The following is a 60,184-nucleotide window of genomic DNA, read 5'->3' on the forward strand; positions in this document are numbered from 1 at the left end:
TGTAAACCAAATACATGAATAGACTTTAGAAAATGGACATCTTGGTTCACCAGAATTAGATCCTACAAATCAACTGAAAAGATGTTTTTAACTCAACCTGACTTAAAAATGAATAATTTTTTTGGGGGGATAACACTTGACTTTATATCAAATCAACAAGTCATTCTGATCTTATTAAAAGAAAATTAAAAAAATAAAAAAAATAATTTATATTTTAAAATTTAAATTACATAAATGAAACTTATGTGTGCAAATGTTTTAATAAAAATGATATTACTTTTTAATTTCTTTAAAATTATAATTATAAAAAATAAAAAAATGGGTGGGTGTAGTTTAAATTCATTAGAAGACCGTGTTAAATGTATCAAACTAAAATCGATTTACTTCAATTAAGATCATTATTTCTTTTCAATCCCAACTGATTGTATGAAGTAGTTAAGTCAATCCATGATCCAAATGAAAACATTGGGCTAACAAAAAATAAAAAGAAAAAAATTTGATGTTTTATTTATATTGATTTTGTAGGAAATTGTTGAATAATTATAATTAGGTTTGGCAAGTTAGACACTCTACTTGTGTTAGAAGTCTTTGGTCCCTCTTTGACGGGGTAAAGCAAAATATGGTTAGGTTGGAGAGTGTGTATGAATGAATGAATGAATGAAAGTGTGTGGTTTTGAAGTTGAAGAAACGTGTGCCAATGGAGTGCTAAGAATAGTCTAATCTTTTTCTTTTCAGATAAAAGTCAACATTTTGAGTATTCACACTCAAAACTCGTTTATTGAAAATTACGCATCATTTACTCTCACATTCTCAAATCAAACCAATGCCAATTTTTTCTTCTTAATCGACACAGCTTTCCTCCGCTTTATTGGACCACAGACAGATATTAATTAACTTTTCAGTATTTCATAATTATTTTATATTTTTAATTCGCATTTCTTTTAATTTTTTTATCTATTAAATATTTTATATTTATCTGATTTTTTATGTTTAATTTTTTTAGTTGGATGATGTGAGTATTATCTAGTCACATTTTATTTACTCTTATTTATTTATTAGGATATTTGAGATTATGTGATTAGTATTAAAAATATATTAATATTAATGTAAAATAAAAAGTGATTTTTATTGTTAATTAAAGGATTAAATATGTTTAGTTCAGAACTTGAATGTGAAATTTTATTTTGCCAATATTTCAAACTTTAATATATTTTGGTCTCTCAATTTAAAAAATAAATGAATATGATTCTTTTAACTAAAAAATATTAACATTTTCTTACATTTCAAGCTGTCTTTAAAGCTAAGTTAAAACATGTTAAATAAGATAAACAATTGAAATGTTAATTCAAAACATCACTTTACATATAAAAAAATATAATTAGATTAAAACAATTGTGTCTATTTATTTTTAAAATTGAAAAATTAAGTTATACAAAATTTTAGACAAAAGACAATTTCTAATTTCAAATTAAAATTTAGAAACTTAAAATATATTTAAATTTCATATCATGATCATGAATGATCAAATATAGCATCATTGATAAACACCGTTCTTGCTATCACAATCTTAATAAAAACAACAAATACCTGAAAAAACAAGTAAATTAAAAAAAAATTCATAAAAAGAATTTCAAAAATTTGAAAGTGGTTAAACATTTGTTATTTTATAAATTGGCTGCGTAATATTTTTGTCATAGCTACGTATATTTTTGTAAACGTGGGAATGAATTCACCATGCGTGCTCTTTCTTTTCTCAGACAGCCGAATAATTTTAGGTAAGGGCTGTTTCATACAAAACGTATTTTGCATTTTAATAAATATTTTGGAATTATTAGTTAATATATTTAAAATAAGTATTTCAGATTAATTCATTTAATCGTTTTCAATTATTTCATCTATATTTGTGATTTTCATGTTTCTACTTTTTAGTATCTTATGTTAAAAATTAATAATATTTAAAAGGACATTCGTTTTTCATAATTAGAAAAAATATATTGTTTGTTATGCTTAGGAGTTCGAAATTATTTATATAATTATTATATTTACTCTTATGTTTTTATTCATACTTCAAATTTAATGACTTTTAATCTTTCACATATGAAGTAATGAGTTAGTTCTAGAAAAGAGAGATAGAGTATAAAGGTTTTTTTTTTTTCTTCACAGAACTAGTTCACATAGGACGTGTCTTTTTTAAATATATATTTCATAAAATGTGTGTATGGAAGATAAAGAGTAAAAAGACTTTACATATAGTGTAAGCATTTATTTTATATTTGTAATATTAAATTTTATGATGTACAGTCAAAGGATAGTTTTATGTGACAATGTATTAAAAAAAATTCTAAAAACTTGATTCTTAAAACTCATTCTTTTTTTTTAGTGTAAATGATAATATGCCATGAATGAGATAAAGGGGAAATAAATATTTATGTTGAAAATTTTATACCAGTTAATTTGATAGTTTAAATTACATCTTATTAACCAACTAAGTATAGAGACTATTGTTGCAAATTATAACATAAAAATATTATTTAGATCTTGTTTGCTTTTGACTGAAAGTAATATAAATATTGTTGCAAATTACAACATAAATATTATTTAGATCATATTCACTTGACTAAAAGTAATCTAAATAATATTTAGAATTTTGTCAATTCGAGCTAATAATTTGTATATTCTGGAATGAAACCAAACATGACTAAACAAACTAGAATATTTTTAAAACACAATCACTCTATCTAAGACTTAGTGTTATTTAGATAATAATCATTTTTGGCTAAACTTTATTCACTATGTATGATCACAACTTTACTCACTAGATAAAGGATAAGTGTCTTTTAACATGCACAAAGGATTAAAACTCTTCTAGGTTGTAAATAAACACAACAATGTTCTTATAAAGCTTTTATAACAAATATAGGATTTTAGTTTTAATTTTAATAGTGTTTTGACACTTCATGTTTCATTATTCTAATTCTTTTTTTATAAAGGTGGTTTTATTATAGTGTAGAAAAAGTCATTTAGCAATAACAATGGTCGGAGTGGAGACAAAATTCATTATCATATTCACGTTTCAAGTACAAATTTATACTTATTTTCGTACTTATTGGATATAAAATTTTTATTTCATTGTCATCTCCACCGGTAACAAGTATATTTTTACTCATGTCCATACCCACTTTCTTATTGTTTTAATATCAATTGATTAATTTAAAAAAAAAACACAAAAAGTAAAATTTGTCTAAATTTTAAATCAAAATCCCAAATAATAATTTGATAAAAAGGAAATAATTATATAAGATATTACACAATTGCAAGTAAATAAAATTTCATAAAAGTATCCATTAATTTTGAAAATGTTAATAAAACAGTTGATAAAGTTAAAAAATATTTTTAAAAGATTATAAAAAGGAAACAAATATTCAAGTTTACAAATATTTCAAATTTTTACTTCCTTTCTCTAAATTATAATGAATTCTTTCTTTATATATTAATAACTACTTAAATGAAATCATACATAAAAAAAATTAAACTAATAATAATTTGAATTTAAATTTAGACATAGATATTTCATATTTGGAAATTCATAACAATGACATTAAGTATTATATAATAGTAAATGAAACATCTTTTTACAATTGCAACGATATTATATTTATGAGAATGAGTTAGAAAATAAAAGTAATTAGATAAAAAATTAATAAAACATTATTCTACATGATAAAGAAAATAGTAAATAAAAATATTAAAAGAAAGTAAAAATGATCAAATGTATGTTCTAGCTAGAAATATTTAATCCTTTGTATAAAGGAAAAAAATGTATAATTAAGGGTATGATAAGATAGAAAATGCCTTGAAGATCTAAAAAAAAACTTTGAAGATATTGAATTAGTTGAGCGATTGAAAAATAATGAAATTTTTTTAGCGAAACAAAAATAAATTTCATACTAAACAAAAATTAAAGATTAAAGATAATAAATATGATAAATTAGTTTTATATTATTTAGGGTTTCGCGATTGAATACTTGAAATTGAGAGAGTAAAACATTCTTATGTAAAAAATATATATTAATAAATAAACTAAAAATAAATAAAAATAATTGAATATGTAACGCCCCAGCAACTCACAGGGACCATCGACTGCCCCCACAGATCACCACCAGGCTTTCAGAATTACTCCAGGCTAAGCACGCTTAACCATGGAGTTCTTATGAGTCAGGCTACCGAAAAGTAAATGCATTTTGGTGATATGAGTAGTCAAATCAATTCCTTTAAGCTATCCTTCAACTGTATAGTCCCATACCTATACAGTCTCCAGATCCCTCTCATTCCGGTGTATGTTCGATTCATCCATGTACCCCTTCCACCCGAAGCTGCCAGGAGCCGCTCCTTGTCTGTGCCCCCTGCACCATGCTTCTTGCACCGGCGTCACTCCCCGCCCTCGTCTCCGTGCCCGGGTGTCACATGCCCACCAGCTTCCGCTTGGTTCGTCCTCGAACCACACCGTACTGGGAGAGGCTAGGCTCTGATACCATTAATGTAACATCCCGATTATATAATAGCCAATATTATATAATAAAGACGTTAACATCCAAATATAGAGAACAGTCGGAGTATGACGTGTAATTAAATATGAAATTACAGTCATTCACCAAAAACAAAAACTGAAAATTTAAACTTGAACAGTTGAAAGGATTAAACACTACAAGTGTTTAATCAGGAAACTACAAGAAGACTACTCCGCAACATCAGCAACCTCTAGCTCTTGCTCCAAGGGAAACTCCGCGACAACATCTGCTCCCATCCAAGTGGATAATCATCGCCAAAGAAACATACCCAAACAGCACATAACAAAAACAATGCAAGGGTGAGCTAGATATAAAAGCATGTTATACATATAGCATAGGTAATTCATATAATCATACTTAGCTTTGTATAAAAGAACAATTAGAACATACTCATTAAACCACAATTCACCCACTTACACGACATGCAAAAGTCATTCAAACATGGTAGACTAACATCACAATACTTGTTACTTTATACCCCGACTTGTTACTTCATAGACCGACTCGTCCGGACTAGAATGTATGTAGAGCTGGGGCGGGTTGTGCACTTGTGATGGACCCTACTGCTTTGCAAAGCCATTGCCGAGGGGTTTCACCCGACCATACACAAGGTTAGTCCGTTACCGCGGAATAGACCTCCAGTGATAGCGTCTACCCTGGGACCTCCCTCTACTCCCACCACACGCGTCAATCCTCTCTAAGTGAGAATGAAAGACCGTTGGAGTGTAGGGATAACCCCCCATATGGAAGCCTCTTACATTCATTCAATACACTAACCGATCCCACCGAGAGATCTTAATTTCCGATTAAATCCCACCATTTTAAATCTCATGATATTTCTTTTGGATCAACAATGTACATCATAAACTACTTATAACCATACACTTTCAACCAATCTGGATCACATGAAGATGCATTCATAAATTGTAACCGAAATATTTAATTAACATAACTTACTGGATGAGAGAAAACATAACAGAAAATATCACCACAGTAAATCCAACCTATCTCTTCCATTCACGTAAATCACATCACAGTATATATTCCAAACATTCCACATGCATAAAAATCTGTTAAGCAAACAACATTAATCAATCCAATACACATTACTAAACCGTAACAGTCTCAAGAGAACCACTAAACAACACAAATTCCCGTAACTCATACTTAGACAAAGAAAATGGCTTTGAAACCATCACCAACAGTCCCGGAAGGTTCCAAAACCTCCAAAACGACTTAAGAAACGCCCAAAACGGACACCCGGAACCCCAAAAACTATCAAAAACAAAGACCAAGCCACTTTCTGCGAACAACTCGCGCCCGGGCACGAGATGAGGGGCGCTGGGCGCGATTTTTCCCGAGAGTCTCGCGCCTGGGCGCCACTGGGGGCGCCGGGCGCGAACTAGAAGTCGTCCAACCCCATACCAGTTGACAGCAACCATTTTGCACCTGTTTTGATCAGTTTGATGACTCTAACAAGTCACAAATGACTTACCTAAGATATCCCAATAGCCCAAATGTACTCAAAATCCTTACTTCCCAAAATCACTACCTCACTTCCTCTCAAAGTGACCCAAGATTCTACCAGCTTATTCAAAACATTGTATACTTTCTTTACCTTCCACTTGATCACCCCTCCAACAGAATACATACATCAACATACCAAATCTCAAATATCATCTCAGTCCAACCATATCCACAGTCACAAATTTCCAACATACAGAGATCAACACATGTATTTCATACAACCCATAGAAAAGGATCTAGCTCCCCTTACCTCTTGAAGACTTCCTTTGTGAATCTTTGAATCTATCTTCTCCAAGACTTGCAGCACCAAGGTTTCTTTCCCACTCCAGCAACTATGAACTTCACCTTCCTCACTAATTTGTAGCAAGAGTTTCTCTCCCATTTCAGAACCCAGTACTCATTTTATCTCTTACGCCTAATGCTTTTCTGAATTGTGCCAAAGTGAGAGCAAAAATCTGAACGTGTTGCTCCCCATCCTCCAAATAAAACAAACTCTTCCCCTTTCCAGGCAATTGGTGCTTCCCTCCCTGGTTTCTTCTCCCAAATTCCTTTTAAAATAATTGCACTTCAATCATACAACAAATGGGTGTCCCCACCACTTAAAATAATTTTGAGGTCCTTACAGAATATAGGCCTAATAAAAACTATTTGATTTGCTTAAATTGATAATATATCATTTAAACATAATCACATAAATAAAGAAAAAGATGTCTAACTAAGATTGTAATAAGATGGAAAGTACCTTCAATGTGTGAGCGAACTTTATATTGAGCAAACCACATAATTAGAAGAGAGGAAAAAAATGTGAAGTAAAAAAAATATAAAACTAAATAATAAGATAACAATGTATATATATGTGTCTTTTAAGTTTTCTAACAACCTATGAGTATTTTAGTAATTTAAATGGGAATGAAATGAATACAAGGATGTTCATCCCATCTACATCTCCAATTAAAAAAAATCAAATTTTATTCGTACTTATATTCGTACTTAATTAATATAAAAAAATTTCATCAAAATGAAAACATGTTTAGAGAATACCTACAGCGATGGGATTTATTTATCATCCATAACTGTTATTAAGAACTTCAAAACGCATATATATCTTCTTTTTGTTGAATGGGTAAGAATGTGAAGATGAGCTTCATTAAAAAAATTAAATGGTAATCTCTTTTCCAAGCAACACCAAAATAATTAACACAACTTATCAAAACAATGGTTAACTTTAATTCCTATCCCAAGATATAATATATAACAAACATTATTTTGAATGGAAGATTTAACAATGATTTTCAAACGTTCCGTTTTTTACCAAAATTTCCATGTAACATAATCATATTTTATTTCATAACATGCATCATCAGAAATATGTTTTATAGGCCAAAGATAACATGCACGTCCATGTCATTAACTTTTAAAGTTTATATTTCTAATGCAAATTGAAAAGACTAGATTACAAGAAACAAATACTAAACCAATTTCCAAATATAAATAATAACATGAGTTTGACTAGGTTTCCGTTTTCCCAGTTTTTTTAAACAAAGATTAGCATAATGATCTCAGCTAATACATCATAACGATAAAAATATATATCAACAGTAATCTTGCTTCTCTTATATTAATTTTCTATCTTCAAGTTTTAGAAAGTAAGAAACATAAAAGTTAATTTAAAGGAACTTACGCAAATCACTCTACTTATTTTTTTTTTTAGCAGTGAGAAGATTCAAATCCTAAATTAAATTAAAAGGAATAATATAATTAGGCTATCAATGTCACACGTTCACAATATCAGATTCATATCATTAGGCACGACTGTACTGCAGACATTGATATCATTTCTTAGTAACAATTTTTGTTTTTTTTTTAGGACTGCGAAGGGGACCCTCCTATACATTATTTATGTATAGATTTAATTATATATTTTTAGTTTCCAACATGTTGTTTGGAGCTATTTTCAGTTGTAAGTTCCAAAACTTTTAATAACTACAAGGTAAGATTTTCTTTTTTTAAAAAAAAAATAGTTTACTTTCGATTTCACAATAAAATAATTTAAAATTTGTATTATGTTAAAGTTAATTTAAAGATGTATTTATATACTAATAAACAACAATAATAATGTTATTATAGTGATAAAAGTAATAATATTAATAAGGACAATAGGTGTAAATAACGATAAATAATATAATCACTGGTGATCATAAAATAAAAATAAGAACCAGTGGTGATCTAAAAATAACAATTAGTGGTATAATAAAAACGATAATAATATTGATTGTAACAAATATTACTGTTAAATAAAAAAATATATTTTTTCTTTCAAAATTAAGCATACAAATAGTTTTTTTCTTGATTTGGAAAATGAATATGTTCCTATTATATCTAATGATTTTTCATCATTTAAGAATTAAAGTCAAGCATAACTTAAATATTTTTTTCTCTTTTTATTGAGATATTTTTTAAAAGCAAAATCACTAAGTTTATATTTGACTCGATTTTTGTTGGACGTGTTTTAATTTTCTTATTCCAATTATGTATATTAAGATTTTTCAAGTATCATATTTATACAATTTTTGTTTCGCTGAAAGTCTTGCGTTAGACCAACTTAATTACACTTTTGTCTCTCATAATTTCCATAAAAAAATATTATTAATAATTAAGTTAAAGGCAATACATTACCTTATAATATCATGTTATTATGATGCATTAAAAATTTAACAGACTACTGGTGGAAGAATAAAAATGTTGAATTATGATAATTGGATAACCTAATTAGTAAATAAAAATAGAGAGTGAAAAAAAAGAAGAAATATAGTAAACAGGAGACTAAAAATAGAATTAAATTTTGTTTTGGAATTTTTGTTTAAATAAAATTTAATTAATGATATATTAGTAAGTGTAATTAAGAATGGCGTAAAGTGAAAATGAAGAATGTGACGGGAGGGTATCACGTGTGGCATTGATGATGGATGTTTGTTGAACGGTGTTTTATTGGAAAATTTGAATTTGCTGAATACTTGTTTGGAAAGGGATAACGAGAGTGACAAATTCACATATAAAAAGCAATCAGTTATTGGTTTTGGACCACATCTTATTGGACAACAAGATTAAAAGATTCCCTACTCATCATATCTTACTTTCGATTTCCTTACAAATTCAATTTACTTCACAACAACAAAATATAGATACAAATTTTAATAATTACTAAAATAAATTCATACTCAATAATATTATAAAACTTTAATACTCTTTAATTATCTATTCTAATGTTTATTTTAATTTCGTCTCGTTATTTTAAATATATTTTGGTTTCATTTTTTGTTAAAACAAATAAATATTCATGATTCAGTCAAATTGATAGCATTACAGCAATGAAGTAAAATACAAACATCAATCACGCTATACATGATACACGCAGTGTTTAAATGTAGTTTACATTAATAAAAAATGAGTAATTAAAATTAACTCATCTCGAAAGAAGTAATTAATGTTACATTAATTAATTTATTTTAAAAAATAAATTGAGTTAATAATATTCCAAATAATATAACGAAATTGAAAACAGTTATCGTAATAAAAAAAATAAAAGTCATTAAACCTATTGCAAACTTATTATGAAAGTTATTACACTTATTTAGACTAATTTAATTATTTTTTTTATCAGATTTAGTAATTTTTCTGGCTAAAATTAAGATGATCAATTTTTCACAAATAAAGTTTAGATTTAACTAAACTATATTTAATAAACCCTCTTAAATTTTATGATATTGTTTTGATAATTATGTATATCAAATTTCACATAACTTAATTTTTATAAATACATTATCCAAATATAAATATTTACACATTTTAAATAACATATCATAAGTTAAAATTAGGTAATAAAATAAGTTTCTAAATAATTTTGAAATTATATGAATTTTGTGCACATAATATAGTTAATAAAAAATATGAATTTAAATATTTGAATTGATTTAATTTTGTTATAAAGTAGTTAACTAATTTTTATCATATTTTACATGTATATATGTCAATAAAAATGTATTAGATTATGTAAAGACAAAAAAAATGATAGAAGTTGTAGTAGTTTAAAAATAATGAAACTTGATTATTTTTTAATATTAAATTTTTTTAATATTAAATTTTTTTAATATAAATATTTTTGTTATAAATAAAGTTTCATCATTTTAAAATACACAATCTTTTTAAAAATCATTTTTAGAGTTCAGTGACTTCTTTCTAAGGGTTCTTTTTTCCTACTTATCTGATTGAATAATCGAGATCGTATGATTGATCCTTGTGGCGAGCTCTTCAATTTGGACCAATCAGTTTTTATATTCGTATAAGTTGAGTTTCATCTCTTTTCTCTGTCTTTTTATGTTATCTATTGCATGTGAGCTTTCTTTCACTTACATACATCATTTTAGTCATCTATATGAGTCTTTGTTGATATGTGATCATAACGGTATGTCCTGATCGTCCTTGTGATGTTAATATGTCTAGATAGAGCATCCTGCAAGTTGGGAGAAATTTCATTGGTTAGGGACTTGTGAACTGTTGGTTAGGTAAGCAAAACTAATTACACTGTTTTTAAGTTATGAATACTTTGAAATATCTAATTTTATAATTGCATGATAAATTGACTGAATAATTGATCTATGTTATGAGTGTGACGGTTGAAATGTGAAAATGATGTATGATTTGTGTTTCAGATAAAATTGTTGAGTTAGTAGAGATTGTGAAATCTAAAATTTCTATATTTTAGCATTTGTGATTTGAATGCTTGATTCTTGGGTGCTTAGCTGGTTTGAAATTAAGAAAGCTTAAATACGAGTAATTGGTCAAGTAGTACGATCCTCCATATTTAAAACTGTTATGAATTCATGCATTGAGAAAAGAGTACTAGTTTGATCAATTAAATAGATATAAGTTCCCTCAAAAGAAAAAAATACAAGTGTTGATATCTGGTATAGCATTGAGCAATGCCAGGGTGACACTGAGCGTCTTATTTTGCGAATCGGATAGCGTTGAGCGATACTAAGGTGATGTTGAGCATACAATTCTAGGAATCGTTTGGCATTTAGTAGCGCCAAATTGTCGTTAAACGTCATTATTGTACTACAAGTTTCAAGCATTTTGACTCTAGGGCACTAAACGTCATGTGTCGTTGAATGTTGTTAAACATAACTTTTTACGAGAGGAATGAAGTTGAGCGCCACCATTTACGAGAAGTTTGGCATTAGGCGCTACCTCTGAGCTTCAATGTGTATGTATAGATATATTTTTCTTCTTTGTCTATTTGAGATAGATTTAAAATGGACTTTATGTATGTTTTTGAGTATTATGATGATTTATTTAGATGATGATATTTTATGGATATGTGGTATTATGTTGAGATAATTTCAAAGAGAAATTATGTGTGGTGGTGATGTTTAATGTATGCATTATAAGGGATCAGAAATGAGGTATTTTGAACTCTAATACTTATTCACACTCAATTAGAGTAGTGAGAGTCACACAAGGTCATAGTTTATGGACAATCTTTAGTCCTAGACGCGAAAGGGACTAACCTTGTAGGTGGTAAGATGATAACATTTTTGTTTATGACTCTATAGAGTATAGATACCATTACAAGTGCACGTCTACGTTGATGTCCTATATTAAAAGCATGTATCTGGATAATTGAGTTGTGTCAACGGTTTATGTGTTTTAATATGAATAATTATATTTTATCAATGTTTAGCTTATATATGATAGGATTTTAATTATCTTAAAATAACTTTTATGCATATTAGTTTACCTTGTTGTTTCTTCTAGTGTTTATTGTGTTTGTTTATTTTCTTTTATGATAATCACTATTTTATTAATGTGAGTATATTAAAGCATCTTTAGAGGAAGACGGTGATGTAATAAAGTTTTTTTATTTAGTAATTATTTTAAATATATTTTATTATTATAGTTATTTAGTTTTAATAATTATATTAATATTATATATTTATATATTAAAAAAACACGCTTTGTTTTATAAATTTTATAATATTTTATTTTATCAGTTATAAACTACTTAGAATGTTAAATTCTGCATACAATCCTCCATTATCCACCGTCAATGTTAGATACTCTATACAAACCTATCTGTAGTTAAGATAGATTAGCAATCAGTGTTTTTTAAAGTTGTTTTTTTTTACTTTACATTTCCTTTTGTAGTTCCTTTTATTACATTTTATTTTCTTTTTCACATTTTCTTTATTACTTTTCACCTTTATCTCATCTTTTTTCATAGCAATTTCCTTTGAGAACAAATAAGAGTGGATCTCCAAACCCCTCCCCAACAATACCATGTTAAAAAAATACATATTTGTTCATATATAAAAAATAAATATTTATTTATTAAATCTACCATCAATTTTAATATATTAAAGTTGAGTCCTCGTGCTCGTGACCGTTGTTATTTTTAGTTTATTTTCACTCTTAAGACTCTTGACAATTTTAGTATAATTTTCTACATGTGTAATTGTTTTTTCTTTAATTTTAACTAATTTTAGTTTAACCCTAAAAGTTTATATTTCTATAAATTCATAATTAATTTGACAAATCGTATTAACACAGGTTATTAAATTACTCTCAATTTTTAAATACTTTATCTCTTTACTTTATTTACATGGAAGTTTTATAAATACTTGTATTTCCTTATTTTTATAAAATAAAATTTTAATATTTGACAACGAGTTATATTTTATTATACTTTGATTTTATTATTGTTTTATAGTGATTACATATTATACTTTAAAAAATTTAAGAATATATTTTGATTTCTAAAAATATTTAAAAGAGTTTTGTGAGTAGATACCTTACCTTCAAACCCTAGTGAAAAATGGTGATATTAAAACATGACATAAGATGGTTGTGGGGAACCAATCTATAGGATAATCAATCTAATATGTATAGAAAGAACCAATTTAATATGTAAATATTAGATCGGTTAAAGAAACAATTGATTTAATATGTCTTCTTCAATATAAAGTGTGAAAATCCTTTTCACTTTTCGAACTTCGTCTTCTTATGCACTTTCATTATTTCTTTTTCTTTTTCCTACTAAAAGACCACGAAGCTCTCGTCTCTTCTAGGCCACTCGTTGTTGTTGTTGTGCCTTAGCACTATCGCGTTACAGTTCAACAAACTTCTTCTTTTCTTCCAAGCCACTCTTCAACAACTAATGTAACAAATTAGTGTTTTTTCTCTCATTTTCTCATGCTCAGGATTTTTGTTTGTAGAGAAAGCTCTTTTCTAATTGTCTCTTTTCGACGCTTTGTGTTTTTCCAATTTCTTTTGCAAATGAAACACAATCATGACGTCACTGCTTTACTGAATGTGTGTCATTGGTTTCCATGATATTTCGTGAAGTCTCCTAGTCAACTAAATGTATTGTCCATGGTATTTTGAAATTGGAGTGCAGAGTTCTTCATGATGATTTGTTGGTGGTTCCCTAGTGGTAATTCATTGGTGCTGGTCCATGATGGTTTGTTGATGATCTTTTGTGGTCGTTCTCTCCTTTGTTCTTTCACATAGTCACTTTTGAAAATGTGAAGTAGATTTGTGATTTAATATTTATATGTTTATATATATATATATATATATATATATATATATATATATATATATATATATATATATATATATATATATATATGATATTATGATGAAGATGAGATGCACTAGCTAGTATGGAAATTGTATGTTGATATTTGTATGATATTGTGACCTAACATATTGCTTTGATATTTTATAGGTGTGTGGTGAGAAATATTTTGAATCATATTGTATAATATTAAGCGTGAAACTCATAATGTAAATAAGTTTTATTAACGATTTAAGTAAAAGAAGATTTGAAAATCGAGCTATTACAAAGTAAATACAATAAATCATCTAAATTAATATATGAAGATATAAATGGACTTTTTAATATATTAATGATGAGTCAAGTGTTAGTCTTTGATATAAAATACGATAAAAACTTTCTAAATATTACTCTTCCATGGATTTTCCCACAACAATAATGAAGATGACATATGAAATATTGGTTGTTTGATTTTAATTTAATATTTATATTTTCTAATGGTTATTATCCCTCGTGATTTGGTACAATAATAGGCAAAGGTAACTTGTGAAACATTGATGTTTTTATTTTAATTTAAGATTAGTTTATTTTTATTTTTACTATATTTTAATTCACGGGTTACATGTCTTGTAACTTTTGAACTCTATCCTAATATGATTGTTTGACATCTTTATCTAATTTATGGAATGTGTGTGTGTGAATAAATAGTCGTGATAGAAGAGTGAGTTACAAATAGTTGAGCAAAGAAGAGATAATAGCCTTTGCTTGGCGGAAACGTAGTTAAATCCGTACGAGCCAATCTTCGTCAAACCGGTCAACAATGGCGGCTCCACCACTCCTTTCCCACCAAATCCAAAACTCTCTTCTTTGATTATTCATTGATAATTGTAGTATTTTGAACATATATAATGAGTATTTAACTTTAAAGAGTATAGTAAAATTGGAATGTTAGAAAAATGTGTATGAATGAACCATCTATAGCTATGACAAATAGCCGGATTAGAAACACACATGATTTGACATTCACATTCAAATTCGGGGACAAACCACATCAACCACACTTTCTTTTTTATTAATTACAACGACAGTCGTTGGTTCATTCTTCACTCATAAATTGAATTGAATAAAATAAACCCCTCAGCGTGATATCACAAGACGTGAAAATGGAAAAGAAAGACACAAGCCACTGTGTTGTTCAGAGTTCAATTGTTTTTTTGTCCACCACCATCACCACCTGGCACTGCTAGACCATTCCAACTTCCAACAGCACAACATACCCAATGACTTCAACGTCCTCACTCCAGTTTTGAGTCCCTCAAAGATTCCCTCTTGTTCTATTCTATTCTCTGCCACAACTATCAAGTACATGAGTTTTGCCAAAACAACAAAAAGTACACCGAGCACAAGAAAAGAAGGAGGGTCATCATTAATGTCAGAGCAGGAAACCGATTCATGGGGCTTCCTGTTTGTCTGTTTCTTGATCCTTTTCTCAGGTACTAACCTAAAACTCTGTCGCTGATCTTGTCCAGAAAAGGTAAGTTTTTGCCTCAAATTCCTTTTGGGTTTATAATAGTGATTGTTTTGGATGGTACACCTTGATACGGAGCAGTGTTTATTATTAAGTATTAAAAGCACCAAGCTTTGTAGTGGGGTGTTGTTAGATTCTCTGTTTATTTTTGTTTATTAAGATTTTCCTAGGCTGATCATTGATTCTGTTTTGTTAGTTGTCTTTCACGCTTACCCAGGTTGTGGTGATTGAACAGGTAAATTGGTTGTTGGGGATTCGTTGGCCACTGACGCAGAAGTTCTGCTGAAGCTGAAATCTTATTTGCTGGCCCAAACTCGTACGAACAGAGGAGGGTACATAAGCTGGAACAAGAACAGTTCAAATCCTTGTCAATGGTCAGGAATCGATTGCAGCCTCTTGAACGGGACAACACTGAGGGTTGTGAAAGTAGACATCTCTTACAGTGAAATTTATGGTAACATATTCGATGGGTTCTCTAATCTCACTGAGCTCAGACACCTTGACATCTCTTGGAACTCTCTCTCTGGGGGGATTCCTGAGGACTTGAGGATGAGCCAGAAGCTTGTGTATCTCAATCTCTCCCATAATACTCTCGAGGGGGAGTTGAATCTGAAGGGATTGACTCAGTTGCAAACCGTGGACTTGTCTGTTAATAGGTTCCGTGGGGAACTTGGGCTGAGTTTCCCTGCCATTTGTGACAGTTTGGTGACTTTAAATGTTTCAGATAATCACTTGAGTGGTGGGATTCATGGCTTCTTTGATCAATGCTTCAGTTTGCAGCACTTGGATTTGAGCACCAACCATCTTAATGGAACCTTGTGGGCTGGATTTTCCAGGCTGAGACAATTTTCAATCTCAGAGAATTTTCTCACTGGGGTTGTTCCTCCCCAGGCTTTTCCAGTAAACTGTAGCACCGAAAAACTGGACCTTTCAGTGAATTTATTTGTTGGTAAAGTCCCCGAGGAGGTGTCCAACTGCAAGAACTTAGTGGTTCTCAACCTCTCTAGTAACAATTTCACGGGAGATATTCCCCGTGAAATTGGTTCCATTTCTGGTCTTCAGGGATTGTTCTTGGCGAACAATACTTTCTCAAGGGATATCCCAGAGACCCTTTTGACCTTGACCAATTTGTTCATCTTGGATTTGAGCAGAAACCAATTTGGTGGGGAAGTGCAGGAGATTTTTGGGAAATTCAAGCAACTGAAGTTTCTTTTGCTGCACTCAAATTCCTACACTGGAGGGTTGAACTCATCAGGCATTTTTACATTGACAAACCTTGGACGTTTGGACTTAAGCTTCAATAATTTTTCTGGTCCATTACCTGTTGAAATCTCAGAAATGTCTGCACTCGCTTTCTTAACCTTAACCTACAACCAGTTCTCTGGACCTATTCCTCCTGAATTGGGAAAGTTGACTCACCTTATGGCACTTGATCTTGCCTTCAACAATTTCAGTGGAACGATCCCACCAACCCTTGGAAACTTGACTTCTCTCTTATGGCTAACCCTTTCAGATAATTCATTAACCGGAGAAATCCCACCAGAATTGGGAAACTGCTCGAGCATGTTATGGCTAAACCTTGCAAACAACAAACTATATGGAAAAATTCCCTCCGATCTAACAAGAATTGGAAGGAATGCAAGGGCCACATTTGAATCAAATGAAAAGAGTCTTGGGGGAGTTGTTGCTGGCAATAGTGAGTGCTTAGGAATGAAGAGATGGATACCTGCTGATTACCCTCCGTTCAGCTTTGTGTATACCATCCTGACAAGGAAGAATTGTAGGGCCCTTTGGGACAGGTTGCTCAAAGGATATGGTATCTTCCCCATGTGTACTTCTGATCCCTCTGCTAGATCATCACACATAGCAGGGTATGTTCAGCTAAGTGGGAACGATTTGAGTGGAGAGATTCCTTCAGAAATTGGAAATATGGTAAACTTTAGCATGTTGCATTTGGGAGATAACAAGTTTACTGGGAAATTCCCTCCAGGGATGGTAGGTTTACCACTCGTAGTCTTGAACATGACCAGAAACAATTTTTCTGGTGAAATTCCAAGTGAAATTGGCAACATGAAGTGTCTACAGGATCTTGATTTGTCTAGGAACAATTTCTCTGGAACATTTCCCATAAGTCTGGCACACTTGGATGAGCTTAGCAGGTTCAACATCTCATACAATCCCCTCATATCTGGTACTGTCCCACCGTCCGGACACTTACTCACTTTTGACAAGGATTCATATTTGGGTGACCCCCACCTGATACTCCCAAAGTTCTTTAACATCTCTGATGATAGAAATAGCACATTACAAAGAGTCTTGAAAAATCCCACAAAATGGTCATTGATTTTGGCTCTAGGATTAGCTATCGTGGTCTTTGGACTTCTTTTCCTTGTAATATGTTTCTTGGTGAAAAGTCCATCAGTGGAACCAGAGAATCTCATGAAGAAAATAAAGAATAAGAAAGCACATGATTCAGGAAGCTCGGGATCTTCACCATGGTATTCTGACACAGTTAAGATATTCCACCTGAACAAGACAGTTTTCACACATGCAGACATCTTGAAAGCAACCTCCAACTTCATGGAGGAAAGAGTCATAGGAAGGGGTGGCTATGGAACAGTATATAGAGGGTCATTTCCGGATGGGAGAGAGGTGGCAGTGAAGAAGCTCCAAAGGGAAGGAACTGAGGGTGAAAAAGAATTCAGAGCTGAAATGAAGGTTCTAAGTGGTCAGGGATTTAGCTGGCCTCATCCAAACCTTGTCACACTCTATGGTTGGTGCCTCTATGGTTCACAGAAGATACTTGTTTATGAGTACATAGGAGGTGGAAGCTTGGAGGAACTTGTGACTGATACAAAAAGGTTGAAATGGAGGAGGCGCCTAGAAGTGGCAATTGATGTGGCTAGGGCACTTGTCTATTTACATCATGAGTGCTACCCTTCTATTGTGCATAGAGATGTGAAGGCCAGTAATGTGTTGCTAGACAAGAATGGGAAGGCGAAGGTCACAGACTTTGGACTTGCTAGGATTGTTGATGTTGGAGACAGTCACGTGAGCACTATAGTGGCTGGCACAGTGGGGTATGTTGCACCAGAATATGGACAAACATGGAAAGCCACCACAAAAGGGGATGTGTACAGCTTTGGGGTTTTGGTTATGGAGCTAGCAACTGGGAGAAGAGCAGTGGATGGAGGAGAAGAGTGTTTGGTGGAATGGACTAGGCGTGTTATGATGGCTTCTGGAAGACAAGGGTTAGGTCAATCTGTGCAAGTTTTTTTGAAGGTAAGTGGGGTGGTTGAGGGTGCTAAGGAGATGGGTGAGTTGCTCCAAGTTGGAGTGAAATGCACACATGATGCACCACAGGCTAGGCCTAACATGAAGGAGGTTCTAGCCATGCTTATTAAGATATACGATCCCACTGGGGACTCAAATTATGGACACCTTGTGTAGTGTAGCCTTTTTTGTGACTCAAGATAGAAAAATTGTGCATAGTGTAAGTTTCAATACAGTTTACATAGAAAACACATGTCATACACAGTTGATTCTTCTTGTGTAAAGAAACTCATTATTCATGTTGCAGAAGTTTCTCAATTTTGTTCTGTATCCTTGAGACTTTACTTTTGTTTAACATCTTTCGTGCATGCTAAGCACCTCTGTTCAATTTGTCTTAATCAATGGCAATGTAAAATATTTCTTTTATCAATCAGTCCCTAAGATTTCTAATTAAGGTTGAAGAATCTCGGAGCTCAAATACAGTAAACAGGGAGTGAATTCTCCTGCTAAAACCTGACTTTTTAACCTAGTTTTTACAGAAAAAAAATTTGGTTAGAAACGAGTTTAAAACTCCAACAAAACATAAGAAATACATCACTATAATAAGCAACATGCTAACAAAAGAAATATATAAATATATCTCTATTTATAAATAAAATATTTCTTAGCCATTATCATATATCACTAGCTTAATTTAATATATGCAGGTTTTATTTACTATAAAATTAATGAATTGGGCAAATACCACAATTTGACTCAACTAATATAAAAATTTGTTTATTCTGTTTTGTATTGTTTGTGCAGTGGATGGTCTAGTGTGTGAAAAGAGTTTAAACTTTATTCCATCCTTTTCAAGAGTATGTTGTCCCAACATTTTGAACCTATAGAGTCAATGTTCTAATAATTGTTAAGGAGATTAATATTTGAATTTTAAATTAGAGAATTTAATGTGCTCAAATAAATGATTAATTCCAAATGAAATATTATTGTATTATTTGTTAGCACATGAAATATAATTTATATGAAGAAAATATTTTCGTAAAGAGGTTTATATATGTTAACAACAAAAAATAACAAATGATATTATATATATATATATATATATATATATATATATATATATATATATATATATTATAGCAAGTAACAAATGTTGTATATATTTATAAATAGAATGTATTTTAATTTTTTTTATTAATTTGTTAGTGTAAAAATAGGAAAAACATGAGAAAAGAGAATTCAATTGTATTTTAAAACCTTTTGAAAGGTTTTCACAAGTGTTGTTTGAATATCTATAATAAGACAATAGGTTTATAGTGGTCAATTGGTTTAACAAAGATTTTTCAAAAATAGAATTTAAAAAATTTTCTTTTTAAATAAGTACAAAGATTATAAAATGTAAACTAATAAGTTAAGGAACAAAAGAAATAATTCAATATGGTTTGGTTTTTATATTATGACATAGAACCATTTATGAGACAAAACATTGGACCCTTAATAAGCTTATGGCTAAGAAGATATAAGAAGGAGCTCCAAAGAAGAAGTCTCTCCTATTTTATAAAGGATCATGTAGACTAGATTTAAGCCTTCAATTAGCCTTTAATTGGACGACTAAGACTACGAAAAACCTTAGAGAAAATCTGGCGGAGAGACCAAATTTAGGTCAATTTAAGGTGTTGAATGTAGCCATGAATATGTATTGGTTTTGCTTTATAAGTTTTACATTTTTGTGTCATGGAGTATCAAGGGTCTATGCATCTATAAACAAGACCACTTGATCCATGCACAACTCTTCTTTTTTATTAATAAGAATTCATTTGTTAAAATGCGCATGTCTTATTGTTCTTTAAGATATACATCAAAAGTAGGAATGACAATGCGGGATAGAAAAGACTCACACATAATGAAAAGTTTGAGGTAGATTAAGATTTTGAGCTCACTTACCCACTTAAGCCCAATCCGCATAACTCATATCCCATGCAAGCTTGGGACGATGTAGAGCAAGCTTGCATCAACAAAGTAAACTTTTCTTGTTGATTTATATTTCACGTGTTTCAGTTTTAACAATTTAGTGTCTTTGAATTTGAGTTAAATAGTGCAACTCAACTGAAATTCAAATACAACGTTACTAATTATTTCAATAATGTAAGATTTTGTTTCTAAGGTTTTTATTTTCGTAAAGAGAAAAAAAAATGTTACTAGTAATGATGGTTTCTAGATACATTCGCAAAGTTAAAGGACTTCAACCAAATGTCACTCATATATTTCATAGTGGTAAGATTACCTTATTTCTACATTGAAAAATAATTACTTTTTGTATGTCATATTTATTTTCAATTTCTCTTAATTGGGTACAACCAAATTATTTCACTCAAATGGTTTTATCTCTTACACATTGTACCCAAGATCCCAAATCACAATTTACAATCTATTTAAAGATGTAACACCTTCAAAATGAAACTGAAAAATCATCAATAGAACGAGAAAATGTTTTTACTAACTACAAAATGTGAGTCAATTCACAGTACACAAAGAATGTGATGTAAATATACATTTTTGTTCGTTTTTCACAAGTAAGATAAATTAGCTCAACCTGCATTTCATAGGTTAAATGTCGGATGAGTATAAACAAGTTAACCCATTGTCATTCCTAAAAAAGAAAATAAAAACTTAAATAACTTTTAATGGAGTTCCTTGTCCAAAGCTACCATTAGTAAGGAGATTTTAAATCAAATAATTTTTTTTTCAGAAAGTGTGATCAAATTATTGAATAAGCTAAGGAATTTTACACAAGTATCCCCTGAAGTTAATAGATTTTTCGTACTTTGCTCAATCAAGTATGAAATCCCCGTTTCAAGGTTTATAATAATTTGTGTCGTTCACAACTTCCTACTACAAATATTTCAATAAAATATTTTATTCAAACTTGAAAGTGAGAGAAGCTGATCACCTTTATAGTGAGAATAATAAGACAAATATCAAAATAACACCTGCAAAATGGCACATTCCATTTCATCAATTAACCTACTTTTTAATTGTTTAGCATCGAATCCAAAAAACTTTATTCGATGAATAGTACACATACTCATGATGTGAAATCATATTAATTGAAGTTTCTATGTGAATATATTTTAATTTTGTTTTCTTCTTTTAATTTAGTCAACATTTTAGTATAAGGGAGACTTACATCTTTTTGAATTGATTCATCACCAATCAATAAAATTATGTTGATTTAAATTAATTTATTAGTTAAAAATACATTTGAAAAGTTTGAATTGTTCTCTAATTGTGGTTAGTGAACTGATATGTTAATTTTTCTTACAAAAATATTATTTATTTTATAAAATTACATTTTAGTAAATTTATAAAACTAAACTTAATTTAAATAGATAAAGTTAAGAGAAAAATATAAAATGTATCAATAATTTAATCCAAATTTTATTTAATTGTTATTTTTATAGAAATTAAATTACTAATAATAACAAGCAAATATTTTAATTTCTTACAAATATCTAAAAAATATTACAAGCAAAAAACTTTAAATTTAAATATTTATTATAATTTTTTACTTTTAATTCTTTTAAAAGATGAGATGGTAGAACTAATCCACTCGAGGGGCTAGATGTCCTCTTGTTAGATTAATCTGATGAATTAATAGAGTAAAATTACCATTCATTCATGCTTATTTGATAGTGGATTAGTGAACTTAGATAGGGTTTTCTTGTTATTTATCCCAATCTAATTCATATAAATATATTGCTTTTTAAATAAGCTTAATAGCGTATCTATTATTTTTTAGCTGATATTAATAATTTCTTATTATTTGTAAATTTTTCAATTAAGTTTCATTTTTATTGAAAACTTAATAATTTAATCTTTTTTTCTCTTTATAAAAAGTTCACTAAAAAAAAATAATGACGTGATAATCAATGATATATCAATAACCTAATACATTATCCGTTCTCCTTTTTTTAACCTCTTAAACATTAGCTTATAGTTTACTCTAAACTTTCTTATGAAATACGTTTCATTATAAAACACAAAGCCAGACGAAAAATTCTGCCACCAAAAAGATTAAACCTTTTCTCTCTAATCCAATATCGGATGAAGAAAAGAAGCTGTTATGGATGCTCGAGGCAATCAATCTTACAAACAAAATTAATGTGCTAGAGAATATGCCATATTTAATGATTTTTCTTTAAAATTTGTAATATAGAAATAATCTTCATCCATGATAAGAGAATAAATATTGATTGTTTACAATCAATTCTTAATAATTCTTTTTTTTTTTGTATGAACTGAATTTTCGATTTAAGAATTTAAAAACTTAGAACACAAATTGAAAAAATATAGTAAAATTACAAATTGAAAAATAAAATATGAGTAGACGTCAATCCACATATTCAAAAACTAAATAATCCTTCTTATTATAATTGTTTAAATATTTAAATTCAAGATTAAACCATCAACTGATTTATTTAATCAGTTAAACTAATTACATAAATCAAATCAAAATATTATTTAATCTAATTGATATTTAATTATCAAAACAACATTCAATTCTTTCTTAATTTGATTTTCAACGTAAAAAATGTAAATTGTAATTATAAGGTACAAAATTAACTCAATTCGACTTAGATCTTCATTCCTTAAATTGACGTTTAATAATTGCTTAATCTTCATTGATGACAAATATAAAATACAAATAAGAGAAAAGTCAAAACATATTTGAGCAGAAAGAAAGAATAGGAGATGAATAAACAATTTTTAAGTCTAACAAGCAGATGATAACACATTTAGACCATATATAAGCTTTCAAATAAAATCTAAACGTGTGTTTTAATTAGTTTCATAAGTTCAATTTGGAAAAGTCTAAAATATAAAAAAAGGAAATTAAATCCGCATGAGGTTTTTAAAAAAATTCAACAAATTTGTCTTCTAAAAATCATACAAAATAGTAAAAAATTTCACACCAACAAAATCGTATGTCTATTTTAAAGTCCTGGAAATGTTAAATTCAATCTAACTAGAATCAATAAAAAAATAATATTTACAGAAAAAGGGTATGGTCAAAATAATAATAAAAGGTCATATCAATTAAAAATAAAAAATTAAAATAAATATGTACATTAAACTCAATTTATTATTACTAAAACAAAATGAAGTAAAATTGAAAAAAAAAATTGCTTTCATTAAAAAAAAGTTATGAATATGTGAAAAAAAAATGTCATCAATAGCTTTCCAACTTGCATGAACTGATGAGTTCACCATATATATTTATGAGAAAAAGAAATCAAACATTGTTCTTCGAGGTTCTTAACTTCATCCCAAAACCTCCTTTCTCTTTGAGTTTGTTAATTTTAGATCCAGGGAAATGGTCTTTAACAATACTTGTCTCGGAGGCCTATCAAACCATCCATTTAAACCTTTATCACGTAAAATACCTACACCTCTTTTATCACCTTTACCTCATTTTTGACCAATGCATTCTTGATATACTTTTTCCACCTCAACCATCACTAGTAAAAAAACAATCTTTTAACATGCTCAATACATTTCGATTTTGAAAAAACCGAAACATATTAAAATACGGTGACATTTTTGTAATTAACACAAACTTATATATCTCAGTTCACTAGGAACCGAAACCTATGACATATATTGCCTCAGTTATATAACAAACCATAAAACCCTTTGTAATTTCACCTATCCTCTGTAACTCGGACTGACAACTTTTTCGTAAAAGCCCTACTGCTTCGATTTTGCTCTGAACCGTGGCCTAAAGGGGATACTGCCTCGGTTTCTAGGCCAACCGAGGCAGAAAACTCTGCGTATTCCACCAGCAGGTCAGACCTTTCAACTGACAAAAGTTTGAATGGGACATACTGCTTCGGTTACTTGTAGAACCGAGGTAGTAGGTCCTATCAGCTGCTGACATTTTCTGAAATTGAACGTTCCAATCCATTTTATCGACCTCTACTGCCTCGATTTTCTCCGAACTGATGTCATTGGTTATTTATGCTTCGATTTATCCTCCAACCGAGGCATATAGGTTTATTTTGAATTTTGTTTAGCTCTTTAGGCATCCGTTGGCAGTAGAACCGAGTTAGTAAAGTGCTTACTGCCTCGGTTATTTATGGAATCGAGGTAGTAGCTCTTTTGCTGGTTCAAATTACAAAAACATAAAAAGAGTTAACAATTCTTCTTCTTCCCCTTGCTACCTCCCCCTTCTTCTTCTTCCCCTAGCTCGACCTCCCCCTACAATTGTTACAATTGGGCGAACCTCCACCACCAAACGCGAAGTGCTCCTAATGCGTCCTCTATTTCTTTTGTGCAAATAACTCTCCACTTCGCAGTCTCCATTTCTATTTCTCTCGCGAGTTGGCCATTGTTGTCTTCTTGCTACGTCCACCGTCGTGCCGCCACAGTTCGTCCACCACTGTTGCCTCCATTGTCTCCGGCGAAGTGTTGTCCAAGTTGGGTGGCTCCATTTCTCGCGCGAACTACAGGGGTATTCTCTCCAAGCGTCGCCTCTGTCGTCGTCCCCGCTGCTCCGTCGTCGCTTTGCCGTTGCAGTCGTCCGTCGTTGCCACGATAAGTTGTTAAAACCCTTTACATTTTGATTTGTCTGTGAATGATATGTTGTATTTGATGTATTATTTGATTGATATTGGTTAAACATTATATGTATTATTTGATCTGTATAAAAAAAGTTAGATAATTATATATTGATTCGACATTATTTTTGACATTAGAATCTAACTAAATTAGATATAGATTAAAAAACCAGGGTAATGTTTTTCATATAATTAAGATGGACTACTATAGGGGTTAAAAACTGAAATTTTGTGTAATTTAATGTAAATTAAATTAGAATATAAAGGAAAAAGAAAATGAAAAGAGAGATTTTGATTAATTCTTTAGCATATCAAGAGGACGTAACTGAAAGGAACCTTTGATTCCCTTATTTTAGATAATTATTCACAATATTAACGTAAGTGAAAACAATTTAAACACTTAAGGTAAAGAACCTATAAGCTTATTCAGTAGAAGTTGGTGTTATTTTAAATATACAAGAGAACAACTAAGAAACAGTATCCCAAGTGAAGCTAACTTCCTTCTGAATCTATTTATTGTAAATATGGAATTATTAGAATATAAATATCCAAGTATCTGTGTAGTAATTAGGAACAAAATATCCTTAGAATCTTAATATTCATTCTATCAAATTTACTTTTGAAAATAAATTATGTTATTATTTGTTTGCTTGAATATATTGTTGCTTGAATATATTGTTTACTTGAATATATTGTATGTTGCATCTCTAATTATTTGTTTGTTTGAATATATTCTTGTTTTGAATTAGCTTTAGTTTCCCGTTTGAGATTCAATACTAAAATTATTTACTATCTTCAATTTTTTTAACACATGTACTTTTTACAAATGAATAGAAAAGAGATAGTAATAATAATTTACAAGTATTGAATCTTGAATTGTCCAGTTGGACAGTTTAAGAAGAGTAATAGTTTTTTCATAATTTATTAATATATATAAATTTTAATATACATGTATTAAATTTCATGAAAATTTGCAGTTGTGTTTTGTATTGATCTTCGGGTGCATATTTGATTGTGGTTTGCAATCACTTTCATTTCGTGTAACCTGAAGAGCAATGCGAAATGCTGAAAAAATTTCGTGAAATTTTAGATATATTTTTTAAAATTTATATGTTTAATAAATTATAAAAAGTGAATCTTCTTGAATGGGATAGGGTCACACATTGAATACAAAAGTGATCATTCAAGATGATTGAAATTGTGTAAACAATTTCAGTAAATATGCATACGGATCGACATTAGATTAATTTATCATGCATCAGCGCTAAGTACGAGAGAGGGGTAGAAGAATTTATATAGTTTACGTAACATAATGAGAATACAAGAGACAATGAAGTCAAGTTTAGATGTCCTTGTGTCAACGGTTTGAATGTGAGGAAGTTGAACGCAACCAATATTAAGGAATATCTTATTTGTAATGGTTTCGTACGAAGTTATACAACATAGATCTGACACGGTGAATTAATAGACTTTCCAACTGTCTCTCAAACTAAAAATGTATTCGATTCCACCATAGTAGATCGACCGGAAGAAGTATGAAGTATAAATGGATACATGCATGTTCGAATGATTGCATATTATATAGGAAAGAGTATGAAGTTTTGACAAAGTGTCCAAAATGTGGGTTATCACGATAGAAGTCAAAAAACAATACTGAAGATAATGGTCACACAGAAAAAAATGGGTCTGCTTTGAAAGTAGTTTGGTACCTTCTCCTCGTGCGTAGACTTAAGCGTTTGTTCGCGAATCCAAAAGACGCTAAAAATCTTAGATGACATGCAAATGAGAGAACAACTGACGAAATGTTTCGTCATCCAGCTGATTCAAAGCAATGGAAAAATATTAATTAACAATTTCCCCAATTTGGTGAAGAATGTAGAAATCTTAGGTTTGATTTAGCTACTGATAGAATGAACTCATTTGGTAATTTAAGTACCAATCACAATTGTTGGCCCATTATACTGATAATTTACAACTTATCCCCTGGGTTATGCATGAAAAAAAGTATATGATGTTATCAATGCTAATATTTGGTCCAAAGCAGCCTAAAAATAACATAGATGTTTATCGCAACCCACTAGTTGAAAACTTAAAGTTGTTGTAGGTTGATGGGATTGAAAATTTGATATTTTCGCTGTCGTTTCCCTTTATTGCATAATGCTTCTTTTGATGCCACTACGTCTACATTCACATCATATGAACTTATTTGAGTTGGTATGATGTTTGCTTTGTGTTTCATATCTAATGCAGACCCTAATACAACCTATGCAAATGATGTAACCTATGATAACCCAATGTCTTGTGATGACTCCTATAAACCAAGAAGAAGAAATGACCGATGTATATGTATAAATGATCTTCATCTTCTCTTCAACTGTCAAAAAAACATTTTAATGATGCTCTAGATTATGATTTTGTGCAAATAGAATATGCTTTTGATGACGACGAGACTCATACTCTTAGCAAACCTTGTAACATCCCATTATATATATATATATATATATATATATATATATATATATATATATATATATATATATATATATATATATATATATTTATTGTAAAAAATTCTTAAATATCAACTAATTTAATTTGTCAATATAGTGATTAATTTAAATATAAATTTATTAACTTAAAATTATTGGTATTTAGTTAATTAGTAATCAATTTAGATAATAATTTTTTAATGATAAAACTTTGATAATGTTAATAACCAATTTAAAATTTAATTAACAAATCAATTATAATTTTTTATTAATAGTAAAAATTATTTTAGATACCAATAATTATAAATTTATAAATTATTCTGAGTTAATCACTATAATGTTTAATTATTTTTTATCTATAAAATTAGTTACTATTTAAGAATTGTTTTTAGTAATATATCAAACAAATTAAGCGAGAATAATTTAAATAAAAGACAAATGCAAAAACCTAAACACAGTATTATCAAATCTAGAACATAACTCAAAATATGTTCTTTAAAATTAATTAACTATATCCAAAATGAAATTTCTTAGGTAATCTCCCACTACATTTCCACATAATTTATTTAAGAGATCATTACAATCATAATTCATAACCAACAATGAAAATATCATAAAGTCCAAAATCTAGAACAATAAATATAAATATTTATAAGAAAATTACCGTACACATACAAAATTCAACTAGCATAATTATATTTATTCTTATAATTAGTTGTTTTGTGACTAAGAATCTCAACACAATCCCTTTGAAAGATATTCCACACACAACCAAATCAAAATCACAAACACAATATGTTATTCTCATATAAAAATTATAAACTCACTTTAATAATAACTTTTTCACTTAATACATTTATATTAACAACAACAGTAATCACACATTAAAAACACTAAATATTATTGAAATCAACTTTAAAAAAATGAAAAAAAAAGTTTTTTAATATTTTTTGTAAAAAAAAGGTTATTTGATTTTGATTGCGTGAGGGAGAAACAGTAATAATGGTAGAAAGGGTAGGAGCGCTTCTAATAGGGGTTAAAGCTCACATAGTTTGCATGCTTCTTACTTCAAAATTAAGATAAGGGACCCACTGCTGACTCCAAACAGAATGTAACAATCCAAACCCAATTAAAATATCGAATTGGAAACATCAAGGTAGTTTTACAAACATAGTTTTTCAATCATATCTGATAAATGTTTTTTCGTGAGTCGTTTGCATAGAGACAATACATTCTTTGCTATCTACTCTTCAACTTTTTATAATGGTTGTTTTAATATTTATCTTTTCATTGATATTTCAGTTTTTCATAAAGTATCAAAATTTATATTTTAATCTTGTTCCCAAATAAATATTATTCTCTTATAATAGTCAGTGACATATTGATAAAAATCAAGAAATAGAATAGACCTATGATAAAATTGACCATAAAAGATGCTATTATTGTGTTGGAGTAATTGGTTTTCTTAATATAAAAACTTAAAACTCAAATAAATATAAAATGGAGGGAGTATTAAAGAAAAGCAACTTGTAATAAGCAAAAAACATTAATGAGAAAGAGACGGAGAAGAGAGAGACAAGTTATTGACAACTTTAATTTCCAATTTGATGTAAATTTCGTTTATTTTGTGGGTTTCATTTTGGGTTTTTCCTCTCTCTTTCTGTCTCTGTCTCTCTCTCTCTGAGAGAAAGCAAAATCTTCATTGAGAGAATGGCCCAGCACTGCGGATCCAAATCCCCATTCTTTTCTGCTTTTCTAAGGCATCTCAGAAAGCAAAAGATCACTTTTTGATTCCCAACCTCTTCTGGGTCTCTCTCTTTTCGCTTTAACATTAATGCCTTTCTTCTCCTTCATCTTTTTTTTCCAACCTATCCACTACCCTCAAACAATGACTCTTCCGGTGAGTGAGCGAGTTCATTTTTTTTTCTCTTCAATGATGTCGTGTTTCTTCAACATTTTCTTGTTTATTTTCCCATTTTTTTGCTCTAAAATTTTCTTCTCTGTACTACTTTTCAGTGGCTTCTTCCTTCAAGTGTTGAATTTGACTGTATTTTTTTGTTCTTTTCACACTGAGCTATGTGTTTCGGTGATTATGTAATTGGGTTAAGTTGTATACCCTTCCTTGCAAGTTTTTGTGTTTTTTTGTGAATGGGTTACTCTTGAGTATTCTTCCTGTTACTTTTCCGTACATGAAATGTTTTGATGGACTTGTTTTTGAGAATAAATACTTGTTTATCATATTTTGGTTTGTTTTTGTGTCGTTGGCTGGTTATCTGATGGATGGATTTGATACCCTTGTCTGGAGCATCTGATTCTGATTGCAAAATATGATTTGCCTGTGAGATTTGTCTCAGAAATGTCTGATTGACTTGATACCATAACATTTGGCCTAACTCTATCTCATTCAGAAAATTCTTTTGATCGCTGTTGGTGCTTCTGTGCTTGTCCTGCAGTTTATGCTGTGCTTATCATTATATGAACTTTTGATATCATTATTAGTGTATGCACAGTGCTCTTCTTTCCCTGTTCAGTGATACTTGTGAGTGTTGATTTCAGGGTTTCTTAATTCTGGTTAGGAAATATTTGCACTCTCTTATGGATTTATGACGTAAAAACATTTGATGTCTATCATAACTTAAAAGTGCCAATCCCTTTTTGAGAAAGCCAATTGTGACAAAATTGGTTATTTGTTTCCGGGGCTTGTGCTTATCAACTTCAATTTTAAATGCTTCTGCAAGCAAGGTAGTTTTGTATTCCTTTCTGTTGTCCATTTAGAAAATCCTTTTAACCGTAACCAAATTCTTTCTTAAAACATCAAACGTTTTCTTTTTGAGGGACATGGAGGAAAGAAATTTAATTTCTGGCCCTCTTGCATAGCATTACATGTGTTCCCATTTCTCTTTTGTGAAGCCGGTTATAGACTCTTGTCTATTCTTCACCCGTTTGTCATGTAACCTATATATTTTCATTTTTAGGTGATGGAGAGGATTGTTTGGTGCCAAATTATTCTCTGAGAATATATACTGCTGGACGAGATTGATTTTTTTGGTGACGTTGAGTAATCTGTTGTCTATAGATTTATGTAAAATAATACTATATTAGATTAAATATGTACAATGTATATTCCTCACGAGTGCTTAACATTTGATGTCAAAATGAAAAATAGTGTTGGACACGAAGATTAAAGTTGGCTTGTGGCAATTTTTATTTTCTTGTTGTGCAGATGGGCTCACATTTCTTTGCAGGTCTTCATTACTATGACATCATATGGAAATGTCACGATCTAGAATTATTCTGTCTTCACAATGTTTTGTCAGATAATTTAGCTGTAGAATGGAATTCCCCTGTGGGTCATGTGAGCAGTTTACAAAACAGTCCAATTGAATCTAATTATTCTATTTTTTGGGTGCACATTACATATATATTACTTGGAGCAATCCTTTTCTCCTTAGCGAACAATCTTGTATTATCAGTAAATAAGAACCTATGTAAGCCGGAGTAAAGCAGGTGTCTAAACTGTATTTTTTTTTTATTACTTATCAAATATTTCTCTTAATTATTATTTAACTAAGAATCAATTTATTTTTGTTTTGATTGCAGGTTTTCATTCCCTTAAAAATGAGGATACTTTATAATATCTTATTTCATTGAAATCTCTACATTGTCATCTATGGCACTATTGGGCATGGGTGCAAACAGGCAAAACAATGGTTATATCCCAGGATATCAGTCCCCGAGGGATTTTGTCTTCAGTGCAGAAGGCAGCACATGGACCTCATCTAATTATACTGGTGAACGTGAGGATGACTGCTATGGACTTGAATCCTCGCCATTGTCATCAACTTGTCATCTTTTAGGTTACAACAAGGAACTTCTGAAACAGACAATACTCAAGCATGAGGCCATATTCAGGGACCAAGTATGTTAGCTTCATGGTTTCATCGTGTTTATCTTTTCTGCATATAGCTGCCAAAAATACTTTCTTTTATGTTTTATTAAAAGTATAATTAGTGTTGGATGGCAAACATGGTCATGTGAGAAAGTATTACCCATTATCTACACAAATTAACAATTTTCATAAGGCTTCCTATTTCAGTCTTCGTCAAACACAAGATTAAACATTTATCATCTGCTGGTACCTGAAGTCCTGAAGTTGTGTAACTATAGAGTCTGAGGCTTTTTGAAATGGCAGTAAGAGGTTCCATTGTAACATATTTGGGTCAGTATTATGTTCTATGAAAAGAAGTTTAATCATATTTGTTTATTTATTGATAATAAAAGTGGGGAGCAAAATAAGAATCTTATTTAGAAAAACAAATGATTCTAAAAATTTTGTCTAATTCATTCATTCATTTCATTCTAAAAATTTATTTCATCCAAAATAAAGATAAATTGTGGAGGTTTGTTGTTTGGGGTAAAATTGTTCTTGATTATTCTTGGATATTCATAAAGATCCTAACTTTATTTTTTAATGACTCTGGCCTGTGCCTTGCTGTTCAGATTCATGAGCTTCACCGTATTTACCAGAAACAAAAAGAATTAATGGATGAAATTAAAAGGATTGAGTTACATAAACATACTATAAGGTTGGAGACATCATCGTCAAGTTCCTCTTTGTATTACTCTCAAAACTTGCATTGGTTCACTAGTCAATCATCTATTTTAAATGCTGAAGGCATCCAGTTACCATTGGCTTCTATGCAAGAAATGAGCAAGCAATTACATCCTACTCTTGTTGCTGCTCCTGCCCCAGCTGCAATCATAGAATCTTCGAAAGATACTACACTATCAGTATCAGCTTACAGAAAAGTTGGTAAGAAAATATTGGATCTTCAACTTCCAGCTGATGAATACATTGATAGTGAAGGTGAATCTTGTGAAAATGAAAGGGCTATCAAAGAGCTCGCACTGTCAACTTATACTTTAAATGGAATTTCTAAGGCTGTTTATAACAACACTGTTGAGAAACCATTTAGAACCAATTTTAATGGTTTTTCCGACTTAAATTTGCCATTTAAGCTTGAAGAAGAGACTGGTGTGAAGTATGCTGATTTTGGTGCGTCAATCCATCACAAAAACTATACCTTTCATGATATGCCGAGGAGAATTAAACCAGGTTCTCATAGTTTTACCAATGATGTCATCCAGAATTTGGAAAGAAAACAGGATCTCCAATCTTGTTTAGATCCCCCACTACCAAACAAGGGGACAAAACATGGACGGCTGCCCTTGGGTACTGGTTCTGGTGAGAACTTGTCTCTGAGATTGCCTTGTAGTTATTGTAATACATATCTTTGTTTGTATACCTTTTTTTCTGATATAGTGAATTGCTAATTTTACAGGGCAAAACGGTAGTGACTTGGGTTCGCTTGCTATATTTAATGATACAGAAAACCAATCTGTTTCAATTGAATCCATAAGTAAGAAGCTGAAACAAGTTAACAACTCTTCATATTTTCATTCTACCAATCAAACTGTCCCGGGACTGAGAACGGATAGGGATAGCTTTGCTGGAAGGCATAATCCCACAAGTGGTGTCTGGATTGGACCTAGCTATGCTTCATGCCCATGTTCTTCTCATCAGCTTCTTTCTGAGTCTGACCTGAAAAGTTCTAGGATTTCACCATCAGTGTTATGGAAAAGTATTGGATCTGGCTCTAATTTAGATTGTCAAAACTGTCTTCACAGCAAATTTTGTAACAGGTCCAATCTGTTGGGTCTACCATCAATTAGTGCTGATGATCCAAACTGCTGTGATCGTGGTCCATCATCAGCTGGCCATGAGCTTTGGAAGTATGTTAAGGATTCAGAATATGTGGAGACTAACAAGAACATAAACCTGAATGTTATGCCTGTTGGTTCTTCTGAAACCAAAGCTGCAGAATTTCAAAGCATTCGGATAACATTTGAATATGATAAATTTCAGGATTCAAGGTTGCCTTGGCTTAAAGAAAAGCCTGCTGTACCCAAGGGAAACCCCACTGATGAATGTGAAGCCTCAACCCCCATTGATTCTTCCTTTCTGAATCCTTCGAAATCTGGGTGTGTACATTCTGATTTGGAGTTGAATAAGGTTCAAAAAAGTCACATGTGTGCATTCGACCTTAATGGAAAACCTCAGACACCCAAAGTCGTCCAGAGCCTGTCCACAGATCATAGGACTGAAGAAATTAATAAGATATCCAATGTAAATTTGCATTCTGATGGTTATCCTGACATGGGCGAACAAGCATCTGTCAGTGAATACATGAAGAGTGAAAAGAAGCGCAAACATTCATCAGGTATGCTTGACCTAAATTCATGCACAAATGAAGATGAAAATATGCCAATTGATAATGATTTACAAGCACCTGCAAGTCCAGAAAACAAGGAATGTTCTCCACCCAGAGGAGAATCTGATGAAAACCAGGCTGAGATGTTGCGATTGGCAGGGCAGGAGCAGGAGGTTCCAGAAGCACGAGAAGAGCAAACCAGAATTGCAGCCGAGGCTTTGGTTTCCATATCAGAAGCTTTGACCTATGATGGTATCCAAATGACAAAGTGCCCATCATCTGAACCTTCTATAACTAGTTATCTCCACTGGTTTGCTGGAATTGTGTCTACAGTAGTCGATCATCCAGAGCATGAGGTTAAGGAGGATTTCAATTGTGCCATTAAGGATCTTGAGGACTTTCTGCCTGCTGACTTTGATTACTTTGAGTTCATGTCCTTAAATTTGTCTGATACCAAGGACCTATACAAGAGCAGTGGCCAAAATGAGCAAGAAGGTCTATCTACTTCACCAAGTCAACCAAGAAAGTGCCGAACAAACAGGAGGAGGCAGGGGAATGACTTCCAAAGTGACATTCTCCCAAGCATTGCTTCTTTGTCTCGGTATGAGGTGACCGAAGATCTTCAAACCATAGGAGGTCTCGTGGAAGCTGCCAGAAAAACTCCCCCAGCATCAGGTTGCCTTAGAAGTGCCGGCAGAAATGTAGTAGCGCGGGGTAAGAGAAGGGCTTGTGGTTCATCCTCTAACATCACAGACTTGCTTTTGAACTTGAAGGAACTAAATGTTGACACTGAAATTGCCATTGAGAAAATGGGGTACATTAGTTGGGGAAAGATTTGTAGAAAGCCAAGGGGAAAGAGATTTCCTACCAGTAAATCCCACTTAATATTTAGCCAAGTACATAACTAATTCTAAAGTTAAGTTCATGGACTTTTGGATGAGGTTTTTATGAACTATAGGATCCTCTTGTAAATGTTGTCATAGACACTTCATAGTATATGAGATTATGTTAGAAGAATAGAAAAGGAACCCATATGTATGTTCAACTTGCTTATTGGAATCAAATTCATTCTCTCCTATATTGGGGATGCAATGACTTCTACTTATTTGTTTCTTCTATTTTGGATCTCTTCCCTTCTTAATGTCAAGCAAATATGAAAACAAGAAACATCATACTAAGACATTTAATACTAGAGTATTATTGTTCAATTACTTCTTTCCTTGTTTGTTGCATTTTTATCCTTTGCCTTAAAAGCCAAACAAATATAAAACAAGGAACTCCAGGTTAAGACATATAATAATACTAGAGTTTTATTGTTCAATGAATTTGTCATTGAATATTACTTTTGTGTTGAATGTCTTTTGAACTCTTTAATTCATATATTTAGGGAGTGCTAACAAATGGTTAAATTCTCATAATATCCTGAATTCTTAATCTATTAGAAAAAAGATGCCATACATTTCAAGATTGTTTTCGCAAATGTTTAGCACTGAAATAATAATGGTGTTGCTTTAGTGAACTAATTTAGTGAAAATGACATGGTATGATATTTAATTCAAGAAAAAATTGATATGACTTAAATAGTTTGGTGGTTTCTTTTCACAGACTTCACCTTTTATGGTTGAAGTAGGTAAGATGATATTCTCGATAAAAACGTTTTTCTAGTTTTTCTCAAAGATTTGCTATTTTACACTCTGTGGGTCTTTAGTGAAAGTGGAATTCATCTAAATTGTGTTTTCTTAGATATTCTCAATCAATTATTAATGGATGTTTCCTCCTGTATCTCATAATTGTTTTTATCATGTTCATTTTGAAATACATTTTTTAAATAAAAGTAGGGTAAATAATCGATTATATGGTATTATCATATCTTAATTTCAGTACTATGTGAAAAATAATTACGGTATTTGTATAAATTTTTTAAAGGTTTAGTTTTAAGTGTTTGATAAATTTAGATATGGTCAATTGAGTTTATAGTAAATTTATAGTCTATTGAATATTAAGAAAATTTTATTTTTAATTGAATATTTACAATTTAACTTTTTTATTAATTGGAAGACATTATTATTATTTTTTCCTGTCATAATTATAGTTACATATTATTTAATAATTTTGTAAAATTGTAAAATAACATAATAATTTTGTAAATTGATACTGTAAAATAATAGTTACTTCATCGAATTAAAAAATAATAATAAATACATAATTGATTATTGAAGTGATTGAACACCTGTTTGATTTTTAATATTTGTTACGTGTGCTGATTATTCAAAAAATGTTACTATACAACTAAACTTGAAAGAGTCTATTACTTTATCTTTTTCATAAATGTGAAATTCTTAATAATTTCTTAATCATTAATTACATATTAACCTTAATATTGTTTTTATAAACATCATATACGACAGTTATCAAAGATCCAACAGTTTATATGGTCAATTCTATTAATCAATTCCAAAACAAAGTTAACATCAGTATAAATTATTTTTAAAATTGTAGTTTTTTTTTTGTATAATTGTTATCTTAGAAAGATTTAATTAATAATTTAGTTATATTTATATATTTTATTTGTTTTTACCTTTATATTTTATTTTGACTTAATTATGTTCTATTTTTTTTAATCTTTGATTTTCTTACCTGTGTCGCTGTCATAAAGTTCATCTGTAAGACCCATGTAAAATATTTAAATTTAATAAATAGTTGTTTTTTTTATTTTTATAAAGTTAATAAAAGTATGGTAAGAAAAAAAAATTAAAATTTATGATAGGTAACAATAATAATAATTTCAAAGGAAGGAGTTTAAAAATTTGAAAATTTATTTTAAGAGTTAAAAAAAAATGAATAATAAATAGTAAATAGTAAATAGTAAATAGTGAATAGTTAAAAAAAAAATTAAAATAAATTGTGGAAGAGAACACTCCACGTAGAATTAATCATTCAGAGATAAGAATGGTGAATAAAAAATAATTTTTGATAGGAAATTATTCATTTGAAATATAGTATGAGTCTCATGGAGAGACTCTAAATTGGCATGATATTAGTGTATATGTTGATGTTGAGGGTCCTGTTGTTGGTGGTGATCCTAAAACTCTAATAATCTTCCAGTCTCAATTAGAGAAGGATGTGTTATGTGGTGAGAGTAGTAGGAGGTCCTAGTCTATGTTTATAGACATTAATGGATTAACCTTGTGGGTGATATGATATATTATATTTGGCCAAAATTTTTGTTGTTGAAATCACCACAAGTGCATGACCACCCGAGACTTCCATCAACATTATATCCAGATAATAGAGTCTAGTATGATAATTGCATCTTACTAGAATTTATGGTGAATGTATTACGTATAATAATAGTGTCATGCTTTTCTTTGAACTTTGCATGGTAGCTCACCCTTACTTGTTTGTTTGTGCCGGGAAAATCTTTTTGCGATGATCGTATAATGTTTTTGTTATACGGGAGCAGATGAGGGAACGAAGTCTGAACCAATTCAAGTGAAGAAGGAAGCAGCAGAAAATTGAAGAATATTTTAAGAGAAAAAATAAAATAAAATTAAGAGTGTTTTATTTATGTGTGAAAATATAATGTATTTGCAGTGTGAACTATGTTACTCCTAAATGGAGGATTGTGATATTGTATGATGTTTTCTTTATTAATGAAATAAATTGGGTGTGAGATGTTTTATATTTTGGGGGTGTTACATTTAGTGGTATCAGAGCGGTTCGTCCTTAAGACGACCTAAGAGTTGTGGATTTATCCTACAAACTCATATTATAAATCATAATAACAATAATTCTCTGTGTGAACAGAGAGAAATGGCTCGTAGACAACCCAACGGTGAATCCTCTAATGTGCCTAGCTTGGCAAGAGCTTTGGAGACTATCGCCTCTGCTCTTCAACAACAGGGCGCTGCTTTAGTGCAACAGCACGAAACTGCTCTACAACAATTAGAAGTGGCTAGGCTAAGTTCTGAAGCCAGTCAAAGAGAACATGTGGAAGCCTTAAGGCAACTATCTGTGAATGGCACGTCTGTAGGAGCTCAAAGGATTCAGGAATGGACCTTAGAAAACTTTCTACAACACCGTCCACCTACTTTTAATGGGAGAACAAGTCCGGATGAGGCTGATCTATGGATAAGAAATATAGAAAAGATTTTTGATGCGAAAAATTGCTCATCAGAAACTAGGTTGGCATATTCCGAGTATCAGCTTTTCGGGGAAGCAATACACTGGTGGGACAACATGAAGCTAGTATTACAGGAAGGTGGTGAGATTATTAGCTGGGAAGTTTTTAAAAATAAGTTTTACGCTGAGTACTTTCCGGACAGTGTAAGACATGCAAAAGAGGTGGAATTCTTGAAACTCGTGCAAGGTGACAAATCGGTGGCTGAGTATGCAGACAAGTTCAAACAGTTGGGACGTTTTTACACCCAACCATCAAATGAAGAGTGGAGGTGTAGAAAATTTAAAAATGGATTGAGAGCAGACATACAACTAGCCTTGAACCCTGTAGCTATTAAAGAGTTTTCTGCTTTAGTTGAACATGCCAAAGTTGCAGAAAGGTTAAGGAGGGAGATGGAAGTTCAACAAAAGTTACAAAGGGTGGGAGGACCATCTGGGTCACGAGTTGGACAACATGTAAGGAATCGACCTTATGACAAACCACAGCCTCATAGGAATTCTCATCAACAACAACACCAGCAGAGAATAATTCGATGTTTCGTTTGCGGAGGACCTCATCGGAAGAGCGTTTGTCCGCAACTTCTTTCACACAACAAATGTTTCCTTTGCGGAGCAGAAGGACATTTTGCTAGAAACTGTCCCTCTAAAAGCGGAACAGCTCAACCTCAACAACCGATTCAACAGAGAAGGACTGACAACAGGCCTCAAGCAACTGGAAGGGTCTATGCTTTAACTGGAGCAGAAGCTGCAAAATCAGGTAATCTCATCATTGGATGTTGTATGATAGCTGGTAGAGAGTTGAATGTACTATTTGATTCTGGAGCGACACACTCCTTTTTGTCTGAAACTCTTATTCAAGAGTTGAACCTACCCGTGAGAGAGTTACAATATGATCTCATGGTATCTGCACCAGCCTCTAAACTGATAAAAACATCGAGGATGTGTCCTCAATGTCCTATAGTTATAGAAGGACGTAGGTTCAAAGTACATCTTATATCTTTACCCTTACAAGGTTTAGATGTAATCTTAGGAATGGATTGGTTATCTGCCAATCGTATCCTTATTGATTGTAGCAAAAAGGAGTTGATTTTCCCTAATCCCGAAGAAGCGGAGTTGTTGTCAGTACAACAAGTATTAAAGGAAATCAAAGAAGGATCTTCGTGTTTCGTTATCTTGACTCATGTGGAAGTCGAGAAAAATGAACAAAATCTCGATGTTCCTATAGTTAATGAGTTTAATGATGTGTTCCCAGAAGAAGTACCAGGATTGCCTCCTCAACGAGAAATAGAATTCTCCATTGATTTAATACCCGGAGCTGGACCAGTATCAGTAGCCCCATATCGAATGGCTCTGGCGGAGTTAATTGAATTGAAGAAGCAAATTGAAGAATTGTTGGAGAAGCAATTTATTCGACCAAGTGTGTCACCTTGGGGAGCACCAGTACTGTTGGTAAAGAAGAAGGATGGAAGCTCTAGATTGTGTATCGACTACAGGCAGTTGAACAAGCTAACCATCAAGAACAAATATCCTCTACCTAGGATTGATGATCTGCTGGACCAGTTGCATGGAGCTCAGGTGTTTCCAAAGATAGATCTCAGGTCTGGATATCATCAAATTTTGGTGAAGCCAGAAGATGTACAGAAGACCGCTTTTAGATCCAGATACGGACACTACGAGTATGTAGTTATGTCGTTCGGTGTAACTAATGCTCCAGCCCTGTTCATGGATTTCATGAACAGAATCTTCCGACCATTCCTTGATAAGTTTGTCATAGTCTTTATAGATGACATACTTATCTATTCTAAGACTCAAGAAGAACATGTTGAACACTTAAGGACTGTCCTTGGGATCTTGAGGGAGAAGAAATTGTATGCAAAAATGTCAAAATGCGAGTTTTGGATGCAAGAAGTCAAATTCTTAGGACATGTTATATCAGCTCAAGGTATAGCGGTGGATCCAACAAAAGTTGAAGCAGTGCTGCAGTGGGAAAAACCGAAAACCATAACAGAAATAAGGAGTTTTGTGGGATTAGTCGGCTACTATAGAAGGTTTATAGAGAATTTCTCTAGAATAGTAGTGCCTTTAACACAACTAACTCGCAAAGATCAACCTTTTGTCTGGACGGATAAGTGTGAGAAGAGTTTTTTGGAGCTGAAGCAGAAACTGACCAGTGCACCGATTTTGGTAATCCCTGAACCAAGTAAAAAGTTTGAAGTTTATTGTGATGCTTCTCATCAGGGATTAGGTTGTGTACTCATGCAAGAAAGAAAAGTGGTGGCATACGCTTCAAGACAATTAAAGATTCATGAGAAGAACTATCCTACTCATGATTTGGAATTGGCAGCAGTGGTATTTTCCTTGAAGATTTGGCGGCACTATCTCTTTGGAGCTCAATTCCAAGTATTCAGCGATCATAAGAGCCTAAAGTATCTCTTTGATCAGAAGGAGCTTAATATGAGACAAAGGAGATGGATGGAGTTTCTTAAAGATTTTGATTTTGATCTCCTGTATCACCCAGGGAAAGCTAATGTGGTGGCTGATGCATTGAGCAGGAAGTCAGTGCATATTTCAGCCTTAATGGTCAAAGAGTTAGAGTTGGTAGAAAGCTTCAGAGACTTGAGATTGCAGGTGGAATTTGAAGCTGATAGTATCAGATGCAGTAATTTGGTGGTGTCCAATGACTTGTTGAGGCGTGTCAAAGTAGAGCAGTTGAAAGATGTTGAGCTTCAAAAGTCAGCAAGTTTGATTGGGACTGAGCAGGTAAAGATTTTACCTTGGGAGCTGATGGCATTCTGAGGTTCAGAGGCAGAGTCTGTGTTCCTAGCAATTCAGAGTTGATAAGATTAATCCTTGAGGAAGGTCATAAGAGTCGTTTTAGCATGCATCCTGGCATGACTAAAATGTATCAAGACCTCAAGGAGTCTTTTTGGTGGTCTGGTATGAAGAGGGATGTAGCGCAATTTGTTGCTTCTTGTTTAACCTGTCAGAAGGCTAAGGTAGAGCATCAGAGACCTGGAGGTCTATTGCAGCAACTTGAGATACCTGAGTGGAAATGGGATAGCATAGCTATGGACTTTGTTACCCATTTACCACGCACAGTCAAAGGACATGATGCTATTTGGGTGATTGTAGATAGATTGACCAAGAGTGCTCATTTCTTGGCGATTAATTTGAGAATGTCAATGGCAAAGTTGGCACAACTGTATATCAAGGAGATCGTGAGACTACACGGTGTTCCTTCTAGCATCATATCAGATAGAGATCCGCGGTTCACATCACGCTTTTGGCAGACACTTCAGAGTGAGATGGGCAGTAGATTGCAAATGAGTTCAGCGTATCATCCCCAAACCGATAGGCAATCTGAAAGAACGATCCAATCACTTGAGGACTTGCTGAGGACATGTGTTTTGGATCACTTTGGGAGTCTGGGATGAGGTATTGTCTTTGGTGGAGTTCACTTACAACAATAGCTTTCATGCCAGTATTGGAATGGCACCTTACGAGGCTCTGTATGGAAGACGATGTCGAACTCCTTTATGCTGGTACCAGGACGGTGAGAAGGCTCTGATAGGACCTGAATTACTACAACAGACCACAGACAAAGTAAAGTTGATACGAGAAAGAATGACGGCTTCGCAGAGTAGACAAAAGTCCTATGCGGATCAAAGAAGGAGACCATTGGAGTTTGCAGTCGGAGATCATGTCTTTTTGCGGGTGACTTCAACTACAGGAGTAGGAAGGGCTCTTCGTTCGAAGAAACTTTCTCCTAAGTTCATTGGTCCATATCAAATTTTGAGAAGAATTGGGCCAGTCGCTTACGAGATGGCGTTACCTCCTCAGTTAGCCAAACTCCATTCAGTATTTCACGTTTCTCAACTAAGAAAATATGTTCATGATCCTTCTCACATTTTAGAAGTGGAAGATATTCAAATCAGAGAGGATCTATCCGTAGAAGTGCAACCTGTTTGTATAGAAGACACTAAAACCAAAGAGCTTAGAGGGAAAACTATCAACTTAGTGAGAGTAGTTTGGGATAGAAAAACAGGTGACTCTACCTGGGAATTAGAAGATGATGTAAAACATTCTTATCCCTATCTTTTTTTGTGAAGTGTCGAATTTTCGAGGTCGAAAATTTTTGTTGTTGGGGAGAATGTAAGACCCATGTAAAATATTTAAATTTAATAAATAGTTGTTTTTTTTTTATTTTTATAAAGTTAATAAAAGTATGGTAAGAAAAAAAAAATTAAAATTTATGATAGGTAACAATAATAATAATTTCAAAGGAAGGAGTTTAAAAATTTGAGAATTTATTTTAAGAGTTAAAAAAAATGAATAGTAAATAGTAAATAGTAAATAGTGAATAGTGAATAGTTAAAAAAAATATATTAAAATAAATTGTGGAAGAGAACACTCCACGTAGAATTAATCATTCAGAGATAAGAATGGTGAATAAAAAATAATTTTTGAATAGTAAAAATGAATAGTAAAAGTGAATAGTAAAAATGAATAGTAAAAATGAATAGTAAAAATGAATAGTAAAAATTTTTTGGCTATAAATAGCCAAGGGGGGGAGGCTGAAGATTTGCACCAAAATTCTAGAGAAATTGTGAGAGAAGAGAGTTTGAGGAAATTCTAGTTGAAGAGGGGAAATTCTGGAAGTTTCCGGAGACCGATTTGAGAAGAGGAAACTAAGTCTGGAATAGAGGTAAGGGGAGCTAACTTTGAGTAATTCCTTTTGTATTATCTTGAGTCTTGAATATGCTATATTTTTCTTTTGTCTGATCTTAAATCTTGAATATGGAGTATTTTGTTTCTGTATGATCTTGAATTTTAAATGAGAATATGCTTTTGTGTTGATATCCAAGTGTGATAGTTGTAAAATGTGATGTTGATTATGTTATGCCATTTGTATGTTATTAGTTGTTTATTTTTGTATTTTGGAAGGATTAGAAATTGTCTAACCAGCTCTGCCAAATTCAATTTCTTGTTTCCCCAAACATTTTATTGTTTTCCTTATTTATTTTTATTGTATTTTGGAAGGATTAGAAATTGTCTAACCGGCTCTGCCAGATTCAATTTCTTGTTTCCCCAAACTTTTTATTTCTTTACTTATTTATTTTATTGCATTTTTGGAAGGATTAGAAGTTGTCTAACCGGCTCTGCCAGATTCAACTTCTTGTTTCCCCAAACTATTTATTGCTTTACTTATTTATTTTATTGTATTTTTGGAAGGATTAGAAGTTGTCTAACCGGCTCTGCCAGCTTCAACTTCTTATTTCCCCAGACATGTTATTGTTCTTGTTATTTAATTATATTGTATTTTTGGATGGATTAGAAGTTGTCTAACCGGCTCTGCCAGATTCAACTTCTTGTTTCCCCATGAATTTTTATATTAAGATTATTTTTATGATTGTCAAATATTGTATTCTTATATGACCATTTATAATAATATTTTATTATTGTTAATTGTTTATAATTATCTTGTATGAATTCTATTATGAATGTTTATTGTGATGTTTGATAGGAAATTATTCATTTGAAATATAGTATGAGTCTCATGGAGAGACTTTAAATTGGCATGGTATTAGTGTATATGTTGATGTTGAGGGTCCTGTTGTTGGTGGTGATCCTAAAACTCTAATAATCTTCCAGTCTCAATTAGAGAAGGATGTGTTATGTGGTGAGAGAGAGTAGTAGGAGGTCCTAGTCTATGTTTATAGACATTAATGGATTAACCTTGTGGGTGATATGATATATTATATTTGGCCAAAATTTTTGTTGTTGAAATCACCACAAGTGCATGATCACCCGAGACTTCCATCAACATTATATCCGGATAATAGAGTCTAGTATGATAATTGCATCTTACTAGAATTTATGGTGAATGTATTACGTATAATAATAGTGTCATGCTTTTCTTTGAACTTTGCATGGTAGCTCACCCTTACTTGTTTGTTTGTGCCGGGAAAATCTTTTTGCGATGATCATATAATGTTTTTTTTATACAGGAGCAGATGAGGGAACGACGTCTGAACCAATTCAAGTGAAGAAGGAAGCAGCAGAAAATTGAAGAATATTTTAAGAGAAAAAATAAAATAAAATTAAGAGTGTTTTATTTATGTGTGAAAATATAATGTATTTCCAGTGTGAACTATGTTACTCCTAAATGGAGGATTGTAATATTGTATGATGTTTTCTTTATTAATGAAATAAATTGGGTGTGAGATGTTTTATATTTTGGGGTGTTACATCATCATACTGTTTTATTAGGTTGAGATGATAAAACGTGATGCCTGAAAAATAATATATATATATATATATATATATATATATATATATATATATATATATATATATATATATATATATATATAAAAGGGTATATGTAAGATTACAATTTGCACTAATGTTTAACTATATTCAAATATTTTGATCATTTGTGCATTTATTTTGGCAAACTTCTTTTCCTTTAACAAGATTCTTAATAGTGTACCACTTTTTTTAAAGATTAAAAAATTATTTTTGATGTAAAATAATTCAGTGATTAGTTTTCGGATTTTTTTAAAGTTAATTTATATTTTGTTGTAGGATTTTTTTCGGATTTTAAAGTTATATTAGGATTTCCACTAATAATTAAAGAGTTATAACTAAGTATATTAATTATTCCTGATTTACAAACTGTATAAAGATCACTCTTATAGATTTCACAAGTATATTAATTACTTAAAGTATCTTAATCTCATACCGACATTAAAAACTCTAAATAGATAATAACACTTTCAATTTCAACGAAAATGAATTTAAAACTTACAAGATTAACTTTATAAAGTAAGGAAATACAAATCTTATCACTCACCTACAAAAAAATATTACAAAATTTCTATAATTTTTATGATAGACATAATATAATTTGTATTTAGAACCAATTTTAGATAATTTTAAATTATGTTAAATGTTGAATCTTTATGTAATTTTATCTAGTTCTTTTACTGTCATAAATTTTTAAGTCAATTTTTTAAGTTTATATTTTAAAATTTAAAATTTGCTTTATATTTTTAATTTTAACAATCATTATTTCAAATGTTATATACGGTACTTAATATAAAGATCATCACTATTAACATAAATATATTTGAATTTGACATCATAAAAATCGATTTTCATAAATGAATATTATAAATACAATTATTTAAAAATTTAAAGCTTCAAATTCTCTGGCAATTTTGAATTTTATAGTTGAAATGTTAAATAATTATTATAATTACTACACGGTATGTATCTTTAATTATTAACTCATTTGTTTATAAAATATATATTTACAATTATGATGCAAATTTATCTCACATCTGAATGTGTTAGTTTTTTGTTATTAACTGTGGGTCTACGCAGTATTTTTTGTTTACATGTTCTCTTATTTTTGAAAAATAATGATATTTTTCTCTTAATTTTTGCACTATTTTACTATACAAGGTTGAGTAGAAAAATTGTAAACTACAAAATCACATGAATCAGGACATATGAAAAGTGAATAAAAAACTTGAATATCATATTCACGTGATTTGTTGTTTATTTTACATAAATTAAGAAATTATTATATTTTTCCAATTTGTAAAGGAATTTGTCATTATTTTTTTTTTCATTTCTTCGTTTGCTACATGAGTGCAATGATTTGTGAAGTAATTTAACCACCAACAACCAGTTAAATGATACTGAAACCACAATAAAATATAAAACTTTGGTCATTTATATAACGATATTTTAAAATTGAACGCAATGAATTATCCTAAAAAATACTATAAATATGCATAAATATAATTATTTGAAAATTGAAAAGTAGATGTTCATTTTAATAATGGAAGTCTAATATTGTTGTCATTAACTAAAATCAGATACAGATTTTGCTCTATATAAGTAATTATGCAGTATTAATTTTCAAAATATTCACATAAAAAAATTAATACAAAGTAGCATTATGTTAAAAGAAAATCAAATTTAGATTGATATAAAGTTCCAATAAACAGTAAAATACTACAACAAATATTAGAAAATAATATATTATAATATATTTAAAAATATATACATTTTAGTACTAACATCCTCTACGTGATCAATATTACTCTTCAGACATAAACCAATGATAATTATCAATATAAATATTAATTTATACTTTCAAGTTTTCTATTCGTTGCTCTGATCACAACAGTTACTTAAATTTGAAATTTGAAGAATATATAAGTCGAACTACCAATTCAACTTTTTTTTACTAAAACAAATTAATTGAATGTGAATCTTTCGAAAAAAAAATCATTCTCATTTCTAAGAGATTGATGACATTTTCATCTTTTGAACATAAATTGTCTAATATTCTTCAGAAGAATTCATTTTATTACATGTGGTAAGTGCTCACAAACAAGTCATGGTACATTATCAGAAAATAATGAAAAAACAAGAACCATTAGATACAGACTCTTGATCAGATAATGAAAAAGTAAGAAATGAAAATGAATTCATAACTAAATTACACAACAAAAATAGAAAAATAAAATGCCACAATAAGAGAGCCTGTTACATGACAGTGCTGCCTGATGTCTATAATCTCACAAGCTGAAGCAAGTCTGAGGTTGCGTTTTCCAATTATTTGTCACTGCTATTCAAACCTTGAATGCCACATCTGTACAACCTATTTAACCTTTGTGTTTTTTTTGAAATTGTTCTATGCATTGTAATTTGTCACATTCGAAAAGCAATATCAGCTAGAAATTGTCTGTCAGATGGAAAATGAGTTGAAAATGTTGCAGTTTGAAGCATATTTATAACTCAATTCAACTCAGTGAGCTGTGCTCTCCTTTCTGCAGCTTTTTTTCTGATAAATATGCCCCACCTTAAAGCAGCTTTGAGCTTAAGCCACCCCACTACAGCTTTTCCCGAAGGCTTCCCCTGATCCTCACCGAATGAATGATACATCTGAGGCTCATACTGAAGGCTATAGGCGTAACAACCCTCATTAGAATGACCAACATTCCCTGACATGTTCACTCCAGCATTGATTGTCTTAAGTAACCTCTGCATATCATCACTCTCCAACATCTCTGAACTCCTCAGACGGAGTTCTTCTGCCACAATGTCTTCCAACCCTTGTCCACTTCTTGGCCGGGACCAATCTCCAGCGAAATAAGTGCCAGCATTTTCATGATTTTCATCTGTTATGTAGTTCATGCTGCCATTCAACGATATCTCAGAGTCAGTTAAAGATGTGCCTACCATCTGACTGTCAGATCTCCCGAATAGATAGTCAGTCAAACCGGGACTGGCTGAGTAGTTATTTGTTATCTGCGACTGTTGATTTGGTTCAGAGGACACATATGACACCTTGTTCTTTGCTGAGGAATACTGTTGCTCTGGGAAACTGTTATTGTTCATTATCTGAGTGGCCAAAGCTCTTGATCCCTTTTTTGAATTAGTTAGCGAATTTAAAACTTTTCCATCATATTCTACAACTTGGTCCCAATTGTCATATGCTTTCTTCACCAGGGAATCCACAGACATCTGTAAATCAAACTCTGAATAAATTAGCTAATGTAGTTTGGAAGACATGTCAATCACATACTACAAATTCTGTTTTCAGTTATCGTAAAATTAACCTTCTGATTTGGAGTAAGTGATTCCAAAGAGAAGAATTGGCCATCTGCAATGAGGCCTCTCAGCTGGTATATATGATCGAATACAATGCCTGCAGTATCAGTTTCGTCGGTGTAGTAAACAAAGAGCTTGCCACCCAAGACACATGTCTTGGCATGCTCCACAGTATTCTCCCACATTCTATTGGACATTCCGCTACCAAGTATCTGCATCAAAGATGGAAAATTGTGAAGTTTGTAGGAATGAGTACTTTTGGATTAGAGAACAATGATATGGATGCTTTTGCAATAGTTATATTGAGTTCTTACACTTCTTAACTTCTGTGGCTCGCGGACAAGAAGTCGTAGGAAATCTTCTACAGTTACTATTTTTGCTTGAATCAACTTTTTGTGAAGTGCCCCATCCTTAGCTATACGATCCAATCTCCAAACTTCATCATTCAGAGCAGGTGGATAATGTTTCTTGTATACTGCAAGTTGAAGAAAACAATTTGTTTAGTTGCTGAAAACATTGTTGCCTTGACAAACTATGCAAGGAAACAAACAGACTGTACAGAGACAAAAGTTCTATGTTCATTATGTATTTAGTTGGATACAGAAGGTTAACATCCATGAACATGTTATCTGGCAAAAACATAAAAGTTTGAATAGTCATAAGCTAAAAATATGAAGTATTAGAAAACTTACATTCTCCTCTGTGATCTTTAACAGCAAAGGCTTCGGTCTTTCCCTCGCGAATACGAATCTCCTCACAATAACCAGGAGCCACCTTAACACCAAGCCGGAATTTTCTGCTTCTTATCCAGCTAGAATTGTCAGTAAAAGTAAGCTCACCTAAGGTTCCTACCCCTTCCTTCAGACTAACCTGCAAATCTCCAGTTAGAAGTGGCCTTTTCCCATCACGCTCCTTTACTTCATGGCCTTCAAAGTGATCTTTTGTCCAATCATCATCCACTTCCTCATTGAAGTCACCTTCAAGTACCACCACATTCAATTTAGCAACAGATTCTGGTCCAACACGAACCACACTGCCAGTGTTGGGATCCATTAACACAACATGGATTGCAGATCCTTGCTCTCCCTCAACCTTTCCCCCAGTGAACAAATGAGGCGGCATTCTTGTTCTGAACTGAAGCTGCAGATTCTTCGCCACAGGTCCTTCTAATCTTGGTGGCTGAGATCTGACAATCAAAACGTAATTGATAAAATCATTGATAAGGTATGATATTATTCAATTGAATATCAGTCCTCAGCTATCAGTATCGTGCTAAACATACATTTATAACTGGAAATCAAGACTTTCCAAAATCCAATTTCACAGGGAAACACACCTTTCAGCCAATTTATCATGGCCCAATTTTGCCAAAGCACGCTCCACTTCTTCACTGACCTACAAGGTCATGGTGTTTGAAGGATTAACATATTAACCTTATAACACATTTATATATCTTGATTAATAGGATCTTTACTAATTCAGGTACCTCTAGCTTTCTTCTAAATGAAAGTAACATACTATTGAAATATCAATCTCTAACAAAACCATTAATAGGGTTGTAAATAAACATTTTATATTTTACATATCATGATATCTTTTTCTTTTCTTTTTCACACATAGAAATCGAAATCAAAGAGTGCAACTAAATTATATATCACCCACTACTTTATTGTCACTTCTTCATTGAAGAAGTGCTCAAGGATCGAGCAATCACTGGCTCCACTATTATACAGAAAAGTGCTTCATCATTGCAGGTAAAAAGAAAGAAACGTTAAAATTGTGCTGTATACAATATAAAGAAAGCAAAAAGTAACTCACAATTTTTCTGAGAAGAGGTTCCAAAGATGAGCATAATCTCTGCAGACTGTCAACCTTTAATGCTTCCACAATCACACTAAACACGATTCGAGTAATATATTGGTTTGAGTGTCACTTAATTTATATTTAAAGGCACAAAAAGTAACTACCAACTAACATACGGCAAATCGAAGATAACCAGCATTGAGAAACAGATTGGGAAATTCATTGGTTGGAAACACTCAAATTAGTCGAAAACACTAAAATGCTATATCCAATATCATCTTCACTTCCAATAAAAGAGTTTGATATTCCTCTCAAAGTCCCAGTGACAAATCTTACATTAATTAGTTTCACAATTAAGAGGAACAAAACATTAATCTTCGAACTGATGTCATGTTATCGAAGATCTAGTAAAAGTCTTAAGGATAGCACCCAAATGGAAATTAATTCAAACAGGAAAGAGGAGTTTGAAGCAAAATAACCTAATTAAAAGAATGCAACTAATGATGAGCGATCAAAGATTAGTAAAATTGAATATACCTGGCTAAACCGGGTAGTTTTGGTTTCTTTGGATGTGTAAGATGGTGCTGTGAATCGTCAGCCTCATCAACTAGCTCGTACCCTCTTTTCTCCACTCTGTTGTTCTTGGAACTTTCCATTTCTAGAAACTTATCCAATACCAATGATATCTCTAGACACTATCTAAATTTAGAAACCTGGTCTTTTCTTAGGGATCCGTAGGACAGGTGCAGCCAAGAAGCTTCCCAGAAGAAGCACAAGAGTAGAGGGCAAAAGTCTTGGAACCAAAACAAAAACTAAAACTTGAGTTCACAAATACATAGGAAGAAGAGGATGTTTATTTTTTTGTTTGACATCTGAGGATCTAAGATTACGACAAGTAAAATGTGAAGCCTGTGGCATAGATCTACATTAATTTACACTTCATTTATGATGAATAAAAAAGTATAAAGGTTCCTTAGATTAGAATATATAATTGATATTATTGATGATCACAGCTGTATTGGATGTGTGCATGAACATTGGAAAATGAAAATGAAACCGCGTTTTTTGTGTCTCATTTGTCTTTGACTTTCCATTTGGTGTCGGTGATATGACAAAATCAGCCCTTTGTATGTATCTCGATTACATTTTTCTATTGGCTAGCCCTCCATAAATACTACTGATGTTTTGTCAGCAGACTTGAATTCATGATACGGTTCTTCGAAAATTTTGGAGTGTTAAATTTTGTTAGTAAATCTGTTGTGAATATTGATATGTTTTGTTTTTAATATAATAAAAAATTATAATTAATACTATTTGGTAATTTAATAGCTTCAACGATAATCTATAAAAAATTTAATTTTATTTAAATTTTATTAATATTTAAGGTATAATTAAATATGTATCAATTTTCAATTTTTATCGTATAGATTTATTAAACATCGTTGATATTAGAGTTTAATTTTTTCAAAAAATTGAGCACTTTACCGTGTATATAGAGGAAAATATCTAATATGATGACAAGTATGAACAACTTCTCAATGTTGAAGAAGTTATTCTTTTCAATCCTGGAGAAGGTTTTCCATATTACGTGTAGACGCAACATCCCATTCAGGATATAATATGTACGTTCTAACATATTATTATCTAAGAAAATATAACTTTGATATCATCGTAAATTAGAAAATAGAAAAAACCTTCATTTACTTAACTTCTCGAAATTAAAACAGAAATAAACATTATTTCAATTACAAATCGTTGATAAAAATTACAAACTAAATTAATCATTGTTTCGAAACATTTTGAAAAGTCTCATGATTTTTTCATGCATCTCCTCGCTCTAGGTCTTAGTAACTTCATCTATAATATCTTTTGTTCTCATATAACAACACGAGTTATATAATCATCGTACAAACACAAACAAATAAGAGTGAGCTAACCAAAGAATACAAGATAATAACCAACAATCATACTCACTCACACAACTCAAAACATCATATCCAATCTAAACAGTCAACCACATTCTCATTACATAAAAACACATTACCACCAAGCAATATCAACAATATGTACTTCTCCCTTAACCTACCAATACACCAAGTATCCATTTCCCATGTCTCACAAGGCGAAGTAGCAACATCATAACATCCCCTTTTCCATTGTATCACACAGGCAAAAAATGACCCATTTTCCACTATCTCACATAGGCGAAAGGAACAACACCATAATTTCCCTTTTCCACTACCCTCACACAAGTAAAAATGACCCTTGTTCATTGCCTCACACAAGCGAAAGGAACAAAACCATATTCTCCCTTCTCCACTACCTCACATAGGCGAAAATGACTCATTTTCACTGTCTCACACAAGTGAGAGGAACAAAACTCCACTTTACAAGTTTCGGAGAGAAGACATAGCAACCACACACATCTTCCAGCCTCACACTAGACAAACATCTGCCACACAACAACAAGCATAACACGCAACTCCGCCTTCCAACACCAACCAGACTGATGAGTCGTCACATCACTAAGCAACCAGTAAGAAGCAACCCACCCATGTCTAAACATAACACAATAATCAACCACACAACTCAACAATGAAACAACATAACATGACCAACATCACAAATAACTCGACCAACAATACAAACAACTCGATCAACATCACTAATAGCGTAACCAGTATAAAAAAATCCCTAGGCTGACCAATAAAACCCATAGACCTAGTTCCAAAATCACAAAACCAAGGTCCCTAAACATCTCAGTCAAAAAGCCTGGCCAGCCTAACCAAACAACACAACTCGGCCACACAACCTAGCTCGGTCAGCTCGACCCAACAACCAAACTCGGCCAAACAACCTAGCTCTAACTGCCCGACCAACACATCTCAACCAGCCCAACCAACACAGCTCGGACAACCCAACCCGACCAACATAGCTCGGCCAACCAGCAACCCTAGCCAGCCAAGCACCACAACATGTCTAAACCACCTAGAATCAAGTAAAACAACTCGACATAGTCTTAAAACATCATAGTTACACGTAAAAAACTCGACACATGCTTTCAACATCATAATAGCAATTTTAAATACATTACTCATGCTTCAAACATTATAATAGAAATTAAAACCAATACAGAACAACCCAAGAACAACATGGCAAACAAAAACAATCCATAATCCTATTATAGCAACTCGGTAACATTAAGATAGAATCATTAACAAAGTTAAATAGTCCAGAATCATGTAAAATAACTTGATAGTGCATAAAAACCTCTTGACAACAAGTTAAAAAACTTAGCACATGAACAAATCATCATGACAACATGTTAAACCACTCAACACAAAACCAAAAACAACATGGAAAAATATTAAAGCAGTATGACAACACTACCAAATAGTCTATAATCATGTGGAACAACACGATGCAGTACTAAGGCAACACATCCAATGAAATAACCTCATAATTTTAATGTAAAACATCATGACCAAGTGAAACTCAATGTAGTTCAATGAAAATAGTTTGGTTCCTAGTGAAAAAAAAAGCCCAGTTTAAGCATACAACACAACTAAATCATCTTATCACTCAATGCATGAATACTTTGTATAAAAAAGATGAAAAATAACTTAGTACTTACCTAGACCTCTTTCCATAACCTGCATAGTATCTTAGCATGACAATATATAAAAATAATAAGCCAACAAACATTGCATACCATCGAACAACATGAAACATACAAATAATATTAAATAACATTATATTAATTTTTACTAACGACAAAAAAAGAAATATATTTTCTTTTTTCAAGACTTGAACTCACTACCCCAAGTTTCAAACATACATCTCAAACCAAACAGACTATCACATTTATCTTGTCAACCCCATTCACAACAATTATTACAAACATAAATACACATTACATGTAGGGATGGAAAAAACATTCGCGAGTACGAGTATCCGAGGATAAAATAATAATGAACTAGAACATGTATTATGCACATAGCAAGAAACGAAATATGACCACCAACCTATAACAATAAGATTTAATCATCTGTGTCACCCTTCACTTTTGTATAACTCATCCTTTCTTATTTTAATCAATGACCTCCATGTCTCTACCATCTTTCTAGATATTTATTTTTCCTCTTACAATGGAGATATATATAAATCCCATGCATTATTAGTTGTGACAAATCATCACTCGTGGTGATATAAAAATCTCATCCCCTGAAGAGGATTGTGATGAGGAAAAGCTCAACCAGATGCATAAAGTAATATGCACTCTTATTTTTTACTTATAAAAAATGAGTATAAAAAAGGTTTGTAATTTGAAGACTACTAAAATGATATAGGACTCTCTGATTATCAACTATCATAGTAATGATGATGTGCAACTTTGAAAAGTTACCATTTTCACATGTTAATATATGTTTGCACAATTTTCAAAATTGTTTGTGAAACAAACCTTTAATGGTATTGTTACTTAAAGCTTTACGTATCCTAAGTTGAACAAAAACATTCTTTATGTTTATTTTAACAAAAACTAGAAGAATGTATAAACCTTCACTAGTGCAGAAAAATCTTTCTATATCTGTTAAAAAAGATTTTTTATACCAGTTCTAGAACCAGTATAGAAGTAACAGATATAGAAAGTATTGACTTTTTATACTAGTTTCAGAATTGGTATAAAAAGTGTCACTTTTTATACTGATTGAAGATAGAACTAGTATAGAAAAATCTCTCACCAGCCAAAATTATCAGACCTCCATCTTGCCTCGTCGAAGAAGGAATTTTTTAAGGTCCGCCACAACGAAACACCACTACTGAACATGCATCGCACACCAACAAACATGAGCATCTCTATCGCAACACAGATTGAACTTATAAGATGCAAAACCACACATAATTGTAAATTGTGTCTCTCTTCATTAAAGATCTGAAACTGCGAGCAATCATGAACACCACTGCGTGTGTCACCTAAAAAAGTAAAATTAGACCAGAAAAGCTCCTCACGATCCAAGCGAACGACGCTAGAAAACCAGTCGAAGTAGCACTTGAGCATCGCCATCACCACCATAGAAGAGAGAGACCTCTGCGACACTATCGCAAAGCACGGTGCTGTCATGAACCACCACGAACCAACACACCAACACCACAACTCCTTACACTTTTTCTTTGTAAAACTTCTTTTATCTAGAAGTGGTTTCATTCTAAAAAATATTAAAGTGTTAGTTAAGAATGATTGTTTCTCAAATATTGTTTGAGTTGTTTACTCAGAAGTAGTTGTATTCCCAAAAATATTATAGATTGTTAGTCGACAGTGATTGATTATTCATACAATACTTGAGTTATTTAACAAAAGAATAATTATGTTTCAAATAATATTGTGTTATAACTTCGTAGTGATAGCGTAAATTTTAGAAAATTTAATCCAAATGCAGTCCAAATCCAAATATTTGTATTCTATTTTAAATCCATATATTTGTATCATATTTTAAGTCCAAATTCTTTTTTTATATATAAAAATAATTAATATTTAGATTATATTTTAAATCCAAATCCATTTTCTTAAAAAAAATGTTCTGAATTGGATTTCAAAATCCATATTTTCTGAAAACAAATAGATTTGATATAAAGCTAATTTTAAACTTAAATCTATATTTTTTTCAAAAAGAAATAAAGTAGGTATTTCATCAAATATATAAAATATTAAAAATATATACTAATATTGCAATTTAATAATATGAAAGATTAAAAGATGAGACACTGTCCTCAGCATTTAGATGTAAAAACTAGTAATAACATGTAATTAAAGTCCCTCGCTGAAGTAGCACATCATTCATTAATTCCTTGTAAAATCGAAGACGCAAATGGATCTTAGCATCAAAGTGTGAAATGAGTGCCTTCGGCTTATTTAGTATAACACAATAGTTGGCTTGACGAGTCTTTTTCTTTTGACACAAAAAAGATAGTAGCTGGACATTAATTATACATTCATGTCTTCTTTAATAATGAACAAACATAATGGTTTTGGAATTACCTGAAAAGTATTAAAGAAATTTTTGAATCATATGACCTTGTGGCATGTTGAATCAAATAAATTTCTATATTGTAATTGATCCAAACAAATTTTTTATCCACCCCAAGCTAAGTGGAACTAAAAATATACAAGATATTTTTTATCCAAACAAATAAACCAATATAAAAATATCTTGTATAAGTACTTCTCTCCTAAGACTACCTAGAATTGCATCTTATTTAAACTACACTAACAATAGAATGAGAGATTTTAAAAACTTTTTAGACTGATGTTTTGACGTATCGTCTATCATATTGAAAACTTTTTATATTAGTGTTTTGACGTATCGGCTATCACATTGAAAATTTGTGTTCCTCTTCACTTCATTAAACACAATTTTCTAAAAATTTCAAAAGTTTTTAATATATAATTTTTGTGAGTTGACTTATTATTTACAGATTCAATTTGACGCTAAAAAACAATGAAGAAATATAGGAATAGGTTGAAATAACTTGAAAAAAGTGGGTCATCACTTGAAAAAACTTTCCTAAGAAATAACCACAATAATAATAAAACACTTTTAAGACTTTAAATTGTGTCACAAATGTGGTTTCATTCAATCTTCAAAAGTAATTTTTACAAGAGGTTTAAAATTTATTTTTTACAAGGAATGTCATAACCTAAGAGCATGAAGAGCCATCAACCATGTGTTTAAAAGAAAGAAATACTAAGTGTGGACATAAGACTAATTAAAACAACAATTACACTTCACTAATCCTATGTTTAACACTAATTCCAAAGATAAATTAGCACATGGTTCCTTCCTTGATTTTAGGTGAAATAAATGGATAGTTTCTTGATTTTGGGAGAATCGAACAGAGATAATTACATAAGTCATATAGATGTTTCATAAAGAAAAAAAAAAGACATGTGAAGTAATTACAAATTTTATATACACTTGAAAATGACATGTGAAAGTTATAAAAGCTTCACATATCTTCTGACCATCTAAATTTTGTTTAAACATATAAAAGAAATATGTGAAATAGTTATAACCATCGAATCTATATAATTAAAAGGGATATGTAAAAATAAATACAACCAATACATTTGCTTAAAAATAACATATAAAAGTAGGGAATTTGTTTCTTCATGTTTCTAATAATTCATTCTTGTAATTTTAGGTTATTATAGAATTATTTTTAATTTTCTTAAAATATTCTTTAATATATAAAATTTAGAGATTATCTTGCTTTTTTGAATGTCTTTCAACTCTTTTTAGCTTTTCTTTTGTAGATTTTCCTTTAGATATTTTTATTTATTTTTTTATCAGTTGCTTGTATTTATTTTTTCAATGTTCATCTTTTCTATAGATTCCTCTTGACTTTTACACCCTACATAATTGATTTAATGACTGATTCAAAGACCAAAATCAGTGGTTGATCCAGAAACCAAAACTATTGACTAATTTAAAGACCCATATTAAGAACTAATTAAATGATCAATTTTAATTACTAATTATTATAATGAATTTGATGACGTATTTTTTATTACTAAAATTTCGTAAAAACCAGTCATGGATAGAGACAACACTTTTCCGTTACCAAATTGAATCATTATTTATCATTTTTCAGTTATTGACTAAGGTTTCTATTATTATCACTATTGTTTGGTTTTTTCTTCAAATTTTACACAAGTCACTGTATAGAACAAATTGGTACTAATATAGATAGTAACGCACCATTCTTTTAGGATGTTGGTAAAACCTACTATTATTAATTTTGTAGTTTGTTATTCTCAATGTTTTACTCCATAGCCAACAAGGTATAATCATTTCATATATATATATATATATATATATTTTTTAATTATTTGATGGCCGATCACACTATTAATATAACAGTTATTCTATTTCCATTGAAGGTGATGGATGTCCCAATTCTCATTTATAATTGAATATATTGAAGGATAGATCTTCTACAGAAATTTTTACAAGTAGGATGAGACAATTCTAGTCTTTCTATTTTCAGTTATTTTATTTAAAGTGTCTTAAAGTGATTTTGCTAAAGGTTTTATTAGTATTTTTTTCCATTTATTATTTAAACATATTATCTTTTTAGGTCTATTATCTTTTGAGGAAAAAAATTGTGTATGTATCTCTATCTCGACAATTTTTTTTGTTATTCTATATAAACTTTTTTTTTTCAAAGCTGAATAAAGAACATCCTTTCTAACAAAATTCATTATCTTCTCTTTTTTTTCTCATTTTTATTCTTATATTTTATCATCATAAAATGAAGAAATTTAAATTTTATTTTTTCTTTTGTTTACTCTCTTTTCCAATTTTTCCACTATATGATAATCAAACACATAAAAAGGTTATCTTTTATCATTAACATTAATACTTTAAATTAAAATCAATCTTGTTGACGTTGGCGGACGCAGGGCATGCGAGATGAAAATGGTGCAGAGGATGTGAGAGAGAGAGCGAGCAGAAAGCAATATTAGAATGAAAGGTAAATTGTATTATTCAAAAACTAACTGAAAGATGAAATAGTAAAAGAGTATATAAGCGGTCCAACGAGCGCACAATAACTAACGCTCGTCAGTTGGGGCGGTTGCTTTTAGTTTACAATAACACGCCCCCCTAAACTAAACTACTGAGAGACTTAACATTTAACATTTCTCTAAGTTTCTCGAATCTAGTTTGCCTAAGGGCCTTTGTAAAGATATCAACAGTTTGTGCTTCAGTCGAGCAGTGCACCAGTTCAATTTTTCCTTGGTTCACTAAATCTCTCAGAAAGTGGAACTTTGTGCTGATATGTTTGCTCCTTCCGTGGAACACTGGGTTCTTCGACAGACTGATTGCGGACTTGTTGTCCACCGTCAACTGAACCGGTTGCCTGTAATCAAGCTTTAAGTCCATGAGAAGTTCTTCCAACCATACGCACTGGCATGTCGTTTCTGCCGCGGCTATGTACTCTGCTTCACACGAAGAGAGTGCTACCACGTTCTGCTTTTTCGAACACCATGAGATGGGTGCTCCCGCATATTTGAAGATGTATCCGAAGGTGCTTCTTCTATCATCCTGATCTCCACTTCAGTCAGAATCACTCCAGACTTCCAGAGTACTCTCCAAGTTGCTCTTTGCTTTTGAAAATAGAATACCATAATCGATCGTTCCTTTTAGGTACCTTAGAACATGTTTCGCTGCTGACATATGAGATTTTCTAGGTTCATTCATGAACCTGCTCAGTAATCCAACCCCATAACTTATATCCGGTCTGCTGTTGCAGATATATCTCAAAGATCCAATGATCTGTTTGTATAGCGAAGCATCCAAACTTTTCTCCTCAAGTTGTTTTGTCAACTTCAGGTTAGCAGTAACTGGGATAGTAGTGCTGTTACACTCGGTCATGTTGAAACGCTTCAGGACTTCACTAATGAACTTCTTCTGGTGTAGGAAGACTCCACTTGTAGTTTCAGTAAACTCCAGACCCAGAAAGTAGTTAAGTTTTCCAAGATCACTCATATCATATTCTGCTCTCATCCTTCTTTTGAATTCTTCAATATCTGTCTTAGAGTTTCCAGTTACGAGCATATCATCAACGTATAAACACACTACCAGAACATGTTGCTGTGCTGCAGATTTTATGTAAACTCTAGATTCCACCGAACACTTCACACAACCAATTTTCAGAAGCAACTTGTTAATGTGATCATTCCAGGCTCGTGGTGCTTGCCTTAATCCATACAATGCTTTGTTCAGCCTGTAGACCTTGTGTTCTTCACCTGTCCTTTCGAAACCAGGTGGTTGTCTGACATAACCTTCTTCCTTCAGAGGACCGTTCAAAAAGGCTGATTTAACATCTAGTTGATGTATTTCCCAGCTTCTAAGGTTTGCAAGAGCTACTATCAGTCTCACTGTTTCCAACCTTGCGACTGGAGCAAACACTTCAGTGAAATCTATTCCCGGCTTCTGTAGAAATCCCTTCGCAACGAGTCTCGCTTTGTGTTTAGCAATTTCACCATTTGGCTTATACTTGGTCTTGAAAACCCACTTGATGTCAATTGCCTGTTTATGTTGAGGTAACTCTACTAATTCCCAAGTTCGATTTTTCTCAATAGCCTTTAGCTCATCAATCATGGCTTCTCTCCATTCTTTTACAACAAGTGCTTGCTTCCAGGAGATTATTTCTGCATCAGCAAGAAACACAAGGTGTGCTTGATCTCCAGGGTCAGCTACATCGTTGTCAACAAACACTTCATAATAAGCTAATCTGGATGAAGGAAATCTCGTCCTCTGAGATCTTCTGTTATCAGTATCATCACATAACTCAGCTTGTTTATCAGCAGAGGTTCTATGTTCCAGCCAGCTTGAAGTAGTTACAGACTTCTCATGCATTCCAATCTCACATTTCTGATTTACTTCAGCTTTCTTCCAATCAAATGTGGCTCTCTCATCCACGATAACATCTCTACTTATCACAATTTGTCTACTCTCCAGACTGTATAACCTGTATGCACCCGTAGAATGATATCCTATGAAGATAAAAGTCTCGCTTCTATCATCTAATTTCTTCCTCTTCGCGTCTGGGATGTGCCTGTAACATACTGAGCCACAAATCTTTAGATGTTTAACAGTAGGTTTAATACCTGACCAA

General features: G+C 31.5%; 3 protein-coding genes across 11 annotated transcripts; 2 read left to right on the forward strand and 1 right to left on the reverse strand.

Annotated features, from left to right (window-relative positions):
- Positions 1-14,810: 14,810 nt before the first annotated feature.
- On the forward strand, positions 14,811-18,841 carry LOC108332160 (probable LRR receptor-like serine/threonine-protein kinase At1g74360). Its single transcript, XM_017567329.2, has 2 exons — positions 14,811-15,203; positions 15,474-18,841. The coding sequence occupies exons 1-2, from the start codon at positions 15,077-15,079 to the stop codon at positions 18,686-18,688; spliced, it is 3,342 nt and encodes a 1,113-aa protein (XP_017422818.1). The 5' UTR covers positions 14,811-15,076; the 3' UTR covers positions 18,689-18,841.
- Positions 18,842-29,229: 10,388 nt separating this feature from the next.
- Positions 29,230-34,994, forward strand: LOC108331644 (uncharacterized). Of its 8 annotated transcripts, none has more exons than XM_052877026.1 (5): positions 29,230-29,517; positions 30,174-30,359; positions 31,218-31,536; positions 32,118-32,862; positions 32,960-34,994. In XM_052877026.1, the coding sequence occupies exons 3-5, from the start codon at positions 31,288-31,290 to the stop codon at positions 34,795-34,797; spliced, it is 2,832 nt and encodes a 943-aa protein (XP_052732986.1). In that variant the 5' UTR covers positions 29,230-29,517; positions 30,174-30,359; positions 31,218-31,287; the 3' UTR covers positions 34,798-34,994. The 8 variants fall into 8 exon arrangements, with proteins under 8 accessions (XP_052732986.1, XP_017421966.1, XP_052732988.1 ...); XM_017566477.2 differs by lacking the exon at positions 30,174-30,359 and adding an exon at positions 30,593-31,124; XM_052877028.1 differs by lacking the exon at positions 30,174-30,359 and adding an exon at positions 30,593-30,665.
- An 11,426-nt stretch (positions 34,995-46,420) lies between these two features.
- On the reverse strand, positions 46,421-50,437 carry LOC108332094 (calmodulin-binding protein 60 E). Of its 2 annotated transcripts, XM_017567207.2 has the most exons (7): positions 50,042-50,437; positions 49,520-49,595; positions 49,038-49,096; positions 48,394-48,887; positions 48,016-48,176; positions 47,710-47,913; positions 46,421-47,614 (listed from the first exon to the last, which is right to left on the reverse strand). In XM_017567207.2, the coding sequence occupies exons 1-7, from the start codon at positions 50,158-50,160 to the stop codon at positions 46,886-46,888; spliced, it is 1,842 nt and encodes a 613-aa protein (XP_017422696.1). In that variant the 5' UTR covers positions 50,161-50,437; the 3' UTR covers positions 46,421-46,885. The 2 variants fall into 2 exon arrangements, with proteins under 2 accessions (XP_017422696.1, XP_052732989.1); XM_052877029.1 differs by lacking the exon at positions 49,520-49,595 and having other exon boundaries at positions 50,042-50,178.
- Between the last annotated feature and the right edge of the window lie 9,747 nt (positions 50,438-60,184).

This window comes from Vigna angularis, chromosome 4 (genome assembly GCF_016808095.1).
Source record: "Vigna angularis cultivar LongXiaoDou No.4 chromosome 4, ASM1680809v1, whole genome shotgun sequence".
NCBI lineage: Eukaryota > Viridiplantae > Streptophyta > Magnoliopsida > Fabales > Fabaceae > Vigna > Vigna angularis.

Bases quoted from the DNA above. Each gene is read 5' to 3' on its own strand.
- LOC108332160 (XM_017567329.2), top strand. From the start codon at position 15,077: ATGAGTTTTGCCAAAACAACAAAAAGTACACCGAGCACAAGAAAAGAA. The intron at 15,204-15,473 runs GTACTAACCTAA...GTGATTGAACAG, and splicing joins TTTCTTGATCCTTTTCTCAG to GTAAATTGGTTGTTGGGGAT.
- LOC108331644 (XM_052877026.1), top strand. From the start codon at position 31,288: ATGGCACTATTGGGCATGGGTGCAAACAGGCAAAACAATGGTTATATC. The intron at 31,537-32,117 runs GTATGTTAGCTT...CTTGCTGTTCAG, and splicing joins AGGCCATATTCAGGGACCAA to ATTCATGAGCTTCACCGTAT. The intron at 32,863-32,959 runs GTGAGAACTTGT...CTAATTTTACAG, and splicing joins GCCCTTGGGTACTGGTTCTG to GGCAAAACGGTAGTGACTTG.
- LOC108332094 (XM_017567207.2), bottom strand. From the start codon at position 50,160: ATGGAAAGTTCCAAGAACAACAGAGTGGAGAAAAGAGGGTACGAGCTA. The intron at 49,596-50,041 runs GTATATTCAATT...AATCGTGTTTAG, and splicing joins AAACTACCCGGTTTAGCCAG to TGTGATTGTGGAAGCATTAA. The intron at 47,914-48,015 runs GTAAGAACTCAA...TCTTTGATGCAG, and splicing joins AGCCACAGAAGTTAAGAAGT to ATACTTGGTAGCGGAATGTC.